Genomic DNA, 72,089 nt, shown 5'->3' with positions numbered 1-72,089 from the left:
GTACCTGTGGCTGCCCTGAAACTCACTACAGACAAATGAGCTGTAGTTAGTCCTGCTAACTTCCCACTTCTCAGTTTCTCCTCAGGAAGAGAGGCCAGTGAGAACCATGGAGGAGCTGTTCCCTGAACTAGTATGGAAAAGTCCAGCTCTGTGGCGTAAGGGATGGACTGTGGTGGCCATAGAGGGCATGTCACGGACTACATTGTTTCCTCTCCCAAATTCACATGTTGAAGTCTTAACCTTCAGTACCTGCATGTTTGGAGACAGGATCTTTACAGAGGCAACCAAGTTAAAATGAGGTCATTATCCAATATGGGCTCTAATCCAGTAAGACCAGTGTCCTTATTAAAAGGGGAAATGTGGACACAGACACACACAGAAGAAAGACAAATGTGAGAAATTGGACAAGAAGGCCATTATACCAAGGAGAAAGGCCTGCAATGGATCCTACCTTCATGACTCAGAGAAAACCAAGCCTGCTGACACCTTGATCTTGAACTTCTAGCCTCCAGAACCAGTAGGAAATAAATTTCTGTTGTGTAAGCCAACCAGGCTGTGGTATTTGTTACAGCGGCCCTAGCAGACTAATACAATGCACCACCCAGATCTCCCTCAAGAGAAGCTGCCATGGGAAGCATCACTGACTGACAGCCTCCTGCTGTCACATCAGAGCCACTGAGGCAGTCATACCTTGGCCACGCTCCCTGGGGCTGCTCCCTCCTGATGACTGAGTGCAGCAGGTGCGGGGGGCGGGGGTAATAGAGCTGAGTTATTCCAGCCCATTGTGGGCTCTTCTGAGGGGTTGTCTTCGTGCGAAGATTCCCCATTGACTTGGCAGAGATGTTCTCAAAGCTGCACTGCAGGATAAAGCTCTTCCTACCCATCCTCCTTCTCTGCTTCTCTTCTTTCACAGGTTTTCCACTATAATCCTGCTATCTGAGGCTCTTTCCACCTTCCCCAGCAACCTCCCCCTTTCTTCCCTCCTTATGTATATAGCATGTTTTATACATATAATATAGGCATACCCTCTATCTATATATCTATCTATCTATCCATTCTCTACCATCAAAGTCTTTTTACCGATAAATAAATCCAAGTTTCCCAGCTAATGTGTATGGAACATTATAATTCATCCAAAGCTAAATGCAAATGGAAGTCGATACATAGTTGAGAAAACATTTCAAAACATTTTTTCTGAGCTTAATGACACCATGTATTTCCTTTAAATAAAAAAAAAAAAATGTATACCATTGCAATGTCTATTGACCACGGTGATTAAAAAAAAAAAATCAGCATCTCAGTGATTGTGACTTCTAAATAAAGTCAAGAGTTAGTCTTTGAATGCAGGCAAGTTCACCAGACAAAGCAAAGAACCCAAATCTCTGCCCATCCAGCATTTGAGGATGAGGAAAGGGAAAGTTCCCAGCTAGCCTTGTCCTAATTTTAGAATAGCAGAGCTCAGGACATAAGCCAACCAAAGTCACACAAACATTGTGGGTAAACAGTGCCACGCCAGCCACTTTGGACCAGGCCAAACATATGGCAGGTGAAAGTGGATAACATTTCCTCCCAAACATTTGTTTATTATTCTTTACAATCTTTGTTCTTAGAGAAGAAATATGAGATTGGCTAGAATTTTCGATCCATGTGTTTTGTTTTTTTTGTTTTTTTTTTTTTTGCTGGCTTATTGATTTTTAAGTCTCTTTATTAGTTTTCTCACATTAAAAATTAAAGCATCCTCAGCAAAGAAAAAAATCTCAACAACCCAGAAGTGGATAAAGGGACAAGTGAAAGCCTCTTGGCCTTTCCTTACCACCTCTGCCTTCCCCTCCTGCCTGTGGGCCTTCTGCCTCGCTGGTAGAGGGAGAGTCCCCTCCGCTCCTGGCTTAGGTTCACTGTTAGTCACTTGGTATGCATCCTTCTGAACTTTTTTCTGTGCGCATGAACAGAAAATAAACTATTTTAAAAGAAAATCCACTGCCACACGTTCTTGAGGTGACTAATACATCCGTTCCCATTCTCGAACATCTCAGAAAGATGAAAGGTAGCAGATGGTCCTGTGCTCAGGACTCCCTGTTTGTGTCCATGTATTCTCTGGAGACTTCCATACCTAATTTAATTAACTGAAATTTACATAGCCACATATGGCTGGTGGCTACCATATCAGACAGCACGGGTCTACAGAAAGTAATCTTTCTCCAAAGAAGATCCAGTTCCCCAAAACGGAAGGAATCTGACTCATGTCTCCCTGCTCCCTCTCCCTGGGCTCCTTTTCAGTGATCCAACACTGATCCATTGATAACTCAGGCTCTGAAAACTATAACCTTTAGATACAGGTGATAAATTTTAGAACTGCCACACTCATTGGAAGCGAGAATAGAGAGGGAGAATTGGGTTGTTCACCAGCTGCTGTTTCCCTTTTGGAATAAAGTAAAATAGGAATTCTCCATAATCATAGATTGGGAACTCAATGGAGTTCCCTTTATGAGGACAATCACATACACAAATCTTGTTAGATGTTCACATATCAATTGCTAAGAGGCCTCCAAAGAAGGAAATCCCCAGCCTCCCTCAGTACCCCAGGCCAACATTTAATTGGCCTCACTCTAAAATACTCAGGGCGGGCATTTTGATTCTTGTCTGCTTCCTGGTATTCACTGTGGAATAGTCATCATTTTTCTTCTTGGATTCCAGTTTAGAAAAACTTCACTCAATTTCCCTATTTGCTTTGTAAGCTTCTCATACTAGATCCTGGGTAATCGTAATAAGTTGTAAACAGCAACCTTTGCCCTAAAAGGCAGTGAGAAAATAGCTGGAAAGGTTGAGGTGATGCTTCATGGAGACATGTGATATCACACAGCCTGTTCTTGGAACCAGAAAGTGTATGATCTGTGACTGGTATAACACAGATGCACTCTCCCATTCAAAACTGGGTATGCATCTTATTTTCTTCTATGTCTTCTCAACTTGTTTGTGTAGCCAGAGGATACTATTTTGCACATTGGGTCATTTTGAAATTTCCAAGCATTCTTGAGGCTGCAATCATATTTGGAGTTAGCGGATACATGTGCTAGTTTCTTTGTTTCCCAAATGACAGTGAAAAATGAAAAAAAAATCTCATTTTTTTCTGATTAAAAACTAATTTTAGTTATTTTTTAAAATACAGAAAGTAGAAAGAAGAAATAAAAATCACCTGACCCTTCCACTCAAAGATCACAACTAGTAAATGTTTTGGTATTATTTCAGACATTTTCCCCTGCAAATATACACAAATATATTACTCCATTCTAAGGCTAGCAGGTTCTGGAAGGCTGTGATGGCAAAACCCATTTCCATCAGGAAAGCAATCAGAAGATGGTACAAAATGTTGCATTTCCCCTGAAATCCCATATCAGGCCAAACAGCCATCTAGGTGGGCACCTGGCCCTGAGCACCATCTCTGATCTGCCTCTCCCTTCCCCCCCTCCGCATACAATCCCCACAGTCTTTCCTAGCCCCTGCTTGCTCCCAGAGGAACCAGCTCCATTCTGGAGGTTCAGTGCCTTGTCCTGCCTCAACCCTAAAGAGCTCTTCTTCTTGTACAGGAAGGAGCATAGGCCTCCATGCTGCACAGAGAGATCAGCTGTGAGGGCCAGCACTCTCCACCAAGTTCACCTTATCCACCTGAATGCCCCTGCCTCCCACACTTATACCATTCTGCTTTGGAAAGCTCTACAAAGAAGGGAGCATGACTTAGTCTAGTACTTTGAGGACAGGAAGAGGCATCAGTAAAGCATAATTCCATCACGATCCTGCCCTGGGTTGTCCTCTTTAAGCCTAGATGTTTTCAACTGTCAAATAGGGACAGTGGTATCTACCTCACAACACTGTTGGGAAGATAAAATGAGCTACATGGAGAAGTTTAAATAAGGCCAACAGGAAGAGAGAGCCCTAGATAGCTGGCTGATTGTTCTCCAAGAGTCCCTGCAAAGTAGCAGCGTCCTCATGTTCCAGGATCTGACCCTTAGCTTTATAGGTCCAGAATTTGGATGATTAGCTCATCCATATAGGGCCCTGGGGTGGGAGGAGCTGTTGTGCACAATTTAATTATTTATTTAAGATGTTTTTGGTGGAATTCCCACAGAATAATGTTACTAAGTCCTTTGAGGGATGATGCAATTTGCATAACATTCTGAACACGCGATGCGTGCCTCAGAGGCGGCGCCATATTAGTCCATATGCTTCCCTTCATCTTCCCAGTCAAAGCATAAATTGTAATGAGAGGAGGAAATGGGAAGATTTGGTAGGTTATTCTTCCAAACAGCCTCATGACCCTGGGGGCAAGTTGTTCATTATCTGGACCTCGGTTTCCTCATTTGGAAAACGAGCGGTTATCTGTAAGGTGATTTCCAGGCTTTGTAGTCAGTTCTGTATATACTCTACAGGATCTAGAATGGCACTGAGGCAAAGACAGCACTCAGTAAACACTTGTTGATTGAAATGGGGCCAAGGTAACAAGATGCACTTTTTAAAAGCTGTTCTCCCGCGAGTGCCAGAACGAAGTGTTCCCATAAGGGTGTGGAAGAGTAAGAGACTAATGGAAGGTTTTTGGGAAAACTTCAAGCAACAGGGGAGAGTCCCCCAAACAAAACTTGGCTAGATTACCATAGGAGAAATTGCAGGAAATTGCGCAATTTTGGAGGAACCAGATTAAAAATGCTAACGGAAGGAGATATTCCACTTTCAAAAGACATGAAGCAGGAGGCAAGATCCATTTGTTGCTCAGTGCAAATTAATGTAGGAAGTCAAATGGCTCTAAATGTCCTCTCCCCCACAAGAGGTCTGCTCTTATTAGAGATATTTAAAAATAAGACAAAGCATTATCACTCCCACCAGCAGAGAAAGGGCTCTCATGTTCCCATTGAAGTTCTATTCCTTGACCCTGCATTTTCCTTTAATTGCCCTCACATGACTAGTTGTGTCACCCCTCCCCCCTCCCCCCTCCCATTTTATCTCCTTGGCCCCGAAGGGAAAGGGGTCTTTTGATATAACAATGCATCCAAGTCTCCAGTGGATGCCATAAAGAAGGCTTCAGCTATAAGAGTGCACTAGGCTCCCCGAGTGCACTGAGGGCAATAAATTCTCTGGAGGGGAAACCGAGAGCTGCAAAAGGGAAGTGGTTGGAGAGAGAAGGCACACCCAAATGGAGATACTTATATGATTATACTAGGCAACGGGACATTTCCAAGAGTGGCTGAGACTGCTAGTTGTCTCCTAACATCTATTCTCCCCTTCAGAATAGAAATCTAAGCCAGGCACATGGAAGTTCCATTAAAGAATTGATTTCCCAGCCCGCTTTTCAGTTAGGTGTGGCCATGTGACCAGGATCTGGCCAGCGGAATTTAAGTGGAAGTGATGTGTATAGATTTCGCACCACATCTTAAAGGGAAGAATTGTGTCCTCCCTTTTTTTTCCTCCACCCTTTGGCTGGAATACGGATATTAAGGTGTGAACCAGAGCAGCTATCTTGGGTCATGTTATGGACTGAATTCTGTCCTCCTCAAATTCATATGTTGAAGCCTTAATTCCCAGTGTGACTGTATTTGAAGATAGGGTCTTTAAGGAGGCAATTAAGGTTAGGTGAGGTCATAGGGTGGGGCCCTAATCCAACAGGACTAGTGTCCTTATAAGAAGAGACACCAAGGGCAGGCATACACCGAGAAACGTTTATATGAGGACACAGTGAGAAGGCAGTTATCTGCACCTCAGGAAGAGGGTCCTCACCAGAAACCAACATTGCTGGCACCTTAATCTTGGACTTTCAGCTTCTAAAACTGTGAGAAAATAAATTTCTGTTGTTTAAGTCCCCCAGTCTGTGATATTTTGTGATGGCAGCCCTAGCAGACTAATACAGGTCGTGAGACAAAAGTCACGTGTTGAGGGTGACAGAACAATAAGATTTGAAGGAGCCAGGTTCATGGTAGTTGCAAAGTTGCCATACCAGCCCTGGATCACCTTCCTGATCTTCTGTATGAGAGAGCACAAACTTCTATGAAATCACTGTAATTTTGGGGTCTTTATTAAAGCATTAAAATTTGTTCCCAAACTAATATAGCAACCCTCTTAGGTAAAGAAGGATTAATAGTCCAAGAGAAACACTCCCATGTTGTATGTTTGTAATTAGTTATAATGTCTAACTTAACTGTGTGGTAATGTCAGTTAATAAGTCATTCATAGTGAAGAAAATCATTCTCAAATGTATTCTTTTGTCTCACAACCTGATTAAAATCTCTAACTGAATATTTTTTAAAAGATTATTTATTTGAGAGAGAGAGAGAATGAGCAGGGGCAGAGGGAGAGGGAGAGAATCTCAAGCAGACTCCCTGTTGAGCTTGGGCTCACTCTCATGACCCTGAGATCATGACCTGAGCTGAAATCAAGAGTTGGACACTTAACCAACTGAGCCGCCCAAGAGCCCCCTTAACTGAATATTGATTGAAAACAATTATTTGCACCAAGATGATCTCCACTAAATGTATGTTCTGCAAACTGCTATCCCTACAGGGATGCTCTGGTACTTCTTTGTAGCTACCCTGCTCTGCCATTTTCCATTAGATACAAAAGGAGTGGCATTGGGGATTCAGGGAAAGGACAGGTACTCATTGTGTCTGTGGTACTTCTCACTTGTAGTAGTCTCATGTCCCTTCAAAGAAGGTGCAGGGGGACAAAGCAGAGAAATAAAAGCAGAGATGAAGCAGAGAGATGAAAATTATATTCTGCCAATGGTTGCCATCAGAAATGTCAGAACAAGAATTTATTATTATGGAAATGGTTTACAGTGAACTTAAATTTATTATACTGGTTGGTTATTATTTTTAAAGAGCTCGGAGCTTAAATCAGTTCCTCTCTTTGATTAGACTGTGCATTCAGACTTTAAAACTTATCCCTTACAATTTCTTAAAAGCAACAAAGTTAATATTCTTGAAATAACTTTGCAAAGCAGATAGAAGGGATATGTTGAGATCATTTGTTTTGGTGTATGGAAACCTCTCCTATTATCATGATTCTGAAGACTGCCTTGACGGCCTGTGAACTATTTATACAGTGCACATGTGTGTATATACAATACACTTACAGACTCCGTATGCTCTCTGTCTTCTACCTCTCAAAAGTCCTCTTCAGAATTGAGGCTACCTCTGCATTTACTTATTTCCTGCTACATTTGCTGTTTCTCTGTATCTGGCCTGGTTTCTTTCCTCTCAGTTTACAATAACCATCCCACCCGCTAAGGATAGAAGGACAGCCTCCCCAACCACCCCCCACCCCGCGCCGCCACCACTGTTGATAACAGCACTCTTAAAATTGTTAATACTGCTCTTAAAATGGATGGCAATGTCTTTGCCGAGTATGTTAAGGATTCATGAAGTCAAGTATAAACTCTCAATTTGTCAATCTTGTAGTGTGGGAACCTGACCTCTGAAATAACAGGCCAGCTCCTATCCTTCCATCTCAAAAAAGTTCCCTTTCTCCAGCTTAAAAAAAAAAAAAAATACAGTTATTGAGCATCTATTATGTGCCAGATGTCATATTAGCTTCTTTTGCGTACACTGTCTCAGTGAATACTCATAGAGAGATATTGATTGATGTTGTCTGTATATCACATATTCTTTTCTTCCTTGCTAACAGAACCTGGATTTTGTTTGCAGAGGAAATAGACCCAGACAAAACTTGCTTTCCCGCATCCCCTGGCTGCTGGAGGTGACCCTGTGACTAGCTGGCCAATGACATAAGTACACTGAGGAGGAGAGGTGGTTCTAGAATTCCAACACAGAGACAGCTGGCATTACCCCACCATTGTCCATCTTCTTTCTGCCTGAAACTGAGATGCGATGGCTGGAGTTGTGGCAACTATCTTGCAATGGTGAAGATGTCAGCCCTAACATTACTGAGCGGCTGAACCTCTGCAAGCATCTGTCAACTTCCAGATTTCGTGTTATGTGCGAAAAAACAAACAACTCCTTGTCTAAGCCACCGCAGCAAGTTTGCAGTTGTTTGCAGTGATGGAATCCTAACTGACACAGCTTACGACAATACTGAAGTTGGTTTTAATTCTGTCGTCTTTTTTCCTTTTCTTCATTGTGACTGTATTTTCAGTCCATTTGTTTTTCCTCCCAGCTATTTATCCTCACCCTTTTCCCATCCAGGGTTTCTGCTTGCCTTTATTTCCTTTTTGGCTTTTTTCCTCCACTGCTGTTTCTTCCTGGAGTGCTAAGGCCTATCTGCTATACGATGAGGTGTGATTCAGTCCTGGAAAAGAAGTGATGTGGCTTTGGTATCACTGTGACCATCCCTATTTACGTAACCCTAATCTACACATGCACACACGCGCACACACACACACACACGCGTGCGCACGCACACACACACACACACACACACACAGACCCCTTGAAGCTTGTGAGAAGAAAAGAGTTTTCCTTAGGTCTTAGGTATCGATACCTGTAAAGAGTAGTGATTTTTATGGCCCTGTAAGTCCCTTTGCACTGTTGCTGCTGATTGCCTACATCATAATCATTTCCTCATTCTTTCTTGCTAGCATAACCTTGATATTTTTCAGTTTACAGGAAGGGCTATTCATGCTTACAGAATATAGACACCCTCCTCAACTCCCTGCCACCAATCACAAGGAATGACCTGAAACTGTTCAAAGGATCATCCTAATTCCATTCCACCTTGCCTGTGAATGGTCAATTCCCATCTGTTTATGCACACAGTCCAGGTTTTTCTTTAGTGTCTTTAACATATTAATCATAATCATAACCATGTTAAAGGTACTTTGTGGTATTTCAGCATCTCTGAGCTGGTTCTGTTGATTCCTTTATCTCTCCACAGTGGGTCTTATGGAAATAGAGAACAGATTGGTTGCCAGAGGCTGGGGGTAAAGGAGTGGGAGAAGTAGGTGAAGATGGTCAAAAAGTATAAACTTGCAGTTATAAGACTAATAAGGTCTGAGAATATGATGTACAGAATGGTGATTATAGTTAACAATACTGTCTTTATATTTGGAAGTTGCTAAGAGGGTAAATCTTAAAAGTTCTCATCAGAAGGAAAAAAATTTGTGAAGGGTAGATGTTAACTAAACTATGTGGTAGTCATTTCATAATCTATACATTATCAAATCATTATGTTGTATCCTTTATATTTATACAATGTTATATGTCAATTATATCTCAATAAAACTGGTAAAACATAATTTTAAAAAAACAATGGGTCTCTTTTTCTCCCCCTTGCTTTTTTGTGTCTCGTTATTTTTCAGAGACTAGCAGGCATTGTGACTGAAGAACAGTAGAGACTGAGGTAAATGACATTCACTCCCAGAAATGCACATGCCTCTTCTGTCTGGCCAGTAGTGTGGGGGAACTGAGTCAATGTACTCAGTAGCTGAGCTAGGTTTAGTTTCAATACTGCTCTCATTACCTTCAGTGCACTACAGACTTCACATTCCTCTGATGGCACACTGTCTACATTATGCTTAGTGGAGGGCCTTGAATTCTAGAATAATTGTGTCTGTGTTTCTGCTCCACCCTCAGGTTTCAGCTGTCCCTGAATGCCGACACCACCAAGGGCTCTCCTTCCCTGTTCTTGTTCCTCCTCCCATAGTAAACTATTGGTGCTTGTTGCTTGGAGCTAGGCTCCTGATTGGGGAACAGGAGGGGCTTCTCAGTTCTCCTGATCCAGCCTCAGTTATAGGCAGGGACTGTGCACTTAACCTTAGAGGTAGGGCCTTTTGGTTTCCTGCTCTTCTACCTCCCCCCACCCCACATGGCCAGAAATGGTGTGACTGGTTGGGCAGGAGACCTGTTTCTGTCCCTGTTGCTGCACAAACAGAACTCTGCTTTGTATTGGTGCAAGATCTGGGTGCCAAGAGGTTTTCTTGCTCCTCCTCCAGGGCAGATGGTTTTTGCCTCTATCCTTCCTCCAGAATAAATGGATTTTTGCCTGGTTCCTTCTGTGGGGTGGGGGCGCTGCAGGGCAGGCAGGAAGGAGACTTTTATACCCCCTATCCAAAGTCAGAGGGGTTTTCTTTCTACCTGTCTCCCAGGAGCTCTGGGGGTAAGATGTTTGTATTGCATTTTCTCCAGTAGCCTAAGACTTTGCATCGTATGACAGAAAGGTGGGCAGTGATTTTTGCCTGTTCTCTAATGACATCTCAACCTGTCCTACACACCTGGGCCACTGAGGGGTGCTCTCTCTGGTCTCTTGCTCTACCCTTAATCTTTGTGAACATCTGTGAGAGGCCCAAGGAGAAGAGCTTGAGAGTAAGAACCCCCGTTGTGTCTGTAGCTTGCAGTCGAACTACACTGGTACATCAGCACATACTAGGTCTTTAGGAATTTGCTAAAATTTTAGCTTGTTTCTTCTTACTTCTCTGGCAGCGACCTCTTCTCTCTGGGCCTTGCCAAAAGCAAAACAGCCTGTGTGTCTAATTTCTTCTGGGAGAATCTTGTCACTTTTTTTGAGCTCCATTTCTTTGGTTGCCTTGAGGCCTCAGCTCTCTGATGAGCTTAAGAAAAGTTATAATTTTATGGATTATCTGGATTTTTCTCATTGTTAGCATGGGAACAATGTACTCTGGTGGTTTTCTACACCCTAAGTAGAAGCAGAATTTTGAGGCATTGTATCAGTTTTAAGTTTAAAATTTGCCCCAAATCTGACCACCTCTCACCATCTTTACTGTCTCCACTCTGCTCTCATCTATCTATCAGCTCTCCCTTATGTTATTACAAAAGTCTTCTAACCAGAATCCCGGCTTTTGCCCTTGCTTTGCATACAGTCTTTTCTCAATGTGTCATCCAAGGTGATCTTTTTAAGACTTCAATCAGATCATGGCACTTCTTTGCTCAAACGTCACCAAAAGTTCTGTACCTAAAATAAAAATCTAAGTCCTTGAAATGCCCTCCAAGGCCTTGCATGATCTGTCCTCATTTCCTACTGCCCTCTCCCTTGCTCACTCTGCTCCAGTCCCTTTGGCCTGCTTGCTGTACCTTGAACATGTCAGGCATGTATTAGCCTTAGGGCTTTGCAATGGCTGTTTTTTCTTCCTGAATCTCTCTCCCCCCAGGTATCTGCATGATCACCCCCTTGTCTCCTTCAAGCCTCTGCTCAAATGACTACCTTGACAAACTATTTAAATCGTTGCCTCTCCTCTCCCCACAAGGCTAATCTTGCTAACCCTGGCCTCCTTCTTATTCCATATCACAGTGATCACCTTCTAACATGCTATGTAATTTACTTATTTATGACCTTCTTGTTTAATTTCTGTCTTTCTCCCCCAGATTGTAAACTCCAAAAGTAGGAAGAATCTTTATCTTTTTGCTTTCTGACACATTCTAGGTAGCTAAGGCCATGCCTAGAAGGTAGAAACATTCATTGACTAAGTGAATTCATGGCAGCAGATTATTATGGACTGGAATGTTGAAGGAGCTCTACACATCCACTGCTGCCACAGCTGATGACTAAATGTTGAGCTTGGGAATCATAAGATCTAGAACACGGTGCAGTATGCAAAAAGTAGAATGTATCTGTACAAGAGCACATTATTCATTTGCAAGCACTCATACATACAAAATACATATTAAACATACTAGAATGGGTGCTGGTACTGAAGGGAGATAAAAGGTAAGAAGAAAGAAAGAAAAATGGAAAGAAGGAAAGAAAAGAATTGAAGGAATTTCCCAAGGACAAATTATAAAAATGCATCGTGAAATGAGGAATGTGAATTAATTCAACATTAGGTATGTGCAGTTAAAAAAAAAATGCATTTCAGGGATGCCTGGGTGGCTCAGTCGGTTAAGCGTCTGCCTTCGGCTCAGGTCATGATCCCAGGGTCCTGGGATTGAATCCCACATCAGGCTCTTTGCTCAGCATGGAGCCTGCTTCTCCCTCCGCCTATGCTGCATCCCCTGCTTGTGCTCTCTCTCTGTCAAATACATAAATAAAATATTTTAAAAAAATGCATTTCAGCACTTTTACTAACTCAAATTGTTCTTCTCTTCCATGAATCAGAACAGAGAGGGTTTGTTTACTATTAATATTTATGTGCCCAACATGGGAGCACCCAAATACATAAAACAGTAAATAACAAATATAAAAGAATTGATAATAATACAATTATATATGTGTGTGTGTGTGTGTGTGTGTGTGTAAAACTATAGAACACTTATGAAAGAAATAGATAAAAACAGAGACAGAGGCAAACCATAAGGACTCTTAACTCTAGGAAACAAACTGAGGGTTGCTGGAGAGGAGGTGGGTGGGGGGATCGGGTAACTGGGTGATAGGTATTAAGGAGGGCATCTGATGTAATGAGCACTGGGTGTTACATGCAACTGATGAATCACTAAATTCTACCTCTGAAACTAATAATACACAATATGTTAACTACACTGAATTTAAATTTTAAAAAATTTTAATAAAATAAAAAAGTAAAAAGAGGTTCAGGATACTTGTGATGTTTTGCCCCATTGAGAAATCTGCAATTACAGTTAAGCATGAATTTCCAATACTATAATTGCCGTTAATAAAAGTTGAAATCAAACTGTAAAAAAAGAAAAGAAAAGAAAGAAAAAAATCCCATTTACAATTGCACCGAAACAATAAAATATCTAGGCATAAACTTAACCAAAGAGGTGAAAGACCTGTACTCTACAAACTATGAAACACTGATGAAAGAAATTCAAGATGATGCAAAGAAATGGAAAGACATTCCATGCTCCTGGATTGGAAGAACAAATACTGTTAAAATGTCTATACTACCCAAAGCAGTCTACACATTTAATGCAATCTCTATCAAAATACCAACAGTATTTTTCACAGAACGAGAACAAACAATCTTAAAACTTGTATGGAACCACAAAAGACCTTGAATAGCCAAAGCAAAGTTGAAAAAGAAAAACACAACTGGAGGTATCACAATTCCAGATTTCAAGTTATGTTACAAAGAGGTAGTAATTAAACAGTATGGTGTCTGGTTAAAAATATACACATCAGTGGAATAGAATAGAAAATCCAGAAATAAATCCACAATTTTATGGTCAATTAATCTTCAATAAAGGAGGAATGAGTATACAATGGGAAAAGGACACGCTCTTCAACAAATGGTGTTGGGAAAACTGAACAGCCACATGCAAAAGAAAATGGAGCACTTTCTTTTGCCATACACAAAAATAAATTCAAAATGGATTAAAGACTTAAATGGGGGTCCTGAAACCATAAAAATCTTAAAGAGAGCACAGGTGGTAATCTCTCTGACTTTGGCCATAGCAACAGTTTTCTAGATATGTCTCCTGAAACAAGGGAAACAAAAGCGAAAATAAACTGTTGGGACTATGTCAACATAAAAAGTTTCTGCACAGCGAAGGAAACAATCAACAAAACTAGAAGACAACCTACAGAATGGGAAAAGATATTTGCAAATGACATATCTGATAAAGGGTTAGTATCCAAAATATGTAAAGAACTGATACAATTCAATACCCAAAAAACAAATAATCCAATATAAAAATTGGCAGAGGATATGAACAGACATTTCACCAAAGAAGACATATGGATGGCCAACAGACACATGGAAAGATGTTCATCATTACTCATCATCAAGGAAATGCAAATCAAAACCACAATGAGATACCACATCACACCTGTCAGAATGGTTAAATAAAAAAACACAAGGAACAACAGGTATTGGCAAGAACGTGGAGAAAAAGGAACCCTTTTGCATTATTGGTGGGGATGAAAACTGGTGCAGCCACTGTGGAAAACAATATGGAGTTTCCTCAAAAAGTTAAAAAAAATAGGGGAAGGAAAGATGGCGGAGGAGTAGGGGACCCTATTTCAACTGGTCCCCAGAATTGAGCTGGGTATCTACCAGACCACTCCGAGCACCCACGAAACCAGCCTGAGATGTAAGCAGATCTGGATCTCTACAAACAGAATATCACAGGTGGTTGGTTTCAAGGTACAAAGTGGGGAGCCGTGATTCCTCGGGCAGATATTGGAGGATAAACGGCAGCAGGAGGGAGCCTGGCCGTGGGGATCCTGCACCACTGGTGAGTGACAGCCTCGCTTGCTGGGGACGGGGCACAGACTCGCAGACCGGTAGTGGCAGGGCAGGGACTTTAGGGCAGCCCCCGGGGCGGAAACCCAGAGGGGTGGGGTCGCGCGTGCGAACTGGGAGCGGCTGGTGGTTTTAGAAGCACAAAGGGCAGAGACGTGCCCCGACCTGGAGGCAGGACTGGGGGTGCTGCGGAGGGACGCACAACCCAGGACGCTGCAGTTTATAGCAGCACAGACAGAAACAGAGACAGTGTGGTGTGGAGAGCTCACTGAAGGACAGACTGCCATCTCTCTGCTCTGAGGCAGAGGGTTGGAAACCATCTCTTCTGCTCTGACTCACGGAAGAGATGTGGAAAGCTGCCAGGGAAAGCCACCAGAGAACAAAAGCCCCAAAAACTGATTCCCGCGGAGCCCATCCCCCCGCCACAGGAGGGCAGGGCAACTCTGCCCAAACAGGGTTGCCTGAGTAACAGCGCAGTAGGCCCCTCCCCCAGAAGACAGGCTGGAAAAACAAGAGGTCAGCAACCCTAAGATCCCTAGAAAACACATGCATCTTGCTTGGGCTCTGGTCAATAATTTGGACTCTATACATTCCCTCAACAACCCATCAACAGAATGACTAGGAAGAGGAACCCCCAAAATAGAAAAGACTCAGAGATTATGACTTATGCCACAGATTTACAAATGGATGCAGATATAACCACGATGTCGGAGATGGAATTCAGGCTAGCAATTGTGAAGACAATAGCTAGAATGGAGAAATCGATTAATGGCAACATAGAGTCTCTCAGGGCAGAAATGAAAGCTGAATTGGCAGAACTTAAAAATGCTATCAATGAGATCCAATCCAATCTAGATAATCTAACAGCTAGGGTAAGTGAGGCAGAAGAACAAATAAGCGACCTGGAAGACAATATAATAGATAAAAAGGGAAAAGAGGAGGCCAGGGAAAAACAACTCAGAATCCATGAAAATAGAATCAGAGAAATAAGTGACACCATGAAGCATTCCAATGTCAGAATTACTGGAATCCGGAGGGAGTGGAGAGAGAGGACTAGAAGATGTATTTGAGCAAATTGTAGCTGAGAACTTCCCTAACCTGGGGAATGAAACAAACATTCACATCCTAGAGGCAGCGAGGACCCCTCCCAAGATCAAAGAAAACAGGCCAACACCCCGGCATGTAATAGTAAAATTTTTAAATCTTAGAACCAAGGAAACCATCTTAAGGGCAGTTAGGGGGAAGAGATTCCTTACGTACAGAGGGAGGAACATCAGAATAACATCAGACCTATCCACAGAGACCTGGCAAGCCAGAAAGGCCTGGCAAGACATATTCAGGGTACTAAATGAGAAGAACATGCAGCCAAGAATACTTTATCCAGCAAGGCTGTCATTTAGAATGGATGGAGAGATGCAGAGCTTCCACGACCGGCAGAAACTAAAAGAATATGTGACAACTAAGCCGGCCCTGCAAGAAATATTAAGGGGGGTTCTGTAAAAGGAGAAAGAGCCCAAGAGTGAAATACAACAGAAATTTACAGGGACAATCTATAAAAACAAGGTCTTCACAGGCAACATGATGACAATTAATTCATATCGTTCAATAATCATTCTCAACGTGAATGGCCTAAATGCTCCCATAAAACGGCACAGGGTTGCAGATTGGATAAAAAGACAGGACCCATCCATATGCTGCCCACAAGAGACTCATTTTGAACCTAAAGATACATCCAGACTGAAAGTGAAGGGATGGAGATCCATCTTCCATGCCAGGGGACCTCAAAAGAAAGCTGGGGTAGCAATTCTTACATCAGACAAATTAGATTTTAAATTAAAGACTGTAGTTAGAGACACAGAAGGGCACTATATCATTCTTAAAGGGTCTATCCAACAACAAGATCTAACAATTGTAAATATCTATGCCCCCAACATGGGAGCAGCCATCTACATAAGCCAACTGTTAACCTAGATAAAGAGTCATTTTGAAACAATACTTTAATTGTAAGAGACCTCGATATTCCACTCTCAGCAATAGACAGATCATCTAAGCAGAAAATCAACAAAGAAACAAGAGCTTTGAATGACACACTGGACCAGATGGACCTCATAGATATATACAAAACATTCCACCCCAAAACAACAGAATACTCATTCTTCTTGAGCGCACACGGAACTTTCTCCAGAATAGATGACATACTGGGTCACAAGTCAGGTCTCAACCGATACCAAAAGATTGAGATTATTCCTTGCATATTCTCAGACCATAATGCTTTAAAACGCAATCACAAGAAAAAATTTGGAAGAAAGTCAAACATTTGGAAGCTAAAGACCACTCTGTTCAAGAATGTTTGGGTCAACTAGGAAATCAAAGAAGAACTTAAACAATTCATGGAAATCAATGAGAATGAAAACACATCGGTCCAAAACCTATGGGATACTGCAAAGGCGGTCCTAAGGGGGAAATGCATAGCCATCCAAGCCTCACTCAAAAAAATAGAAAAATCCTGAATTCACCAACTAACTCTACACCTTAAAGAACTAGAGAAAAAGCAACAAACGATGCCTAAGCCATGCATTAGAAGAGAAATAATTAAAATTAGAACAGAAATCAATGAATTAGAAACCAGAAACAGTAGATCAGATCAATGAAACTAGAAGTTGGTTCTTTGAAAGAATTAATAAGATTGATAAACCACTGGCCAGACTTATCCAAAAGAAAAGAGAAAGGACACAAATTAATAAAATTATGAATGAAAGGGGAGAGATCACAACTAACACCAAGGAAATAGAAACAATTATCAGAAATTATTATCGGGGCACCTGGGTGGTTCAGATGGTTAAGCGTCTGCCTTTGGCTCAGGTCATGATCCCAGGCTCATGGGATCGAGCCCCACATCCGGCTCCTGGCTCAGCAAGGAGCCTGCTTCTCCCTCTGCTTCTCTCCCTGTTCATGCTTTCTCTCTCTATATCTCTGTGTCTCAAAAGAATAAATAAAAATCTTTGAAAAAAAAAAGAAATTATTATCAACAACTATATGCCAATAAATTGAGCAATCTGGATGAAATGGAGGCCTTCCTCGAAACCTATAAGCTGCCAAGACTGAAAAAGGAAGAAATTGACAACCCGAATAGGCCAATAACCAGTAACGAGATTGAAGCAGTGATCAAAAACCTCCCAAAAAACAAGAGTCCAGGGCCTGATGGATTCCCTGGGGAATTCTACCAAACATTCAAAGAAGAAATAATACCTATTCTACTGAAGCTGTTTCAAAAAGTAGAAACAGAAGGAAAACTTCCAAACTCATTCTATGAGGCCAGCATTACTTTAATCCCCAAACCAGGCAAAGACCTCATCAAAAAGGAGAATTTCAGACCGATATCCCTGATGAATATGGATTCCAAAATCCTCAACAAAATCCTAGCTAATAGGATCCAACAATACATTAAAAGGATCATCCACCACGACCAAGTGGGATTTATCCCTGGGATGCAAGTGTGGTTCAACATTTGCAAATCAATCACTGTGATAGAACACATCAATAAGAGGAGAGAGAAGAACCATATGGTCCTCTCAATTGATGCAGAAAAAGCATTTGACAAAATGCTCAAAAATACAACATCCTTTCCTGATTAAAACTCTTCAGAGTATAGGGATAGAGGGAACATTCCTCAAGTTCATAAAATCCATCTATGAAAAAAACCACGGCGAATATCATCCTCAATGGGGAAAAGCTGAGAGCCTTTCCCTTAAGATCAGGAACACATCAAGGATGCTCACTCTTGCCACTATTGTTCAACATAGTACTAGAAGTCCTAGTGACAGCAATCAGACAACAAAAAGAAATAAAATGTATTCAAACTGGCAAAGAAGAGGTCAAACTCTCTCTTTTCGCAGACGACATGATACTTTCTGTGGAAAACCCAAAAGACTCCACCCCCAAGTTACTAGAACTCATACAGCAATTCAGTAATGTGGCAGAATACAAAATCAATGCACAGAAATCAGTTGCTTTCTTTGACACTAACAACACAACCGTAGAAAGAGAAATTAGAGAAACGATTCCATTTTCAAGAGCACCAAAAACCATAAGATACCTCGGAATAAACCTAACCAAAGACGTAAAGGATCTATACCCTAGGAACTATGTAACAGTCATGAAAGAAATTGAAGAAGACACAAAAAGATGGAAAAATATTCCATGCTCATGGATGGGAAGAATAAACATTGTTAAAATGTCTATGCTACCCAGAGCAATCTATACCTTCAATGCCATCCTGATCAAAATTCCAATGACATTTTTCAAAGTGCTGGAACAAACAATCCTAAAATTTGTATGGAATCAGAAAAGACCCCGAATCGCCAAGGAAATGTTGAAAAAGAAAAACAAAGCTGGGGGCATCATGTTGCCTGGTTTCAAGCTATATTACAAAGCTGTGATCACTAAGACAGCATGGTACTGGCACAAAAACAGACATATAGACCAATGGAACAGAATAGAGGACCCAGATATGGACCCTCAACTCTATGGTCAAAGAATCTTTGACAAAGCAGGAAGAAACATGCAACGGAAAAAAGACAGTCTCTTCAATAAATGGTGCTGGGAAAATTGGACAGCCACATGCAGAAGAATGAAACTCGACCATTCTCCAACACCATACATAAAGATAAACTCAAAATGGTTGAAAGACCTCAATGTGAGACAGGAATCCATCAAAATCCTAGAGGAGAACATAGGCAGTAACCTCTTTGACATCACCCACAGCAACTTCTTTCAAGATACATCTCCAAAAGCTAGTGAAACAAAAGCAAAAATGAATTTTTGGGACTTCCTCAAGATAAAAAGCTTCTGCACAGCAAAGGAAACAGTCAACAAAACAAAGAGACAACCCACAGAATGGGAGAAGGTATTTTCAAACGACACTACAGAGAAAGGGCTGGTATCCAAGATCTATAAAGAACTTCTCAAACTCAACACCCAAAAAACAAATAATCAAGTCAAAAAATGGGCAGAAGATATGAAAAGACACTTCTCTGAAGAATACATACAAATGGCTAACAGACACATAAAAAAATGTTCATCATCATTAGCCATCAGGGAAATTCAAATCAAAACCACATTGAGATACCACCTTACACCAGTTAGAATGGCAAAAATGGACAGGGAAAGAAACAACAAATGTTGGAGAGGTTGTGGAGAAAGGGGAATCCTCTTACACTGCTGGTGGGAATGCAAGTTGCTACAGCCACTTTGGAAAACAGCGTGGAGGTTCCTCAAAAATTTAAAAATAGAGCTACCCTGTGACCCAGCAATTGCACTCCTGGGTATTTACCCCAAAGACACAGATGTAGTGAAAAGAAGGGCCACATGCACCCCAACGTTCATAGCGACAATGTACACAATAGCCAAACTGTGGAAAGAGCCGAGATGCCCTTCAACAGATGAACGGATAAAGAAGATGTGGTCCATATCTACAATGGAATATGACTCAGCCATCAGAAAGGATGAATACCCAACTTTTACATCAACATGGATGGGACTGGAGGAGATTATGCTAAGTGAACTAAGTCAAGCAGAGAAAGTCAATTATCATATGGTTTCACTTATTTGTGGAACATAAGGAATAGCAGGGAGGTCATTAGGAGAAGGAAGGGAAAATGAGGGGGGAAATTGGAGGGAGAGACGAACCATGAGAGACTGTGGACTCTGAGAACAAGCTGAGGGTTCTAGAGGGGAGGGGGTGGGGGGATGGGTTAGCCCGGTGATGGGTATTAAGGAGGGCACGTACTGCATGGAGCACCGGGTGTTATAGGAAAACAATGGATCGTGGATCACCACATCAAAAACTAATGATGTATTGTATGGTGACTAACATAACATAATAAAATTTTTAAAAAAAGTTAAAAATAGAATTACCCTACAATCCAGTAATTTCACCACTGGGTATTTACCAGAAAACACAAAAACACTAATTCAAAAGGATATATGCACCCCTATATTTATTGTAGCATTATTTATAACAGCCAAACTATGGAAGCCATCTAAATGTCTATCAATAGATGAACGGATCAAGAAGATGTGGTGTATATACACAATGGAATATTATTCAGCCATAAAAAAGAACAAAATCTTGCCATTTGCAACAATGTGGAAGGACCTACAGGATATAATGCTAAGTGAAATAAGTCAGTCAGAGAAAGACAAATATCATAGGATTTCACTCATATGTGGCATTTAAGAAACAAAACAAATAAGAAGCAGACTCTTAAGTTAAGAAACAGACTCTTAACTCTAGAGAACAAACTGCTGGTGAGCAGAGGGGAGGTGGGTGGGGGATGGGGGAAATAGGTGATGGGGATTAAGGAGGGCACTTGTCACAATGAAAAAAAAGAATGAAAAAAATGCACTAACTTAAACTGTTCTTCCCCTTTATGAATGAGAACAGAGAGTGCTTATTTACTGTGATTTCACTTCTCAGTTGGGGAACCTGTGGTTCAGGTGATTAAATGATGTAGGAGTTAAGACTGAGATGATCTAAGATGGAAGCGCTCGTTGCCTCTTTAAGGGATGTGACGTAACTTGTCTGTAAGCGACTGACAGCCCAGAGACGTAGCTGTCAGCCAGCTCTGCGATTTATGTCTTCAAGTTCTTTTCCCAAAACTGATAGATTTCCTGTCCCAAGTATTAACTGTTTCTCTCCCTCTCATATCTTCTACCAAAATGTTTTCAAGGACAAAATTCTCCTTTAACTTTTTTTTTTTTTTTTTGCTGTTTAAGAATAATGTGCTTTTTCAGTTTATGAAGTTACCTATCTACATACAACAATAAACAACTAAGTAAAACAAATCCTAAAGTAAAGAGGCCAGTTGTAAGCAGCATCGAACAGAAGGGGCTCAGTCCCACATGGCTCATACATTCTGGAATTTTCCTAAAACAGAGCAGCGTCGCGCTTCTCTGAACAGGAGACACATACGCATTTATTATGAAACTCTCCTATTCTGACCTGCACGGGACCAACATTTTGTTCCTAATAATACCAAGCAAGTCCTTACCTTGTCCAATTCTTAGGTGTCTGTGTTTTACATGATTTTTTTTATATACCCCAAACTCTAAAAGAAATGACCTACCACCTTCCGTGAAGAGAGGGGGTGAGGCGGGTAAGGCAATGGCAGCATGGTCAGGGTCTGGGGCTGTGCAGCCCGTGGGAGCCTCATTCCAGGCGTGTCCGGGGACTGGCAGACGTCTGTGCTCCGAAACAGACACCACCGGAAAAGTCACTGGTGAACTGCACTGGTCGGTTGAGAAACAGGTTAGGACAGAATCCAAGGACATCGCGAGTGAAGCTGGCGAAAGGAAATGCAGCTCGTTGGAAGAGAATGGACTGACAGCTCTCCGGCATTTCTTCTCCCTCACGTGCTGCTTACAAAGCAAGTTTTCCTGGGGTTTTCAGGATAAATGGGCCAGAGACATATGGATTCTATTTTCCCAGAAACTCAGATGTCCTCCACAATGAAGTGGAAAACTGCTCAGAAAATACACACCAGAGGTTACCCCAGGTCCTCAAACCTTCTAAACATATTTTAAGCTATTTTGCTGATTTTTAAAAACTAAGTCATCTCTAGACATGAATAAGTTCTTAACTCTAATAATGAATAATAGTAAATGGTCGTTTTTCACCCCTCCCTGGTGAATTTCCCCCAACCGAGCAGGCCCGGCCAAGACCTGGGCACCTGCAGCCTGGGAAGAATTTCTGGAACTGCAGGTTGTTGCTGGTGGCTTCCTCCTCCTGCTCTTGAACCCCTCTCTTCCCTCTTTTGTTCTCTGGTAGGGTGTGACCTGTGCAGCTGACGACAGAGGGAGAATTCCTGGAGAGAGCAGGCGAGAGGTCATTCATTCATTCAAAATAGATTCTCCGTGCATTCATGTATTCACCCAACAAATGTTTATTGTTTCTAAGCGCTGGTCATTTCATTGGTGTGATGCCGACTGCATCAGTCTGCTGGGGCTGCTGTAACAAAACTACCACAGACTAGGTGGCTTAAATCACCGAGATGGGTTACCTCCCAGCTCTGGGCGCTGGAAGACCAAGATCCAGGTACCAGCAGGGCTGGCTCCTTCTTTGGACCATGTTCCATGCGTCTCTCAGAGTTTCTCACGCTGTTTCTGGTGATCTTTTGGTTCACTACCCTGACCTCTGCTTTCATCCTCATACGACATGCTCCCCACATGTGTGTCTGCCTCCAAATTTCCCCTTTCTAGAAGGACACCAGTTGTATTGGATGAAAGTCTGCGCTGATGGCTGCATTTTAACTGATTACCTCTGTAAAGACCTTATCTCCCGCCAAGGTCACATTCTGAGGTGCTTAAATTAAAGAAATGAATTTGGGAGAGGGGACAAAATTTCACCCGTTACGTGGACTGAATCCTCTCAGACCTGCTGCTTAGGCCCCTTGTATCTGTCCCTTGTAGCTATAGAGGTGTAGCATCTTTGCAGAGCCCTGCTCCCTCAAACCTGCGACCCCAAGCATCCCCAGTAATGCTCCAGGAAGTAGAAAAATCTGTCTAGGAGGTGCATTTGGACCTAGAGCTCCCTGTAGTAGTTTCCTTAAAAGAACATGAGAAATGGGATGGGACACCTGGGTGGCTCAGTCGGTTAAGCATTTGCCTTCGGCTCGGCTCCTGATCCCAGAGTCCTGGGATCGGGTCCCGCATGGGGCTCCTTGCTCAGGGGGGAGCCTGCTACTCCCTCAGCCTGCTGTTCCCCCTGTTTGTGCTTGCTTGCTCTCTCTCTCTCTGACAAATAAATAAATAAAAATCTTAAAAAAAAAAAGAACATGAGAAAGAACCTGCATCCCCATTTGATCCAGAAAGTAAATAGGTTGCATAGAGTCTCCATCCCTTTTCTAAGACAGAAGACAGAAGTGTGTGGCAAGATTGCCTCAATGCCCTAAGCTAGCATCATTTTTTTTTTCTGGCATTAAGTCAAATATAGTTCGAATATAATTCTCTTTTTCTTTCTTTTTTTTTTTTTTTTTTTATTAGAGAAGGTGGGGGTAGGGACAGAGGAAGAGCGAGAGAGAGAATCTTAAGCAGGCTCCATGGCCCAGTGTGGAGCCGACCAGGGGCTCGATCTCATGACCCTGAGATCGTGACCCGAGCCAAAGTCAGGAGTCAGACACTTAACCGACTGAGCCACCCAGGTGCCCCTCTGTTTTTCTTTAATCGACAAATCATTATAATTTGGCTTGGGGGAGTAAAGGTGAATTTCACAATATTATATAGCAATATGATACCTAACAGAAAGAAAACCATTCTAAACTATTATTTTCAGACTTTTTCAGCCAGTGTTAAACATTTGTATTGTACTCCTAGCATCAGGGGATTTTAGAGCTAAACATGTCTTTGAAACCAACTCATTTAACTAAGGAACCTTTACATTTAGCTAAAAGAAGGTTTATTTGAGGGAACAGTTAAGCTAATACTCACCATGTGCCAGGCATGTGCTAAGCACTCTCCATGGAATATTATCTGGTTTTCCCACATGGCTGGGAAGTGTCGGAGCTTAGACGGGAATGCAGGGACCATGACTCCAGAGCCGAACTCTGAACCACTATACAGTTGTTGCTTAGTGGTACAGCTGGGGTTTGTGGGCAGGCCTCCGGAACACAATCCAGTTGTTTTCCACTATCCCAGCCCACTTTCTACCTTGCCTTACTCTATTCACACTATGCACACAGCTGCTAGGACAGTTTCTGATAAGTACGACCCTAATCATAACATTCTGCACACTCACCTGCAAACTTGCCTGCCAGGAGGCGGCACACATTCCTCACCTGCTGTATGGAAGGACTGGGATAAAAATTTTTGTCTTGTTTTTTAGACTTCCTTTGTGTGCATTCCTAGACTCTTCAGCCAAACTTGGCTCTAAGCTCTTCTCTAAGAGAGGCTTGTCTGTTCTGCCCTTGCCCAAACTGTTTTCCGTGCCTTGACTGCCCTCCCCAACTTTGCTTTAGTATAGCCTAAGTCTTTCCTCTCTGCGCATTTTTTCTTGTTCTAACATTTGTAATTCTCAATGCCAGAGGCTGCTGGTTGCCTATCAATATCCATTTCCCCTTTTCTTCTTTTAGGAATAGAATCTCTGAGTTTTAGCTAGGCACATGGCTCCCTGGAGGGCAGACATTACCCAGCTCCCCTCATGACTCAGTGTGGCCATGTGATTAGTTCTGGGCAAGGGTCTGTGAGCAGAAGCAAGGGGTGCAATGATGGGTCACACTTAGGGGACCCAGGGCCTCCATTCTCCCTCCCTCACTTCTTGCTGCAGGAAATGAAGACCCCGTGGATGTGTGGGTGGTACCCTCTCTAACTGTGGAAATAAAGGCAACGCTTCTAGTGATGGCAGAGCCAAGAGCTAGAAGGATTTTGGTCCCCAACACAATGGAGCGGTCACATCAATGGCCTATGCTCAGACCATTATGTGAGAGAGAGAGAGAGAGATTTCCACCTTGCTTAAACCATTGTTTGGTTTTGGTAATTCTTCGTTCTGTCTGCTATAGCAGCCCACCTGTATCCTTGGGAATGCGTTCTTGCTTCTTTGACCACCTGTGGCCCTTTGCGTTTTTCCTAAAGCATTTCTTCACCACCTAACAGAGAAAATATTGGATTTTTTTGTTAAGTTTTTATTTTAATTCCAGTTAGTTAACATACAGTGTTATATAAGTTTCAGGTGGACAACATAGTGATTCAATACTTCCATACATCACCTGGAGCTCCACCCACCTCCCCTCTGGTAACCATCAGATTGTTCTCTATAGTTAAGGGTCTGTGTCTTGGCTTGTCTCTCTCTCTTTTTGTTCCCTTTGCTCATTTGTTTTGTTTCTGAAAGTCCACATATCAGTGAAATCATATAGAAAGCATGGGATTTTTAAGTTAGATAACGCTGTCTTTGAATTACAGCTCCACCACTTATCAGCTGGGTAACTCTGAGCTACTGACTTAGCCTCTCTGAGCTTCAGAGTCCTAACACTGGTGCTAACGATACATGGAGTAACTTTCCACTACTCTGAGCTGCCTCTCTAGCATGATTTTCATCGGCCTGTGGGGACCCTGTGAGTCACTCTTCTCCACTGCAGGAAAATACCAACCACAGAAACCAAAATGTTCGCATCTGCTCCTCAGGCACCCTCTCCCACGATGTGAGCTGGAAATGCTGACACTCTCCAGCACTCCTTACGCTACAGTCTGGGCAGACCCTCACCCCGTTGTTTGTAGATGCAAGGCTATGATCCACCCTTCCTCTATCCAACTCCTTGCATAAAGAGATTATTATAATTCCAACTTCACAGCTCGTTCTTCATACACCCATTGATGCTTGCAGTTCCAACTCACTTGAGGGTCGCGCGGCTCCATCTTCTCTGTCAGATCAGTGGGATCCGGCAAGGACCACACTCCTCCGTGACCTGCCTCACCAACCTAACCTTGCCTCTACCAAATGGCAGCTTGTTTTTTCAACAGCGCAATCATGATAAAGCTCTCCTTCACGTTCTTATCCTGTCCCATTTATAGAAGGCTCATCACTTAGGAAGTTTCATTCCCAACACAGGATGGGATAGCTCAGGGGTTGTGCCCTGCAGAAAGCTCATCTAACTCCTTAGATATATACTCAATAGTGTCAACATTAGGGGTACTTAACTACAATCTCTCTCTGCTCTCTCACATGTGGCTAGTGGTTTCCAAGTATTTTCCATCAACACCTCCAACAGTAAGTAATGCTGAGCATGCATCTTCCAACATATACATATTTATTATGTAATAACATATGTACTACTTTATTAACACATTATAAAATTAATAAGACACTATTAAGACAGATATTAAAGAGCATAGGAAAGATGTAAGGGGCAGTTCAAATATTTCCCACCCACATACCCAAGGACTGTCTTGCCCATCTCTGAGCTGTGTATCCCCCTCGGTGGAAACCTCTGAGCTACACACAGTAAATTTCCTCACTGGCATGAAAGCTCTGTATGAAGACAGAAATTCTGTCATGTCTTCACTTCCGCATCCCAGGGCTTACAACAGTGTCTTTCACACACCACACATTGTGTGTAAATATCCGAGTGATTCCCAAACCTTTATTTACAGCATGACTCCTTATCTCTGTCTACCAGCTTTACCTGTCTCTCCTTAGATATTCGAAACTGAACACATGCCAAGCTGAGCTCTCTGTCTTCCTACCCTGCAACATGTTTCCCCCCTCCCAAAGCAACATCATTTGCTCTTCTCTGCCTACTTCACATCTGCCCTCCTGTGGCTAAACTTGCTGAAGTTAAACATACAACCAGACTGCCTGATCACACTTTAAATTAAGCACCATGTTATTCAGCCATGAGAAAGAAGGAAATGCTGCCATTTGCAACAACATGGATGGATCTTGAGGGCCTTGTGCTAAGTGAGATAAGTCAGACAGAGAAGATAAATGTCGTATGGTCTCACTTATATGTGGAATCTAAAAGAGCTAAGCTCATAAAAACAGTGCGAAGCTCTGGAGAGCTGTTGGTGGTGAGAATAGGATGAGCCCTGGGTGTTACATGCAACTGATGAATTACTGAACTCTACATCTGAAACTAATAATGTACTCTATGCTGGCTAGTTGAATTTAAATTTAAAAAAAAATTTAAAAAAAACACTTGTCAATATCTTCTGGCTCTGAATTTTGCACACTCTGCAATTTGTGGAAGATGATCAGAAATGGAAAAGGAATAGGAAGGTATATAGGACTATGTGAATATGGAACAACAATCTTTTTTTTTTAAGGAAACCAGAATGTATCTAGTTTAAGTTGCCCTTCCCCATAGTTGTCATGTTAACTTATCCACTTAATTTATTGTTGATGCTGACAATAAATGTTTTGGAGGTAACTTGGAACTATCAATTTGCAAGTCACATAATAAAATATTTCATTAAAAAAAGAAAAGAATGGAAACAGAGAGTAGGATGGTGGCTGCCAGGGCTGGGGGCGGGGGACATAGGGAGATGCCCGTCAAAGAGTACAAACTTCCAGTTACAAGACGAGTGAGGACTGGAGATTATTTCCTTGAAAGTTTCTAAGAGAGCAGCTCTTAGATGTCCGCATCACAAAAAAGAAATGGTAATTTCATGACACAATGGTGGTGTTAACTAACACTACTTTGATAATCACTTCACAATATATAAGTGTATCAAATAGACCCATCGTACACCTTAAACTTTTACAATATTATATGTCAGTTATATCTTAATAAAGCTGGATAAAATTTAAGGATAAAGATAAAAATATCTTAGGTGAGCACTCACCATGGTCTGGCAATCCTATTACATCTGCTATCCAACTTACTCTCCTGGCCTTGTGGCTTCTCAAAATTCCAACATTCCTCCCACTTCCTCACTCACAGCTGAATATGTTCCTGAGAACATAAAAACAGCTAGAGAGGACTCCTGGGAGGACCAAGCACCTGTGCCCCTGTGTTCCGCCATTCCTCCTCTTCCAGCAGGTGGGATGGTACCTGTTCCTAAGACCACCCCCTCCACTTGTGCACTGTATCTCATCCCTCTTGCTTAGGCAGTGGTTCCACTCCTACAATTCACCCCTCTTTCTCCTATATTGTTAGCTTTCCTTTCTCTATTGAATAATTTCCATCTGCACATAAATAAGCTGCAGAAGAAAAAAACAAAATAAATCCCCTTGGCCTCCTGTCCCCATCCAGCTCTTACTCCATCTCTCTCTACCCTTGTAAAGCAAAGATGCTTGTAAGAGTCATCTATGGTCCTTATATTCACTTTCTCACTTCCCAGTCTCCTTGCATTCTGTCACCACCACTTTTGCCAAAACAACCCCTGTCAAGGTTGCCAAGGATCTCCATCTTGCTATGTCCAATGGTCAATTCTCAGGTCTCAACTTAGGAGAATTCTCAGCAGCAACTGGACATGCAAGATCATTCCTTTTTGAAGCAATTTCTTCAGTTGGCATTTGGAACGCCATCCTCTCAAATGTATCTCACCAACATTTCTTTCTCTTTCATTGGCTGCTCCTCCTCCTCCACTCAACCACTATTATCCTCAGTGAACAAGGATCAGTCCCGGACCACTTTCTTTTTCCTATCTACATTCGGCTCCCTGGAGTGGTGGGCTCACTCAAAGTCATGACATCAAACACCTTGAAATTTTTATCAATTTATCTCAACCCAAACCTTCCCTATGAGCTCTGGACCTGTGTATGTAGCTGTCTTCCCATATTTCCTCTTGGATATTGTAAAGCCTTTCTAAGTGAAATATGCCTGAAACAAAACCTTTGATTCCCTCCTCAATTACCTTAAAACCTAATCCTGCCCAACACTTCTCAACCTCAGGAAAGAGAGCTAACATTCACATATTTCCACAGGTGAAGAACTTAGGAGTGTTTCTTGATCAGCAAATCCTGATTTTTCAGCAAATCCTGATTTTTCTACCCTCAAACAGAACAAAAGGCTATCTACTTCTCAACACTTTCACTGTCGCAACCCAACTTACCACCATCATTTTCTTTTGCTCAGACTAGTGCTTTCATTCTTGCATTCTGAAATTCATTCTGTACTCCACAACCAGAATGATTTCAATGACAACATCAGCAATGGTCAAACTGTGTCTCCCCCTTGCTCAAAGCCATCCCATGGCTTCCCATCACACTTTGAATGAAATCCACACCCACCGTCATGGTGGAAGCTATAAGAATCTAGCCCCTGCCTACACCCCCATCCCATTAATTAACTTACTGACCTTCAGCCACACTGACCTTTTCCTTGTTTGTCAAACAAGCATCCCTTGTTTCAGTCACAGCTTCTTTATGCTCATTATTCCCTCTGCCAGAGGGTATCTTTCCCTCTGGGTCTTTACATAGCTTTCCTGGGTTCTAACATCACCCCTTCAGAGAATTGTCCCCTGACTCCTGCATAAAATTAACATTGTGCTCCATCTTTTTACCATGCTTTATGTTTTGTCATAAGGCTTGTTACAATCTGAAATTATACAATCTCTTTGTTTACTTACTGACAGTCTCTGTCACTTGGACTTTCTCTGTTTTGCTCAAAGCCATATTCCCAGTGCAATTCAATGTAGTTAACACATACTGTATTATTAGTTTCAGGGGTAGAATTTAGTGATTCATTTGTTCATATAACACCCAGTGCTCATTACGTCAAGTGCCCTCCTTAATGCCCATCACACAATTATATGCATCCCCCCACCTCCCTCCAGCAACTCTCTAGCAGTTTCCTAGAGTTCAGCATCTCTTACGGTTTGCCTCCCTCTCTGGTTTTATCTTATTTTATTTTTCTTTCCCTTCCCCTGTGTTCATCTGTTTCTTAAATTCTACATATAAGTGAGATCATATGGTATTTGTCTTTTCCTGATTGACTTATTTTGCTTAGCATAATGCCCTCTAGTTCCATACACATTGTTGCAAAAGGCAAGATTTCATTCTTTTTGGTGGCTGAGTAGTATTCCATTATACACACACATACACATACACACACGTGTGTGTGTGTGTGTGTGTGTGTGTGTGTGTGTGTGTGTGTGACATCTTCTTGATCCATTCATCTGTCAATGGACATCTGGACTCTTCCTGTATTTTGGCTATTGTGGACATTGCTGCTATAAACACTGGGGTGCATGTGCCCCTTTGAATCACTATGTTTTTATCTTTTGAATAAATAGTAGTGCAATTGCTGGGTTGTAGGGTAGTTCTATTTTTAGCTTTTTGAGGAACCTCCATATTGTTTTCCAGAGTGACTGCACCCAGTTTGCATTCCCACCAACAGCATGAGGTTTCCCCTTTCTTTGCATCCTAGCCATTATCTGTTGTTTCCTGAGTTGCTTGATTTTAGCCATTCTGACTGGTGTGAGATGGTATCTCATTGTGGTTTTGGTTTATATTTCCCTGATGCTGAGTGATATTGAGCATTTTTTCATGTGTCTAGTGGCCATTTGTATGTTTTCTTTGGAGAAATACCTGTTCGTGTCTTCTTCCCATTTCTTGACTGGATTATTTGTTTTCTGGGTGTTGAGTTTGATGTTTTTTACAGCTTTTGGATACTAGTCCTTAAAATTGCTAGAAGTGATATAGGAATTCAACAAAGTCACAAGATATAAAATCAATGCAAGAAGTCAGTTGCATTTCTATACACTAACAATGAGGCAGAAGAAAGAGAAATCAAGGAATTAATCTCATTTACAATTGCACCAAAAACCATAAGATCCCTGGGAATAAACCTAACCAAAAAGGTAAAGGATCTGTACTCTGAAAACTATAGAACACTCATGAAAGAAACTGAAGATGACACCAAGAAATGGAAAAACATTCCATGCTCATGGACTGAAAGATCAAATATTGTTAGAATGTCTATACTACTCAAAGCAATCTACACATTCAATGCAATCCCTGTCAAAATACCATCAGCATTTTTCACAGAGCTGGAATAAAAAAATCCTAAAATTTGTATGGAAGCAGAAAAGACCCCGCATAGCCAAAGGAATGTTGAAAAAGGAAACCGAAGCTGGAGCCATCAAAATTCTGGACTTCAAGCTCTATTACAAAGCTGTAATCATCAAGACAGTAAGATATTGGCATAAAAACAGACCCAGAGATCAATGGAACAGACCAGAGAACCCAAAAATGGACCCTCAACTTTATGGTCAACTAATCTTTGACAAAGCAGGAAAGAATATCCAATGGAAAAAAGACAGTCTCTTCAACAAATGGTGTTGGGGAAATTGGACAGCCACATGCAGAAGAATGTAACTGGACCACTTTCTTACACCATACACAAAAGTAAACTCAAAATGAAAGAAAGACCTAAATGTGAGACACGAATCCATCAAAATCCTGAAGGAGAACACAGGCAGCAACCTCTTCGACCTCAGCTGCAGCAACTTCTTGCTAGACACGTCTCCAGAGGCACTGGAAACAAAGGCAAAAATGAACTATTGGGACTTCATCAAGATAAAAAGCTGTTGCCCAGCAAAGGAAACAGTTGACAAAACTAAAAGGCAACTGATGGAATGGAAGAAGATGTTTGCAAATGTCTGCTCGATACATCTCTTAGATCTCTCCTCTTACTCCCCCCAGTCACTGCTGCACGGGTCAGCCATCTTCAGCAGTTTTACTGAAGCAACCTCTGAAGCCCTTCTTCCCAAGTTCCCCCCAGTTCTTTCCCCATAGGAGTTCCCAAGAGGTCTTTTTAAAACGTAAATCCAGGGACATCTGGGTGGCTCAGTCAGTTAAGTGGCTGCCTTTGGTTCAGGTCATAATCCTGAGGTCCTGGGATCAAGCCCTGCATTGGGCTCTCTGCTGAACAGGGAGGCTGCTTCTCCCTCTCCCTCTTTCTGTCTCCCACCCACTCATGTTTTTTTCTCTCTCTCTCAAATTAAAAAACAAAACAAAACAAAACAAAACATAAATCCAATCCTGTCTCTCTTCTGCTTAATAGCCTTCAATAGCTCCCATCACCTGAAGGAGGAAGTCAACATTCCTTAGCTGGACATGAGCTGGAGTTGTTTTATACTCCCAACTTTATTTCATGCCACCACCCTTTCCATACGCATCTTGCATTCCTGTTGTACCACATCTACTTGCAGTTCCTTACACTGTTCCCTCTATTTGAGTACCGTCCTTTTGATCTTCACCTAGCTACGTGCTACTTATCCTTTGAGATTAGCATAGTCTTTGAATGAGTCTTCTGATTTGTATAAGCAGATAGGATTTTCCTTGGTGCTCTCAAAACACCATACCTGTGTAGCATTTGTTTCTTTGCTTTCCATGAATGTCTCATTTTGTCAAAAAATAGACTAATTCTTTTTGAGCAACTACTATATGCTAGGCACTATTCCAAGAACTAGGAATACAGCTGGGCATAAGACAGACAAAATATTTTGCTCTTAAGGAGCAAAGAGAAGACAGACGATGAAAGTAAGTAAAACACCCAGTATGGTTAGATTATGGGAAATGCAATGGAAGAAAATAATTCCGGGAAGAGGCGAATGGAGGCTGCAATCTCTAATAGGGCAACCAGGGAGGGCATCACTGAAACGAGGTCTAAATAAAGGCTTGATGGGGGAGTGAGCCACGTGGACCATGTGGATGAGCGTTCCCAGCCTGCAGAATAGCAAGTGAAGAGCCATGAACATGGAAGTGGGCTTGGCCTGCTTCAGAAAAAGCAAGAAGGCCAGTATGCTCGCAGCACCATCGCCATGGGGGAGAGAAGGAGGAGACAGGTCAGAGCGGAGCAACAGAGAAAGAGCACCATCTGACATGTGTCTGAAGGGATTCCTCTGTCTGGTATGTGCAGAACAAAGGACAAGGCTGGATTGGATGCCTGGAGACCAGTTAGGAGGCCTCTGGAACCGTCCGAACAAAAGGCTGTGATGGCTTGGCCCAGGATGGTTGTCTCCACTAGACTGGGAGTGACTTGAGAGCCGGGACTAACTCCCATGCATGCTTTAATCCCCAGCTGCTAGCACAGCGCTCGCAACACTTAACACAGCAGGCTCTCAAAGGCATTGAATAAATGAGGGAACCAAGTTGTCCAATCAAGAAACTAGAGCTCCTGAAGTCAGCACTGTTTGTTTTCCAGGGCCAGATTTTGCAGGATTTTGTTTCCAGTGGGTAAGCTTTGTTTTCTGTTTTTCTTAATTAAATGCCTCATAGGCCACATTTTGAAGACAGCGTGGGTTGTTTGCATGGGGGCCAACGCAACCAAATTCTGATTGTGAAATTGTTTTTTAAATTATGTTTGGGCATTTGAAACATGCTTTCTTTAAAAAAGATTTTTAAAAACTATACAATCTCAAGGCAGGCTGCCTCAGGTAATCAAGTACCCCCAGAGCCTAGGTGCATCTTCGAATACAGCCAAAACTTGTTCCGAACCTCAGTTGGACCTCTGACTGTCAAAACCCATCTTTCTGGTTCTAATTTAAAGATCAAAAAGGAAAAGGCATTTTAGAAAAGATCCCAAAACAATATTTAGATAAGCTAATTGAGAAGGATTTGTGAATACGTAAAATAATTTCTTTAAGAAAGGGAAAGACACAGCGAGACGTTGGGGCCCAGGTAGTGAGTAGTGACTTAAGCTCACTGCAAAACTGGGTGATTATTTGACCTTCCAGAGTTGGGAGGCCTCAGTGAGCAAATGTACCAAAAACATCCAACACCAAGCTTACCAGAGAGTGGCACTCAAGAAATGTTTTTCCTGCCTTTTTCCTTCAAAATTCCCCTGGCTCATTTGCCACAGCTCGAATGTTCCTCATCCACCAGAACTCTTGTGAATGACAAGATCATTCTTCTAGTTTGGTAACAAGCAGGGTGGCAACATGACTTTTGTGGGCCTCTTCCTCGTGTAATATCCAACTTAAAAATTATTTTTGGTATAACTTTAAATACTTCAACATTTTATTCATTTTTTAGTTTAGGCAAAATGTAATCAATTTTCCTAGACCCTAGAATTTTCTGGGGTTTTATTTTCCTGCTGTGAGATAAAAATAAAAGCATTTTTAACCCTAAAATTCTATTTTTTTTCCTTCTGATTTTAAAAGAAATGAAGACATTTTGGGCACCCTGAAAAGGATTGTGGGCCCCGGGTGCTGTGCCTAATGGATGAGTGGTCCAGAGAGAAAAAGGGGGAGCAGCTGGAGGCTGCTTGAGAAAGGGGTCTCCATTCTAGGGGAAGTTTACTCATCCCCCAAATGGGTTTCCTCAGCTCCCTGACCCTTCAATCCCTTCTCGAGGGCTGGCAAGAGAAGGGACAATATAAGATCTGTCCCCTGAAACTGATGGGAAACAAAGAAGCAGCCTGTGACAGGTCGGTAAACGTTAGCTAATGGGAACCAGAGCACGGGCTCCGTCTAACAAGGAAATTAACTATTCCCAGGCACGCACACCCAGGCCCGGTGTAAGTCATGCCCCCAGGCCAGCAGTAATGAATGCCAAGCAGCCCCTCCAGAGTGGCCAGGAAACCACCCACCCCCAGCCCCAATTCAGGGGGCTCCAGGTCACTGCTCATGAGGGCCAACGCAAAGGTTGGCAAACAAAACTGAAAGACCCAGGCTGCTTTTGGGGACAGGTGATTCCTGGCCCACTGGGGAGGGTTGAAAAGAGATTAATTGACCAAAGGGGGGGGCGGGGGGGTTCCTCTACCCACTTTTCCTACAAGTCTGGGCTACTCTCCGCATCTCCAGGGAATGACATCAATTAGTGCTTCAGTGGAGAGACAGTTCGCACAGAAGGTTCTGGGACTGAGCTAGTCATAGTAACCCTCCCAAAAGTCTCTGCAGGCCTCTTACTACCCTGGAGGATGAGCCCTGGTGACCCACTAATATTCTTCTTAACTAGGCTCTTTTCCCAGTGTCCGGCGGATAGAACAGTGAAGAAATAACGAAACTAGGTTGTTCTAATAACTCATCTTGTCTTTTAATTTCAGCTCCTTTGTTTTATTGTCAGTTTATTGATAGCAGGCCCAACACATTTTCATTCATTCACTCAACAAATGTTCACTGAGGACCGACTCCATATCAGGTACTATTCCAGGCACTTAAAATATGGCAGCAAATAAAATAAAGACTCCTACCCTCCAGGAACTGGTGTTTTAGAGGGGGAAACAGAAAGAAAGAATAACATAACACTGTAGCTTACCATCTCTAAAATGGCTACCATAGAAGATGCACCATGATTCCATGCACCACTAGAGACAGGTAGAAAGAAGGCTACTAACTGCTATCAATTATAAAACAGTTCCTGATTTCATGTATGTTAAAGTGTGAAAAAAAAAATCACACAACTTAGATTAGATTAGATATGGTAAATAAATTATATCATGTATTGGAAGGTGATTATGAGGAAAAAAATGGAACAGGCAAAGGAAGTTTGGGAGGGGAGCGGCGACATTGAACAGACTTGCAAGAGATGGGGTCCTTAAGTTTTTTTAAGACTTCATTTTTCATAGCAATTTCAGGTTTACAATAGAATTGAGAGGAAGGTACAGAGATTTCCCCTGTACCTCCTGCCCCCACACATGCAGAACTCTCCAGTTACCAACCTTACTCACCAGACTGATACATTTGTCTCAAGGATGAGACATTGTTGATACATCATGATTGCCTGAAGTCCATCAAAGGATGGACTTTACCTTAGGGCTCACTCTTGGTGTACATTCTATGGATTTTGACAAATGTAGAGTGGCATGAATCCACCATTATCATACAGAGTTGTTTCACTGCCCTAGAAATCCCCTATGCCCCAACTATTTATCCCTACTCTCTGTCCCGTCACTGGCAACCACCATCGTTTTGCATTTTCCAGAATGTCATATAGTTGGAATCATATAGGTGTATGTAACCTTTTCAGATGGTCTTCTTTCACTTAGTAATATGCATTTCAGGTTCCTCCCTATGTTTTCAGGGCTTGATAGCTCATTTCTTTTTAATGCTGAATAATATTCCACAGCCAGTTTTTTAAAAACAGCTTTATCGAGGTATCATTTACATACCGTAAAATGCAATGAATTTTAATCAATTTAAATTTACAGAGTTATGCAAACATTACTATAATCCACATTTCTTTCTCTTTCGTTTTTCCTTTTCTATTGTTGTAGGAACACTTAGGATGAGATTTACCCCATTAACAATTTTCAAATATATCATACAGTATTGTTAACTGTAGGTACCACATTGTATAGGAAATCTCCAGAACTTATTCGTCTTGTATTAAGTGAGATTTTATATTTATTGAATAGCAATCCCCTGTTTCCACCTCTCCTCAACCCCTGGTAATCATCATTCTCCTCTCTCTATGAGTTTGACTACTTTGATGCTTCATATTCATGGTATCATGTAGTATTTGTCCTTCTGTGGCTGGCTTATTTTACTTCGCATGGTGTCCTCAAGGTTCATCCATGTTGTTGCATATTGTAGGATTGCCTTCTTTTTAAAGCCTGAGCAATATTCCATTGTATGCATAAACCACATTATCTTTATCTACTCCCACATCAGTGAGTATTTAGATTGCGTCCACATTTTGGCTATCGTCAAGAATGCTGCATTGGACATGGCAGTACGAATATCTCTTCAAGATCCCGATTTCAACTCTTTCGAATAAATACCCAGAAGTGAGTTTGCTAGATCATGGGGTAGTTCTATGGTTAATTTTCTGAGGACCTGCCATCCTGTCTTCCATAGTGTCTGCATCAGTTTACAGTCCCACCGATGGTGTACAGGAGTCCCAATTTCCTCGCGTTCTTTCCAATAGGTGTAAGTTGATATTTCATTACGGTTTTGATTTGCATTTCCTTGACGATTAGTGATATAAAACATCTTTTCATGTACCAGTTGGAACAGTGGCTATTAACTGAACAACTTTGAGCTCTGTGGGGGCAGAGATCATTGTGTTCACCATTATGTTCCCGCTGTTAAAGTTTCTGGCACATGGCCAATAAATATTTCGTGGAAAAAAAATTATTTTGAATGAATAAACTACTATAGGCCAGGCACTCCACAGATATTATTTCTAAATTCTTATCAATACTCAGAGGTAGGCATTATCATCCCCACTTTAGGTGTGATGAACTTAGACTTGGAAAGGTTAAGCTCACACGGCCAGGCAGGGAGGATACAGGACTCAAACCCGGGTCTCTCTGATGTTAACATGCAGACCCTTCCTCGTCACTTCACTGGCTTTTCTGCTTTTGTCCATTTTAATATCCTTCTGTCCCCCCAAATTCACACGTTAAAACTCCAACCTCCAATGTGGCTACATTTGGAGAGAGAGCCTTTATAGAAGTCATTAAGGTTAAATGAGTTCATAAGGGTGGGGCCCTGACCTGATAGGACTAACATTCACGTAAGAAGAGACACAAGGGCGTTTGCCGTCTGTCTCTAGATGTGCACAAAGGGTGTGCGAACACATAGCGAGAAGGCAGCCATCTGCAAGCCCGGAAAAGTACTCTCACCACAACCCGCCCATGCCAACACCCTGTCTCAGACCCCCAGCCTCCAGAACAGTGAGAAATCAAGTTTTGTTGTTTAAGCCACCCAGTGGGTGGTGTTTCATTCTCCCAGCCCTAGCCGACTAAGACAGGGAGATGAGGTGTGAGCCAGTTCTAGACTAGAAAGGGACACAAAAAGACTTCCACCCCAGGGTGATGGAAATATGCTGTATCTCGATCCGAGTCATCATTACACGAGTGGCTACATAGGGAAACAGATTTACCAAACTGTCCATTTAAGATTTGTACATTTTTGCATATGTAAATTTTATTTAAACTGAAAAAAAGGCCTTTTTCCCCCTTCCCAATTGTCTTAGTCCATTCAACGTACTGCACAAAATCACAGACTGGGTGGCTTATGCACAACAGAAAGCTAATTCTCACAGTTCTGGAGACTGGAGTCTAGGACCAGGTCCCGTGAGGCCCTCTTCAGCGGTGTCCTCACATAGCAGAAGAGGTCAGGATCTCCCTGGAGCCTCTTGTACAAGGGCACTAATCCCATTCATAAGGGCTCCACCCTCCCTCTGACTGATATGCCTCCCAAAAGCCCCACCTCCCAGTACCATCACCTTTAGGGGTGAGGATTTCAACACATGAATTTTGGAGGGACACAAACATTTAGACCATAGCACAAAGGGAATCTGTGTTTCAGAAAGATAACCATATCGTCTTAACATCTTTGAGCAAGCCCGGTATAAGGGGAATGAACATGTATTATTCATCCCTTGTGTATTTATATACATGTTTGCACGTCATAAACAACTCCAGGAATTTTGCAACTTGCCCTGGACCAAGCGACTATCAAATGGCAGACCTGGATTCAGACCCATGCCCGGCTGACGTCAGGCCATGCGCCTTTCCCCAACCACACGAGATCTGAAAGTGAACCTGCTCAGCTAGGCGAGTGTAGACGGAGGGCACCCTGAGGGGTGGGGGTGGGGCGACTCTCTGGGCCCAGAGCCTGAGTCACCACCTCTGGGGAACAATCCCGCTGTGCTGCCCTGTAGGAAGGGAGCTGAAGACACTGGAAGGCTCAGGCAGCACGGAAGCCAAGGGCTCCGAGAGAGGAGCCGAACAAACAGCTGGGCAGCCTGGCCAAGAACAACAGGAAACTCGCAGCCGCACCCCTGTTCGCTATAGCCTGGCCTGCAGACCTGGGTTATTTTCTCCAAAGGGCCTTGTGCACATGTTACATAAACAAAACCTCCATTGACCCCAGTTCTGGGCCTGGCTTCAAATAGCCCAGAGGCTTCTCCCCCCCACCAACCCCAACTCCAGCTACTCTGCCACCCCTCACGGTCCCTGGTGTGGGTGAGCTGCGTCCCTCGGTGACCATACCTGCGGACCCCACGCTGCTGTGTCCCCAGGACTCTCTCCCCAGGGTTTACTTTCCCGGACAGGCCAGACACAAGGCATCCCTCTAAGACCTTAGATGGCTCCTGGGCCAAAGGACGAGCGTCCTCTCACCAGCGAGGCAGGAAGAAGGTTCTGAGGGACAGCTGGGCCGGCCAGCAGGAGGCATGAGAGGGACCGGCTGGCTGTCTCTTTCTCTCCTATTCTTTGTAGGACAGAGTTTGAGCGAGATCCTGAGAGCCAACTTCCCAGGAAAGCGCAAGTTTCCTTGTCAGGGTTTCTTTTTCAGCTGGATTTGGTGATCGAACACGCTGTTCCTAACTCTTTCTGTGAGGCGCTATGGGTCTCCTTGACCCTCATTTATACCTCGTCTTCATTTTGCGGGAAACCATTCCACTTGTGAACGTCTGGAGATTCACAGATCTGTGACATGGCACGGGGTCACCCTGCCTGGGCTGTACCCCTCCCACACAGGCCCCGGAAAACCTATTATAACCCCCCCATCCCCCCACCAGCTGCCTGCACCGCCCCAGAACCTTAACTCATAAAAATAACAAAAACAAAAAATCTACAATTTAGAAAAATATTTATGTTAAAAATTTACTATGTGCCTGATAGCATGCTAAGCATTTTATGTTCTATTTTATCTAATTCCCGTTGAACAGTCCTATGAGCTAGATACAAGTATTATCTCCAGATTACAGAACAGTAAACTACAGGCTAGAGAAGTTAGAGGACCAAAGATGCGGCAGAGGAGAACACAGGCTCCAGTCTTATCTTACCGTCTGCATCACGTATCCCAGGAAAAAAGTCAGTCAGTCTTATGGAACCTCTTTTCCACAGCCTTCCTTCTTTCAAAGTCTAAGCTGCTATGCCTGTTATCAATGTAATTAAACAGAAGATACTGATCAATTCATTATCCAACCAGTATTTTCCAGACCAGATGCTATTTAAGTCCAGACCAAGCCAAAAAAAAAAAAAAGTATGATGTGTAATATGTGAATATTTAGCTCTTATTTTATTAACAGTTGTGATGCAGTCTTGAAAGGTCTTATGCTCCCCCGAGTTGGAGATCCCCAAACCAGGTCTCCAGCCAGAATCTAGAAGATCTGCAGCCTAGAGGAGCGAGGGTGGGAAGCAGGGGGGCATAGGGAAAGCTGAGAGAGACCGCACAGGATCCATAGGAGGTCTGCTCTTGGGCTGAGGGCCCCAAGCCAGGCTGTGGAGATCCGGTGGGGGTGCTGATGGAACCTGCAAAATACTCTGAGGAATTTGGTTCAGACCCAATTCTCTTCACTCTAGTGGCCTCTGTGAGGCTGGTCAGCTGCAGGCTTGCTCTAGGATAACCCCCAGGCCTGAGGCAGCCTTGTCCATGGACGAAGTCAAAGCCTTAATTTATTTCTAGAAAAAAAGCCCTACATCTCTAGATTCTCACAATTTTATTCTCTATTCATTGGTTTTATCCGTCCGCCCACCCCAGAAACATTTCTTGAGTATCTACTATATACGAGGCACTAAGGGACAAAGAAATGTATGGAGAAATAATGCAATACCATCTTGCGTTTCGGGAGTTCAAGCTCAAATGCAGGAGATGAAAAGAAAAATAATTATGGTACAGCATGATAAGGGAAGCCATAGATGTAACCGCAAGCTTCAAAAGCCCTGCGGGTGGGGGAGCTCCTGACTCCCTTGTGGGAGGTCCCAGCAGTGTGGGTGAGTGTGCCCAAGTGTGGCCACGGGGCCTGCCCAGAGGGAAGGAAGGTAAGGATTTACAGAGGCTTCCAGAGGAGATTGGTGGGGGACACTTTCTTCCTCTCGATGGTTCTCTCTCCCTGTAGAGACCTTCACTAGAATACCACTCCTGGGCTCTGGCCAGCCTTTATTCATCTCCCCAGGGGAGGAGAGATGACTTATCTGATCACTGAGTTCAGGAGAGGGAATTGTGACAGTGTGACTCAGTCATTTCCTCGTAGGGACACTTCCCGTTCTGCTCCTCCATGCCATAAACTTTATAGAAGCAGGCCTTTGCCGGGAAGGTGCTGCTTGTAGCTGGGTAAGTTCAGCACAGGAAGAGAAATTGGAACGTCTACTTGGCTTACATGTTTAAAGCCACACTCTCCAGCCCAGCTTCCATTACTATTGTCATTTTGATCTCCATTTGCCTGACTCCTGGGAGAGGGAAGAAAGGCGCTATTTATTACATTCCCTCAAACCCTAACCCAGGCGATGCTGATATTAAGATGCGGACATAAAGAGGTGTGCAACAGGGTGGGCTTGCCACTGGGGCTCAAGTGAGGGTACTCTGCCCTCCATGTGCTGACCCGGGACCAGGATGACCCTGAGCTCCGCAGAGAGAGGAGGCTCTTTTTCCAGGATTTTCACAACCTCATCCCCTGCTTTACAGCTTCCTGTTGACCCACATCTGCAGCAAGAGATGAAGGAGCAGAGCATACAGGATGAAACCCAGATTGTCCTTTTTTAAGAATACGTGGCAGTTCTGCAAGGGTCACAAACAGCCTTTGGTCCAAGCCCAGAGTTCCCCCTGAGGTCCCAGATGAGACTTGCAGCATAGCTGCCTGCTTGCCCTTCGGTCTGTCTTTATTTTGGAAGGGCCGCTTTTGTCAATGTGTTATGGCTTGCCTTTCTGCAACACCTTTGCCCTGTTGTTCTTCATGCTTGTCTACTTCCCGTGGAACTGAACCTGGATCCTACTTGTCCCTAGAAGAAAACAATGCTGTAGTATTATCCCTTGCCTCTTGGAAGTTCAGTCAGATTTACTGCCCCTTCTTTCTCAGATGACAAGTTACTGAAATGCAAAGAGGGATCTAAGGTGGCAGACCACTCAAAAAGGATTGGCAAAATCCCACAGGGCCCCACTTATGCCCCCTCAGGATTCTCACATCAGACAATGCCGATTCCATCTGGATTCTATCAGCTGGTTCCTCCTTGGTAGCTGGGTTGGTTCTTTTCTCCTCCAGTTTTAGGACACTGAAAATGTCAGAGTGGCTAATAGCCCAGTAGAGGGAGCTGTCCTAAACAAATTCTCCAAGCTGAACAGTAAAATACTTGGAATTAGCCAAGCAGGTGGCCTTGTGTATACTTTGGAAACTCCATCTATTAATGGAGTGGTCGCCTATTCAAAAGCTCTGAGCCAGAGCAAAACTTCTGCAAGGTGGTATCTTGGGTTTTCTGGGCTGCCCAGGGCTAGGCGTCTTGCTTCCATCAGCAGAACTTGGTTTTGGCTCAACATGACAGTTGCCACCATTAGACAAGCTTGTAGATTCCACAGGCAGGCCCTGGCTCCAGCGTGGTAAGGGAGATGCACAATTCTGCTGATCTTGTGCTCACACTCCAGGCAGGGCTGCTCAGGCTCGCAGTCTCCAGAGATAGTTTTGTCAGAGAAACCTATAATGTAGCGGATTTATTAGTGACAGGCTTGAGGGCAGAGGCTGAGAAGGGATGCAGTAATAGGAGAATCTTGCAAAAATGTTTGGAGCTTGTGTTCACCCTACCCACCTTGCTCCCTGCGGGGCCTAGGAGTAGGCTAAATTCAAATCTGGCACAGCCCTTGGTGAAGACTTTTAAATTAACCTCTGTGACCAAGACAATTGTGAAGTGTGGAAAATATCATGCAAAAGCAATATGGGTGTATTTGGATTCACGTGAGAATTATCAAAATTGACTGTAGGTCATGAAAGATACCTATGGCAGAGACAAAGCTGGGGAAACTGGCATCTTTGTGGACCCACGGTTACTCACAGGTTAAAAGTACAAGCAAATCTTTCGGGAAATAAGAAGGAAACAGGATAATACAGGAGAGCTCTACATGAGAAGATGTGACCATGTGTGTTGGTTTGCTAGGCCTGCCATAACAAATAGTAGAAATTGTTTTGGAGCGCCTGGGTGGCTCAGTCAGTTAAGTGTCTGCCTTCGGCTCAGGTCATGATCCCAGGGTCCTGGGATCGAGCCCCACATCGGGCTCCCTGCTCCGCGGGAAGCCTCCTTCTCCCTCTCCCACTCCCCCTGCTTGTGTTCCCTCTCTCGCTGTGTCTCTCTCTGTCAAATAAATAAAATCTTTTAAAAATATATATATTGTTTCATAATTCTGGAAACTGCAAGTCCAAGATCAAGGTGTTGGCAGGGTTGGTTTCCTCAGAGACCTCTTGCCTTGGCCGTCTCCGTGGCCATCTCTACACAGTCATCCCTTTGTAGACTATCCTCTCGTGTATTGCTCCTCTTAGAAGAACACGAATCCCGTGAGATTAGTGCCCACCTTCACAGCCTCATTTTAACCTCATGAGTCACCTTTTTAAAGATCTTACCTCCAAATATGGTTATAGTTTGAGGTACTGGGGTTTGGGCTTCAACACATAAATTTGGGAGGTGGGTGGGGGGACATAATTCAGCTCCTAACACCACGAATGTCTATGACAAAGAAATTGTACTGATTACCATCAATAACGCTAGTTGTTATAATAGATAAATCTGAATGAAGTCTGAAGGTTTGACACAAAACCTTTTTTTCTCACTCACATCAGAGTTCATTTCCAAGGCTGTGGGATGACTGGACAGCATGTGGTCATTTAGGGATCTAGCTGCCAGCTTCAACACATGCTGTGTCCAAGGACACTTCGGGTAGAGAAGGTAGGAGCAAAGTGGGAAGAAGACATATGGCTCTTAGTGGCCTTGACCCAGAAGTGACACACCATTTCCACTGACGTTCCACCAACAAGAGCCGATCTTATACCCCCGCCCAGGTGAAAGGGGCCTGAGAAATGTGGTTTGTGTCTAAGCCCAGGAGGGGAGCGAGCTAGGTGAGCATCTAGTCAGTCACCACCACAGGGAAAAAATAAGTCTGAAGTCCAGAGACGCACCAGTTGTTCTGGGGACTGGTCAACCAGGTACTAGAGAGTCAAGCAAATGCACCTGAGGATAAAAATACTAAAGGACCCCTGGAAGTCCCCAAGGCCATGATGAACCTTGGTCCAGAGTGGTGCTCCTCAGCCTTCTCATGTCATGGAACACAGAGAAAGTGAGGATTCTTACACTCTGTATTAGACTATGGGTGAGGCTATTCAAGTCCGGACATTCAGGAGACTCCAATCACTCCAGGAGGCCACGTGGCCATCGTGATGTCTGAGGATCATATACCAGTCACCTGTCTGCAACATAGCAGTGTGCTGTGCCTTCCTGGGGGGGATGTTGTGGTTTAGAGAACAAAGCAGGTGAGATGTACATCAGAATGTGTATTCTATGAAGACCAAAACCTACTATCACCATCACGGGATAAAACCAGGGAGTGAAGCCAGGTGCTGTCAAAGCCAGGGGAAGCAGAATTATCCTGAAAGACTCTATGGGATGATCAAGTGCTGGAACCACGAACTGTCCCTTCATCTGGAATCCACATTCCGAGTGGGAGGGTCCCTCCTGGTGAGGAGGGCTTGTGAGTTGGACTATCAATTATGTTATATTTATAGAACTTTTCTTTCCCTCTCCTGAAGTAATTAACTGGGGGAACATTACAAAAGAAACCCAGACATGGACATTAATCCCTGTCAGGAGGAACGAGGTAGAGAGCTCAGAAATAACTGCCTGCATATGTGGTCAATTAATTTATGATAAAGAAACCAATAATACACAGCGGGGAAAGGACGGTCTCTTCAATTAATGGTGTTAGAAAACCAGAGAGCCACATGCAAAAGTATAAAACTGGACCCCTATCTTATACCATACACAAAAAATCAACTCAAAGTGGATGAAAGAATTCAGTGTAAAACCTGAAACCATAAAACTCCTAAAAGAAAACACAGGGGGTAAGGTCCTTGACATTGGTCTTAGTGATGATTTTTTTAATTTGACACCAAAAGCAAAAACAACAAAAGCAAAACTAAACAAGTGGGACGACATCAAACTAAAAAGTGTCCGCAGAGCAAAGGAAACCATCCACAAAATGAAAAGGCAACCTGTCAAACGGGAAAAAAGTATTTGCTAACCATTTATCTGATACTGGATTAATACCCAAAATATATAGAACTCATACAACTCAATAGCAACAACAACAACAACAAATCCCATAAAACATTGGCAGAGGAACTGAACAGACATTTTTCCAAAGAAGACATACAGGTGGCCAACAGACACATGAAAAAATTCTCAACTTTATGAATCATCAGGGAAATTTAAATCAAATCCACAATGAGATATCACTTCACACCCGCCAGAATGGCTATCATCAAAAAGAAAGAGATAACAAGTATTGGCAAAGATGTGGGGAAAAGGCATTGTTGGTGGGAAGGTAATATGGCGCAGCTTCTGTGGAAAACTGTGTAGAGGTTCCTCAAAAATTTTAAAATAGGATTATCATATGATCCAGCAATTTCAGTTCTGGGTATATATCCAAAGGAAGTGAAAACAGGATATCAAAGACATATCCAAACTCCCATGTTCATTGCAGCATTGTGCACAATAACCAAAATAGGGAAACAACTGTGTCCATCAATGGCTAAAAGGATAAAGAAGAGGTGGTACGTATATACAATGGAATATTATTCAGCTACGAGAAAGGAGAAAATTCTGCCCCTTGCAACAGCATGGATGGACCTTGAAAGCATTATGCTAAGTGAAATAAGCCAGACGGAGAAAGACAAATACTACATTGCCACATGTTATCACTTATATGTGGAATCTAAAAAGAAAAGTCAAACTCATAGAAACAGAGTAAAAAAAGTATTTGCCAGGGACTGAGGGGAGAGGTGGAGGAAATAGGAAGAGATTGGTAAAAGGGTACAAAGTTTCAGCTATAAGATGAATAAGGTCTGAGGATCTAGCGTAAAACATGGTGACTCTAGTTGACAACACTATTGCACAATTGAAATTTGCTAGGAGAGTAGAACTTAAATGGTCTCACGCACACACAAAAAGGTAAATCTGTGAGGTGATAGATGCGTTAACTGAGTAGATGGGGGAATGTTTTCATTATCTTGAAATATGCTTTAAATATTATGCTTTAAAAATTATGCTTTAAATATCTCAGAATTTTTTGGTCAATTATACCTCAATAAAGCTGAAATTTTTTTAAAAAGGTGTGTGTGGGGGGGGGTGTATGTGGGGGCGGGGTAAAAGGAACACAACAAAGGAGAAGAAAATAGAACGTAGATTCCTGAACATTGAACATAGTCTAAATGTTAATAAAATGTATGCATGTGGTCTTTGGTTTGGTTTAAATCATCTCCACTTTCAACTAACAAATATCTAGCTTTATCTATTAAAAAATCCAGCTGATGTCTATAAATTATGGGAAAATGTAGTAAGATCACATCATGGCAGAGAGGCTGGAGACCAGTTTAAAACCTCATGTGCTTTTAAGGGATGTCCCACCGAAGGAAATCAATTTGCATCCTTGTGATTATTGTTCCATCAAAGAATCTTTGCAATGCTATCAACCCTGGACACCTCAAAATACAAATGCCAGGTAGCACTTAATACTGATTTACAGTGTCCTTAAAGATTACACGGTGTTTTTGCCTAAAAACCAGCTCTTTCACAGAAATTATTCTTGCTTTCCACGGAGTCATGAAAAATAAATTGGAGAAAACTTCTATTAAGTTTTTTTTTAAGCAAACAACTAGCTTTCGGCGTAATATCCAAATCGTTTGTCATTTCCTGTCTCCATGTTCATCCAATATGGGAACATTTAACCACACAGGAAGAAGTTGGTGGATTTGGAAAGTTGCTGAATTCTCTTTTTTGGATCAATCCACATTAAACACGAGCTGTTTCTTTATTAGCAAGTAAAGGATAAACATAGCTTGTGCTGAGTGGAATAGGGAAGAGCCTATTCCCTCTGAGTCCAGTGATCCTGGAACAAATGAATGATTCCAGCCGAAACCCGAGGAGAGCAGGGCTTCCCGAGATCTGGTCAGGCCAAACCATCCACATAGCAAATCCCTGACTTCACAAAACCCAGCCTCCGAGGATCATCGACCCTTGAGGTCTGTGCACCCCTGGGAGTGCTGAGATGATTTGGGGAGGTATAAAGACCAAAAATTTCATTTTAACAGGCATGTATTGAAATTAACGTCTGCTAGAAAAAATACATCCTGCCCAATCAAACCATGATTTCCTCAATTCTATCTACTCCCTGGGATGAAAGTAAATATTGAAATAAAAAAGAATATTTAAATTAAAAAGATACTAAGTACAATTGATCGTCAATATTCACGGACTCTGAATTTAGGAACTTGCCTCCTTGCTGAAATGTACCTGTAACCCCCAAGTCCATACTCACAGGGCTTTTGCGGTCATTTGCAGACGTGCAGAGCAACAAGAAATTGGGGTTGCCCACCAGCACACGTTCCCGGTGGAGGTTCAACAAGGTGGTGGCTCTGTGGTCTTTTTTCAGTTTCCCTACTTAAAGCAAGTGTCCTTTTTGTGGTCTATTTAGTGCCACATTTTTGGCATTTTTGTTTATTTGCTGTTTACAGTGGCCCCGGGCTTTGTGCTGGCAGGCCTGCTAGGGCCCCTATGTGCAAGAAGGCCACCGAGGGCCTTACAGAGAAAAGCCGTGCTTTAGGTAAGCATTGTTCAGGTCCAAATGGTAGCGTTGTTGGCCATGAGTTCAATGTTAATAAATCAACAGCATATATTTTGAGAGGTGTCTTTAAAAAGAAACACACATAAGGGGCGCCTGGGTGGCTCAGTCGGTTAATCGTCCACCTTTGGATCCGGTGGTGATCCTGGGGTCCTGGGATCGAGCCCTGCATCAGGCTCCCTGCTCGGCGGGAAGCCTGCTTCTCCCTCTCCCACTCCCCCTGCTTGTGTTCCCTCTCTCGCTATCTCTCTCTCTGTCAAATAAATAAATAAAATCTTAAAAAGAAAGAAAGAAAGAAAAGAAAAGAAAGACACATAAAACGGCATCATACGCTGATCTGTGGATGAAAATGTCGTGGAGGCTAACCCTCTGTTCCCTCCCCCCCCCCCCCCCCGCCGCCCCCCGCAGCACTATTTCAGTATTTGCTAATTCGGTGCCAGGGGACTATGACCAGCAGAAGAGGTGTCTGGGGTAGAGCCAGGCTGCAGGCCCCAGATCTCACTAGAAGGACTGCTTGCCGCCCCGCAGTGGGTAGTGTGGTCAGCAGATAGCCAGCCATGCCCTTTCCCCATAAGCCCAAGTTTGGTGGGGGGAGAGAGGCTCCCACCTTCTTGGACACTCTGACAGGCGGCACCTGCTCCAGACCCTCCATTCCACCCCACTCCCGACGCCGCCGAGGCTTCGTCGAGGTTGCACTGCACTCGGCCTCTCCCTCTGCGGGATCCTGCTTCGCCCCCTTGCCTTCATGGGTGCTGATTCCTAACATCTCCCATCCCGACTCCCATCCCGACCTTCATTTCCGCTTCAGTTTCTGAGGACCCCAACCTGCTGTGCCAGTTCCCAAAGAGCGCGAAGTAGAGAAATGCTCTGCTGAGATCCTGCCTTCGTCCTCTCTGGGCCCTCCGCAGATACCAGCCTACCTGCTCTTTCCTTCTTGGCTCCGGACTCTGGGTCCATACCCAGACGGACGCCCACCCCCAGCCCGGGGCCTGTGCCTATGGCTGTGAAGTCTGGGTCCTGCGCGGGGGTGCACTGGAGGCCACGAGTGGGGAGGGTGGGCGATTGAAATGCAGTTTGTGCTCCACCCCCCAAGCCACGGGTCCTGGTGAGGGCTGGTTGTTTGGGAGAAGGGGAGCCTGCTCCTAACTGGCTCCCAGGAGGCGTGCGGCTAGCAGTGGCCAAGGTTGTCCCCCGCCCCCATCTTACCTCCTGACCTAGATCCACCCTCGCCCCACCCCCTCTCTGAAGTGAGGCCTTCCCCTCTTGCGTCTGCATCTGCCGTTCTTTGGACTTCTTACCTGGGCCCAACCTCTAATCCATTTCTCCACCAAGAGGAGATCTGATGAGCCAAAGACAAAAACATGTCAATTTCTGAGGCTCCTGAAAGCTTCTCCCTTTCAGACGCAGTGCTCATGAGAGAAATCACATAGGAGAGCTAGCTCACAGTATTATTGTCTTCTAGCCTCTCTAAGCGCCGGGCATGCTCAGCAGGCTGAAATAAAGATCATGTAATAGCTCACTGGGATGTACTTCCAAATATCTGAGAGACGTTTATGAAAACAATAGTCACCGTTTACTGGGACTCCCTACGTGTCAAACACTCTGCTGAGTGCTTTATGTATTTTATCTCATCGAATCCTTTTAACAGGCCTGAGAGGTTGGCATTAATATTCCCATTTAACAAGGCTTGGGGAGGTTCATTTGCCTTGCCCCTGGGAACTGGCAGCACAGGGTTTCAGACATGCTTTTGTCTGAATACAGAGCTAGAGAAACTCTCTCAGGTGTAACGTCAGAGAGAACTCAGCTTGGTCTGAGGCAAAGGCTCCTGCTGACAGAAACAGCAGAAACAGAGCAAAAGCCAGGCAGACGGACAGCCCATCCCTTTGCAATGAGAATGATGCTCTCTTCTTACCTTGAAAGAATTCAACTCAAGCCTAAAATTGAACCAGGATGAAGATCTAAGCATTGGAGCTTGGCTGGCTTCATTTTAACCATGTGCCTAATCATTCATCATCATCCAAAGACCATTTCCTCTGCACCTGCATCCAGAATGTATCCAGGGTCTGGTATTTCAGGGAAGAATTACTCAGACCCTTTATTTTGCTTCTTAACTCACCCAGCCACTACTAAACTGGATCACAGTTTGTGGATAGCAAGGCCTCTGGAAACCGGGAGGAATGAGACTGGTAACTCCTGACCATTTGGCTTCTTGACATGTCAGGGTAGGTGAAATAAATAGTTGAAATGAGGTTGAAGATTGAACTGTGGATTTCAGCCATAATTTATGTCATTTCTTCTAGGAAAAACAGGAAAATCAACACCTTCGACAGATTTCAATTTAGATGTTTTGGCACTCTTTGGAGAATCTTCAGAAATAAGTGAATCTCATCCCCAGATTCTTAGGGTTGAACCTTGCTATGGAGACCCAGTGATGGGCAAGATGACTTTTCCTTTATATTTCTCCCAGATTCAGCAAGAAGACCAGTTTCCATTGGTGAATATTCTGATTTATTAGCCCACCAATGAGAGACCCCAAAATGGACGTTAGTGGCATTCCAAGCTTCAACCAGACACCCCAACCTATTTGCCCATATGATATGTTGGAAGTTCTGGGGTCACCTCCTTGAAGACCCTGGGATTCCTGGGGCCCTGCATGTCCAGCCACCACTCACTGCTACTCAGCTCTCTGATGAGCTATCCTGCATTTCACGGACCCATCTCATCCAAGTCCAGCCTTTAGGGAAGTGCCTTATTGTTCAAACGTCTTTGCAATGTGCTTTTTCCTGTTTAAGACACTGGACGGAGCGGCAAAATCAGAACTCATCCATAAGGATTCTGGCAGTGAAGCCTAGAGATTAAGATCATTGGCTTTGGAATCAAATGGCTCTGGATGAAACCCTGCTGTATCGCTTATTAGCTGTCTGACCTAGGACAAGTTACTTGGCTTCTCTAAAACCCCCCTTGAACATAAAGCACTTCAACATAGAAACACACTGAGTATTAGAAGAGAAATTCAAATTATTCTCAGAAACTCTCATCCAGAATCTGAAAAGTACTAAGTGAAAGAAACCAGACACAAAAGGCCACGTGTTGCACGATGCCGTGTACATGCAATGTCAAGAATAGGTAAATCTATGGAGACAGAAAATAAAGTAGTGATTGCCTATGGCTAAGGGGTTGGAGGAATAGAGATTAACTGTTGGTGGGTATGGGGTTTCTTTTTGGGTAATAAAAATGTTCTGGAAATAGACGATAGTGATGGCTGTGGAAATTTGTGAATATACTAACATCTACTGCATTGTACACTTTAAAGGGATGAATTTTAAGTATGTAAATTGTATCTCAAAAGTAGTTAAACTTTTTAAAAAGAAACTATTATGAGCTAAAACCATGGATTTTGAAGCCAGTTTGTTTCAGGAATTCTCCCTACCTCTTTAGCACTGGAAGTAAAATGAACTGTCATTTCACTGGAAGACTGTGTCTCTTTCTAGGCAAATCATTTGTTCTATGATGACTGCACAATAAATGTCAGCCCACTGCAATTTGGGCATTGGCGGGGATCAGTAACACACAGTTCCCTTAGCCTTCTGTGAGAGACTGCTGAGCAGCCTGGATTTATGGGCACAAAGAGCCAACCTACCACCTTAGATTGGGAGATTCTCTGCAAATCAGTTCATCCTGGGAGATATTCCAGGTGGTAAATTTGATTTTTTCCATCCATCTGGGATGGAAAAACAGAGGCAGGAAACAGAAAGTCTATTGGATTAACTGTAAATATTTTGATGTATTATGGTCATTGGTTCTTACTGTAAATGTGTGTGTGTGGGGGGGTGTTGGGTGGGTGGGGGGAAGGACAGACTTTGCCAAAAGGAAAGAGGGGAGGAGTTTTGGATGAGTCAGTGCCTATTGCAAAACTGGAGTGGATTAATTCTGGAATTTCATTGAGTACATTCAATGCTTCCAAAGTATAATTTTAAAAATACACAGTGTTTTCAGATTCATGTCTCAGACAGGGCTGTCTGCACTGCTTATGGACAATTTCTTTTGGCATAAGTAAGATTACAAGATTTTGATAAAAATTATTTCTTTACTGTTTGGAATGTCTGAATAGATTTGTGGTCTTTCATTTTGCTTTAAAATATGATTAAATATGCTTTAAAAGAAGACTTCTGTCCAGTTTTTGAATTTCTTCCAGATTTATAGCTGGTTAATATTATATATGTCATGCTGCTTTTTATTTTTTATTTTTTGGCTCAATAATGTCAAGTGAGATTCTTTCAAAAAGAAAAAGGTTTACAAAAGAGAAGGAATTATTTTTTATACCACATTAAGGCATTAAGAAATTTACCAAAATCTATTAGGGACATTTAATTTTTTAAATGTTTTCCCAAAACTTCTAGGGGAAGTATATAGCCAGTGGGAGAAGTGGAGAGAGATCTCAGGGCAGGAAGAGAATCAAAGTGAAGATAAACTTAAATAGGTTCTTCTTGGACTAGCATGGACACACTGGGCTCTTTTATTCCCTTTGTTTTTACTGAATGTACTGTGTATCGAGACTTTGTTGAAACTGAAGGTCCCACACTCTGTGCTATGTACTAACAACCTTTGAGAGACTAAGTAGGGTATTGTAGTCTGCTTGGGCTGCTGTAACAAAATACCATAAACTTAAACAACACTTTAAATGTGGTTTAAACAACAGAAAATTTTCACAGTTCTAGAGGCTGTGAAGTCCAAGTTCAAGGTGCCAGGCAACTAGGTTCCTGTGAGAGCCCTCTTCCTGGTTTGCAGATGGCCATGTTCTCATTGTATTGCCATAGGATGGAGAGAAAGAGAGCGCGCTCAAGTCTCCTCCTCTTCTTATAAGAGCATTAATCCCATCATGGGGGCTCCACCCTCATAACTTTGTCGGAACCTACCTACCTCCGAAAGCCCCACCTCCAAATACCATCACATCGGCTTCAACATTTGAATGTGGGAGGAACACAATTGCACAGGGGAAGGAAAAATACTCCCACATGAATGACCTGAACATTTAACAGGCAGTAAATAACAACAGCTACCGCATATTGACTGGGGACTCTACTGGGGATTTCACTTGTTCTTCACAAAATCCCGTAAGGTCTTTGTGATCAGGTCCATTTTATAAATGAGGGAACTGAAGGTCCTGGAAGTTAAATAAATGGGCCCAGGGTCAGGCAGCTTGGGTGTGGTCTAAATCCAAAATTTGAATCAAATGTTTGGTTCAGGTTTTTGACTGCCAAAAAACCTGACATATGAGCTGGCAATCTTAAAACTGGGTTAACACTCTGTTTCCAGAATCTGCAACTGCCTAGTTTCCATTCCCTTGGGGTTGGTCTCCCTTTTGCAGCCCAGTAAACAACTCCTTCTGTTGTCTTCCACTCCTAAGTGATGCTGTTGCCCAAGTAAGAAACCTGGAAGTGTGGAAGGGGCTTCCTTCTCCTCCAGCCAGCTCATCGATACATTGAGTTCTGAAGGTTCTTCTACCCCTTCTATTTGCTTGCAATCTATCTTCTCTAGTGCTACATCTGTTACTGTGGTTCAGAAAGTCACCATTTCATTGTGTAACTTACAACAGCCTCCTACTTTCCATCCCTGACTCCTGTCTTCTCACCTCTAGCCATGCTTCCCGAGGATATTTCCACTCCCAAGAGTGATTTTTCAAAAATTGTGAATCCAATCCTGTTCATCTACTATTAAAAATACTCCGTTTTCATTGCTTCAGGAAGAAGTTCAAATTTCTTAATATTCCTTATAATGACTTCACTGTTTTGGCTCTATCATTCCAGCCTCCTTTAGTATACAATACTCCCTGGATCAGGATTATATTTGGTTGCAAGTGACAGAAAGCTAAAAATAACAGTGGTATAAACTATAAAAAGCTGATTTTTTTTCCCCTTTCCATATGGCAGGTGTGGTTTTCTAATTATCCCAAGTCCAAGTTCTTCCTACATTGCTATTCCGTTTTCTCGATCATGTAGCTTCCATAGCATTGGCCAAGATGGCTGCTTGAGATCTAGCTCTCAGATCCACATTTTAGCCCACGAAAAGGTAGAAGGACCAAAGATAGTTGTGCCCTTCCTTTGATAGTCCCTTCCAAGAAGTTCCACTTAGGAACTTCCAGTCAGGTCTCACATAACTTTGTCACATGGCTAAATTTGCTGCAAAAGAGATTGGGAAATGGGGTCATTGTTTTTGGTGGTCATATGTCCGGCAAAAAAAAAAAAAAAAAAAAAAGACTCTCATATTTTCACTCTCAACTATTTGCATAATATACTCTATACATGGATTTTCTTGTGTGTCTCTCCGTTAGTTGGAGAAATCCTTGAGGGCATGGGTGACTTGAACTCAAGTTCCAGGTTTGGGCTTTTTTTTTTTTCTTGCAATAGAACATTCCATTTAGCTTAAATGTAGACACATAGCCATAAATGTCTGAGATTGTGGACATAGGCATAATGCTGCACAGGGAACATGCATTGCAACCCAACGACTGATACAGAGGCCTCTTTGAAGAGGGGATATTTGAACTGAGAGCAGAATTAGGAGAAGGAGCTAGTCACGCAACAGCCAGAGGGAAGAGCCTTCCAGGCAGAGAGTTCAGCTAGGACAGAGGCCTCAAGTTGAGGCAAGAAGGGATTTGGCGTTTTCAAGAACAAGAGGAAGCAGTATGGCTGGAGGGCAATACATAGAGGGCGGGAGAGTGGGCAGACCGGCCAAGACAGCAATGGCAGGAACAGAACACATGCCGGGTGAAGATGGCCCAACATGGAGGTCACCGGAATGGGCTCTGGGGCAGGCTGTTTGGATAGCCCATGGTTCTACCACTTACTAGCTGGGAGACCTTGATAAGTGACTTAGTCTCTCTGTGCTGTAGCTTTCCCAACTTTAAAACAGTCATAGAACAGAATCTTTATAGAGTGGTTGTTAGAGGGGTTTAAACAACAGGAATTTATTTCTCACCGTTCTGCAACACTGTGAGCACTCGATAGGTCCTTTACACCTACACACCTGCTCTTTCGAAGGTGTGTCTAGCTTTCTAGCTACTTTGTCTAGCTACTCCTGTCTTTCCAATATCTTAATACCCAAACCTAGACTCCTGCCACCCTCCTGCTCTCTAGTTCAGTTAGTTCCTCTCTCACTTGGAATTAGGTTTGACTACAATATAAAGCAGGTTAGACATAAAAAACTTCTTCTTCTTTCAAGTAGAAATCCTGAGGTAGGCAAGCCCAGGCTGAGATGGTGGCTCTGGGGTTATTAGAGACCCTACTCCTTGCATCTTTCTTCTCCATTATCATTGACTCTGGCTTCAGATAGTTGCTGGGGTTTCGGCCATCATCATGTCCATGTCCCAGAAAGATAAAAGGTAGAAGGAAGGAACGCTGGGTGGCTTAGTCAGTTAAGCATCTGACTTTGGCTTGGGTCATGATCTCAGGGTCCCGAGATCGAGCCCTGCGTTCATCACTCACCCTCACCCCCACCCCCACATCCAGCCCTGTGCTCAGCAGGAGTCTGCATCTCCCTCTCACTTTGCCTCTCCGCCTGCTTGTGCAGTGGAAGGAAGAAAGGACAAAAAGGCATACTCGTTTAAAAAAACTATCCCTGAAGCCCTATCCAACAGCCTGCTGTCATTTCATTGTCCAGAATTATTCACATGGCCACACCCAGCTGGAAGAGAGGCTGGTGCATGTTTTTTCCAGCCTGGCACATTGTATGGGGTTCAATTGCCGTTAAAGAATCCTATTGGGATAGACCATCTTCTTTCTTGTTGCCCAGATTCTAATCCAGACTCCTATTCTTTGTCTTCTAGGCCACTTCTCATGGGCTGTCTGTCCAAAAATTCCCATCTTCAACCCATTTTACACATGCACAGCCTTCAGTAGCTTTCATTTGCATCAAGCAGAGCCCACAAACTAGTACCTTGCAAACTGAATCCAGCCTATAGTCATATTCTGATTGACCTTCATGGTACTTTCAAAACCAAATAAATTACGTACCACTGAATTGAATTACTTACCAAAGTTTAACAAACCAAAATTCTCTCTAAAATCCTGCATTTCCTTCTTTTGATAGCAGAGGTTCTGGGCCCACATCCCTAAATAGCAATAATTAGCTGTAGTTGAGTAATCAGTCACTGCTTTGGATAGCGTTTGGGATTTCCAGTTTGCCCTTCTCTTGCCTCTTCCCAGACCATACCCAGACCACTTCCCCAATTTACATTTTCTGACTACCCCCTGAAAGCATTTGAGTTTATGAATCTTGGCTGAAAGAGTGAAAACTAAAACACCTTGTCTTCTCTTCAAGACCCTTCCATGATCTGGCCCTAGCTCACTCTTCCAGCTATTCTCTTCATGTGCTATCTGCTCTGAACACTCCCCACATGGCATCTCTTGACTGTAAGCTCCATGGAGGCAGAAACCATGTCCGTTTTGCTCACCAGTCAATTCCCAGCACCCCCACAATAGTGCCTAGCTCATAAGGAATGCTCAATAATTGTTTGATGAATCAATCCTTGTATTTTGTCACCTCCCTCTTTATGCTCATGGTTCCACTCCTTCCAATGACCTTCTCTCATATCCACATGATAGGAGTTCAAACATCCTTCAGAGTCAAACACCAAAGACTCTCCCTGTACACTTGCTGGCAGTAACTTCTCTGAACTCCTACAAAATCCTAGTGCTTTTAGGAATCATGGAGTTCCCAGGACATATCCCAAAGTGCCCAAGGCTTCCATACTCTGGAAGGAAATCAGGTTGGAGAGGACTCAACAGGCCTGAGAAGTTATGTGTCCGATTATATGAGATGTTATATGCCTCCGGTGGCTAGGTTTCGAATGGAGTGAGAGAAAAAGAAGAGAGGAGGCTACTGCAGTAGTCTAAGCAAGACAAGACGGTAGCTTGGGCTTGGGGATTGGCAGAAATGAAGAAAGAACTGAATGGATCCAAGAGATTATCAGCACATTAGAATGTCAGGACTTGACAGTATAATAAAAAGATAGCAAAGGCAAAAGAAGGAGAGGGTTTCAAAGGTGATTATTTGATTGCTGGCTAATGTAACAAATGAATAGTACTATCATTCCCTGAAAAATAAAATACTTAGAGAGAACCAGGCCTTGGAGTCTAGTTTTGGCCTTGTTGATTTTAAAGATCTTTGAGACGTTCAACTTAAGATGTCAAGTAAGAGGTTAGGTATATGGTTTTGGATCAGCTGTTGAAACTCTGGATGTGGTTATGGTTGCTAAATGCTGAGGGAGGTAGTATAGAAGAAGAGAATAAGGCTCATGGCCCAGTCTTAGGAGGCCAACACTTAATACCCAGGCCGAAGAAATTGAGCCTACAAAGGACATAGACAGGATTGTCCAAAGACCTAGGAGCCAATCAGATAAGGATTGCATTGGAAAGCCAAGGAAGAGAGTCTCAAAATGGAAGGAGAGATGCGTTGGTGAAAGGTGAAGAAAGATGAGAATTGAAAAACACTCATTAATGCAGCATTGTCTATGTCATGGGTGACCTCTGAAGGAGTCATTTGGAAGAGTGCTGGGCCTGGTGGGAGGAAGCCTACTGAAGAGCGTTGGTTGGGAGATGAGCCAAGAGAGACAGTGAGCAGAGTTGTGGCACCCTGGGCCAATGCTGGCTTACGTGATGTGGGCATCAAAGACATCCCTCGGATATGACTAAAAATATTTAATGGATCTAGCAACATGGAGGTCATGGGTGTCCTTAGAGAGAGGCAGCCATGGTGGGGGGGGTGGGTATTAGGGTTGGGAAAGAGGGTTGGGGATTGGAAGAGAAGGAAATGGAGACTATAAAAATGATGTGACCTCATAATGAAAACTGGCTTTGCCCTCCTTTGTCTCTGTCTCTACCTGCCTGAGTGCTTAACAAGAACCTTATTTACTCCTTGCCTCCCCCAGAATATGGAACCACAGATGGTAGCAGGGAAGAGGAGATATAATGGAAGGATAAATGCCTCAGCCCTTTCCTGAATCCCAAAGACAGCTAGTGCATTGGGTATTTTTTGATAGAGGCCATACATCCTGCGTTGGGTTTCCTCATCTGTATGTGTGTTTAAATGATTATAATATCAAACCCAAGGTCTACTGCTGATTTAGAGTTCAAAAGAATCTCCTCTATAGTCTGGAACATCCCTGTGTGGTTTGTAAGAAGGATGAGGAGTTTCCGAAGTGAAGGTGCTATCACTCATAAAAGAGAAAACAAATTCACTGTGTAGTCCAGGAGGGGCAAAGAGCACAGCATATGGCTAGGCTTCCAGATTCTGTCCCTCAGAAGTGAGAGAGAGACAGCTCTTGAACCTTCACACTTACTCGTAACATTAGAGGATAGGGGATTCAGATTACACAGATGGTGGTGAAATGCAAAAAAAGTAAATGTTGACAACTGGGCTTCTTTCCCATCAAAGACATTTAACCTAATCTCTAATGATTAAGTACCTAACCCTATTTTCAAAGCGCCATTGAATTTTATTTTATTTATTTTTTAATTTTATTATGTTATGTTAGTCACCATACATCATTAGTTTTTGATGTAGTGATCCACGATCCATTGTTTTCCTATAACACCCAGTGCTCCATGCAATACGTGCCCTCCTTAATACCCATCACCGGGCTAACCCGTCCCCCCACGCCCCTCCCCTCTAGAACCCTGTTTGCCTCTCAGAGTCCAGTCTCTCATAGTTCATCTCTCCCTCCAATTCCCCACCCCTCATTTTTCCCTTCCTTCTCCTAATGACCCCCCTGCTATTCCTTATGTTCCACAAATAAGTGAAACCATATGGTAATTGACTTTCTCTGCTTGACTTATTTCACTTAGCATAATCTCCTCCGGTCCCATCCATGTTGATGTAAAATTTGGGTGTTCATCCTTTCTGATGGCTGAGTAATATTCCATTGTAGATATGGACCACATCTTCTTTATCCATTCATCTGTCGAAGGACATCTCAACTCTTTCCACAGTTTGGCTATTGCGGACATTGCTGCTATGAACATTGGGGTGCATGTGGCCCTTCTTTTCACTACATCTGTGTCTTTGGGGTAAATACCCAGAAGTGCAATTGCTGGGTCACAGGGTAACTCTAGTTTTAAATTTTTGAGGAACCTCCACGCTGTTTTCCAAAGCGGCTGTACCAACTTGCAGTCCCACCAACAGTGTAAGAGGCTTCCCCTTTCTCCATAACCTCTCCAACATTTGTTGTTTTTTGACTTGTCCATTTTTGCCATTCTAACTGGTGTAATGTGGTATCTCAATGTGGTTTTGATTTGAATTTCCCTGATAACAATACGTTAATTGTAGGAGACCTCAATACTCCACTCTCGGCAATGGACAGATCATCTAAGCAGAAAATCAACAAAGAAACAGAGCTTTGAATGATACACTGGACCAGATAGACCTCATAGATGTTTACAGAACATTCTACCCTAAAACAACAGAATACTCATTCTTCTCGAGCACACATGGAACTTTCTCCAGAATAGACCACATACCAGGTCACAAATCAGGTCTCAACCGATACCAAAAGATTGAGATTATTCCCTGAATATTCTCAGACCACAGTGCTTTAAAATTGGAACTCAGTCACAAGAAAAAACTTGGCAGAAATTCAAACACTTGGAAGCTAAAGACCATTCTGCTCAAGAATGTTTGGGTCAACCAGGAAATCAAAGAAGAACTTAAACAATTCATGGAAATCAATGAGAATGAAAACACATCGGTCCAAAACCTATGGGATACTGCAAAGGCGGTCCTAAGGGGGAAATGCATAGCCATCCAAGCCTCACTCAAAAAAATAGAAAAATCCCAAATTCACCAACTAACTCTGCACCTTAAAGAACTAGAGAAAAAGCAACAAATGATGCCTAAGCCACGCATTAGAAGAGAAATAATTAAAATTAGAGCAAAAACCAGTGAATTAGAAACCAGAAACACAGTAGATCAGATCAACGAAACTAGAAGTTGGTTCTTTGAAAGAACTAATAAGATTGATAAACCACTGGCCAGACTTATCCAAAAGAAAAGAGAAAGGACACAAATTAATAAAATTATGAATGAAAGGGGAGAGATCACAACTAACACCAAGGAAATAGAAACAATTATTAGAAATTATTATCAACAACTATATGCTAATAAACTGAGCAATCTGGATGAAATGGAGGCCTTCCTTGAAACCTATAAGCTGCCAAGACTGAAACAGGAAAAAATTGACAACCTGAATAGGCCAATAACCAGTAACGAGATTGAAGCAGTGATCAAAAACCTCCCAAAAAACAAGAGTCCGGGGCCTGATGGATTCCCTGGGGAATTCTACCAAACATTCAAAGAAGAAATAATACCTATTCTACTGAAGCTGTTTCAAAAAGTAGAAACAGAAGGAAAACTTCCAAACTCATTCTATGAGGCCAGCATTACCTTAATCCCCAAACCAGGCAAAGACCTCATCAGAAAGCAGAATTTCAGACCGATATCCCTGATGAATATGGATTCCAAAACCCTCAACAAAATCCTAGCTAATAGGATCCAACAATACATTAAAAGGATCATCCACCACGACCAAGTGGGATTTATCCCTGGGATGCAAGTGTGGTTCAACATTTGCAAATCAATCAATGTGATAGAACACATTAATAAGAGGAGAGAGAAGAACCATATGTTCCTCTCAATTGATGCAGAAAAAGCATTTGACAAAATACAACATCCTTTCCTGATTAAAACTCTTCAGAGTATAGGGATAGAGGGAACATTCCTCAAGTTCATAAAATCCATCTATGAAAACCCACAGCGAATATCATCCTCAATGGGGAAAAGCTGAGAGCCTTTCCCTTAAGATCAGGAACACATCAAGGATGCCCACTCTCGCCACTATTGTTCAACATAGTACTAGAAGTCCTAGCCACAGCAATCAGGGGACAACAAAGCGCCACTGAATTTTAGGCAACTAGATCTTTATAGCAAAAGATGAAAAAAAATTGAAATATTTCATTGATCATCTGGGCTTCAGAGAGGACTTGCAATTTAATTTCATCATTTCTCTTGACCAATAGCTGTCCGATAGAAGTATAAGGTGAGCCACAAATCTAAATTTAAATTTTATAGTAACCAAGTCATAAAATTAAAAAGAAATAGGTGAGATTTCTTAAGACTATATCTTATTTAGCCTAACATATGCAAAATATTATCATTTACATATGCATTTAACATACACATGTATTAATGGAATATTTTATGTTCCTTAGCTCATACTAAGTCTTCAAAACCTGCTACATATATAACACAGCACATCCCAATTCTGACCAGCTACATTTCCAGTGCTTGACAGCCACATGTGACTAGTGGCTACCTTATTGGACAACCCTACTCTAAACAATCATCAAAGAATCATGTATAAAAGAATCCATCTAGTTAAAAAATAGGCAACTCCTGGGGCGCCTGGGTGGCTCAGTTGGTTAAGCGACTGCCTTCGGCTCAGGTCATGATCCTGGGGTCCCGGGATGGAGTCCCACATCGGGCTCCCTGCTCAGCAGGGAGTCTGCTTCTCCCTCTGACCCTCTTCCCTCTCGTGCTCTCTATCTCTCATTCTCTCTCTCTCAGATAAATAAATAAAATCTTAAAAAAAAAAATAGGCAACTCCTAATTACAGAGCACCTAGTATGTGACAGCCACGGGGCTGACAATTTTATATACGTCATGTTGTTTACTCTTCACCATGATTCTCCCATATAGGTATCATTCTCCTCTTTCTATGGAGGGGAAACTGAGGCTCAGCGCAGTTAAATAAACTGTGCTTCGTTGTCAGGATCAGGTTTTAAACTCAAGCCTATGCTTTTTTAATTTGGCCATATAGTCAATTAAAATCCTTGAGTCTTGTTTTTTTAAGATTTTATTTATTTATTTCACAGAGAGAGACAGCGAGAGAGGGAACACAAGCAGGGGAAGTGGGAGAGGGGGAAGCCTGCAGGGAGCCCGATGTGGGGCTCGATCCCAGCACCCTGGGATCATGACCTGAGCCTAAGGCAGACAGACACTTAGCGATTGAGCCACCCAGGTGCCCCTAAAATCCCTGAGTCTTTGATAGACTCATGATGTTCACTCAAGACACATCTTCGCAGTAAGAAGCACAGCTGTAAGGCCACCAAATATTAACCACTCAGGAGAGCAACAAGAAAAGAAAGGGGCACCCCATCAAATCCCAATTCTTATTCAATAATAGATGTTAACTCATCTGAGAACAAATTTTATTGAGCACCTTCCTTGTTTTCATTTTTCGTTTTAAAGATTTTATCTTTAAGTAATCTCTACCCTGAGATCAAGAGTCACATGCTCACTGACTGAGCCAGCCAGGTGCCCTGAGCAATTTCCTGTATAGCAGGCATTATGGAGAAAAAAAGAAGTACACAAAATTACCTGGCTCTGACCCACCTCCACACCCTCTACCCTCCTCACTTTCTCTCACAGGAAATTTCCTATTTCCTGATATGTCTTTTCCTGACTTACATTTGTGTATCTCCTGTTCCCTCTGGTGGAAGATTCTCCCTTCTCCAGTCTGAGCAATGAACTCCTTCTTATCCCTTAAGATATGGCTCAAACATCACTTCCTACAGGAAGTCCTCCCTGATACTGCAGGCAGAGTAAATCATTTTGCCCTTCATGGGTTCACAATGTCTTTCTATCAGAGCACTTACTATACATTTGTTTCTGAGTCTTTTCCCAGAGGGTGAGCTCCTGGAAGCAAGGAGAATGCTTGATTCAACACTTGTTGGGTAGGTGTCTGATTCAGCTATCTGCAAGGTTCCTGGTCCCTAAATTCTAGGTCAGATTGATTCAAGTCCCAATTCCATAGATTAGGGAAACCTAAAGCATTTCCTCAGGATTCTCCGCAGCTCGGGAGACGCTCTTACAGTCTTATGGTTCATTCTGTTTTTTACGTACTGACTTTGTCAGAATTGCTCTGCTCTAGGTCTCATAGCTACGTCTTCAGTTCTGCTCTGGCATCAGCCCCCATACAACATACAGCTTCTCTCTTCTTCTCTCCCCGTCCCCAAAGCAACCATGTAACCATGTAAGCAAGGCGTTTTACTGGAGACCACATGATCCCAGGGAACGGGTGACATGGCATACAACAGAGCAAAAACCTCAAAACCACGTATTAGATCTTTCTGCAACCCTGCTCTTAACCCCCCAGCCCAGGCCTATTACATTCCCACTTCTCAAACCTTCCCAGCTCCTCTCTCTAATCTTTTTCCTGCCACCCACTCTGCTTCCCCCTCCATTTTCTTTCTTTCTTTCTTTTTTTTTTTTTAGGAGCCCAAACCCAAAAGCCCTCTCATTTTCTCACGTAGAATGGTGCATCTTTGCCCTTCTGCTTGGACTCCTTCAGATACCTATATATTGGCCATTTTCCAACCCAAAGCCTTAACAAGGTATTTTCCCCAGCAAAGGCAGTACCCTCTTAAGAAAAATGTCAGACGACAGTTAAGGGAATAATAACTTCTGTCTAGAGAAAGTGCTGGCCAACCTTTTCTGGAAAGGTCCACATGGCAAAGAATTTTGGCTTTCTGGGCCATAGGATCTCTGCCACTGTACTTCTGCCGCTGTGGCACAAAAGCAGCTGATATACAAATGATGTTCCAATAAAACTTTATTTATAAGAAGTGGGGAGGGGGCAGGATTGGCCCCCAGGCCCCAGTTTGCCAATGGGCAGGATTTGACTCGGAGATGATAGTTCCTGACCCCTCATCTGGAGAATGAGTGAACCACCCCTGATCTTCTAGAGCTTCCAGTCAAGTCTGGGAATCAGGGCAGAAACATGAAAAGATCACTAATATTTTTAAGAGACAATAAATGATAAATTCCAGAGGAATGGTTTAGGTCATGCAAGTTGACATTTTAATGAAATTTCTGAATGCAATATTGCATGAAGCCCTGGTAACTTCTGGGTAGTGTTGGAGGGGAAGAGCTCCTCGCAGAGAGGCTCATTTGCTAGGAGAACAGGGTCATCGAACACAGGTGTCGACAATCTACAGCCCCCAGGCCAAATCCCGCCCACCACCTGTTTTTGTAAATAACGTTTAAGGGACAGCCACGCCTGTTCCTTCCCATATTGTCTCTGGCCACTTTCCCTCTGCGTTCAATGTTGTTTTGACAGACTATAGCCCACAAAGCCGGAAATATTTACTATCTGGCCCTTTGCAGAAAACGTTTGCTGACCCCTGATCTAGGACATTTGCGATGTGGGGTTGTAACAGAGCACAGATTTTGGAGCCAAAGAGTCTTAGATCCAAGCAGCCGGCCTGTCACTTTCTAAGTGCGGCGTTGGACTAGTGACTTCACCTCTGAGGCTAGTGTTCTCACCTATAAAATGAGCTGTTGTGTCTATTTCACCAAGCTGTTGTGTCTCTTCAGTGAGACAACACAAAAAACACTCAGTACAGTGCTCAACACGCACAAAAACACTATTTGCCTTTTTCTTCTTTTTTCCTCCACACAGCAACTGACTATAAAATACTATGGCATTCATTTGGTTTTAAGTCATTCCTGAACAAAAGTGATTGCAGTTTAGATAATATTAAGGCAGGCAGATTATCACACACAAAGGAGTCAGAGATTCTTTTAAAGTGAGCTTCAAGGGCATTGCGAAATGTGTGTGTTGTTCTTTTGTTTCTCAGTGGCCTAAAACCAAGGCAAAGTGGCTTTTTAAAAAAAAGCAACCTTTATTGGTTCACATAACTAAAAATTTCTGGGTTGGATCTTTGTACATGGTGGGTCCAGATACTAAAACATGTCATCAAGAATCTGTGTTCTGTCTGTCCTCCTGGAGAGGCCTTCCCCTGAGCCGTTTCACTCTCGGGCAGACTCTCTCTATGCAACGGGAAATGCGCACGAGCAGCTCCAGATTTATGGCTTAGCACAGGGGTCCACAACTCTAGCCCCATGGCCAAATCCCGCCCGATGCCTGCTTTTGTACAGCCCGTGAGCTAAGGAAAGTTTTACGTTTTTAAAGGGCTGTAAAAAATGCAAAGAAGGTCTTATGTGACAGAGACATATGGCTGAGCTGACAAAACCAAAAATAATTATGATCTGGCTCTTTACAGAAAGCATTTGTGAACATAGCAGCTCCACTACAAAAAGAACCATTTTTGTCCATTGCTTCCAGTAAAAGACCCCAGACAGCCTTCCTGGGGCCATCTGCCTTGTGCAAAGTTTTCTCATTTCTGTCTCCGATGTCAGGGAGAGCTGGATTGAGGGCTCCACGGATTTTCTCTTGAGACCTTGAGTTTGTAACTTTGTCCGTTTCTCGAAGTTTTATGTAACACAATCTGCTGGTCTTTTTGATGGTTTCTTTTTGCTCTCATTACTTCCTGCTTACCTTTAATCACTTTAAAGTTTCTTATTTTATAGTCTGTATCTGATATCTGAGTTTCAGAAAGATTCATATCTTCTATTCATATGCCTGCTGGCGTAGGTTCCTGTGTTTGAGGTTTTTAAAATCTTGGATTGTGAATTCATCTTAAGTGGTGTTTGATCCTCAGGAATCCTGGAGCTACAGGTTTCGGGGTGTCTCTCCAGGGAGGCTTCACCTCAGCTTTTGCCAGGAACTTTGGGAGCATCTAAGAACTGTTTCTATGCTAATATAACATCCAGAGGTCCCCAGCACCCTATAGCAAGGGCACCTTTGAACCCCAAAGCTGCTGAGGGCAGCCCTGGGGTTTCAAATCCACCACCACCACAGCTCACTCCAAGAAATGCAAGCTTGCTTGTCATTTCCTTTCATCTTTTGGGAGTCTTTTTTCTCTTTACCCTTTTACTAAGGGTAGCAGCTTTATGTGGGATATCAATTTTTCCTTCTGTCCCAGAGTAACCATTAAATCCCGAGAGCTCCCTGGTTTCTGAGATCATCAAATACCCCCGGGGCAGCCCCAGCTTTAGTGCGCAGGTTGTACTCTGGTTTTTAGCTTCCATTTCATTTTTGGGTCCTGGGATTTCCTTTTCTTTCTTCTGAGCCCAGCTGGACATTTAAAGGGATGCTAGTTCTATTTTATACTGCATTTCCAGGTGTTTCATAGCAGGAGGGTTTTATGTAACGCAATCCACCACATTGCCGGAAATGGAAATCCCATTAGGCCTGTGAGCCTGTGTGAGACCATGCCAATGTCATATGCCACCTGCAGAGACCTTCCTCTGCCACTTTTATCACCTCGACTAGCACCTGGGGAGGTGCTCGCGAGAGGTCTCCTGGAGATGATCACTTGAGTGAGTTCCCAGAGGGTAGAGCGGAGCCTGCCAGCAATGTGCTTTCTACGTAGGCACTCCTATACTCCTGTGTAAAGCATCAGGCTTGTGTCGGGCTGAAGAGGACGAGCTCTAGAATCAGACTGTCTAGATTTAAGTCTGAGTTCTCCTTCCAAGATGGGTAACGTTGGGCGAGTCATTGAACCTCCCTGCAACTTCATGTCCCAGCACGTGAAGGGAGGACAACAAGGGAGGGTGAGCCTCTGGTAGGTGAAGGGAGAGCCCCTGTGCTGGGGAAGACATCCGTTTTCTCTGAGCTCTCACACATGAGGTCAGGGCTGGAGGGACAATAGCTCATAGGAGAGACCTGACCCTTCCCAGAAATAAAAAAGGAAGAAGGATGTGGAAAAAGGCTGAGGTCATCACCTTTGTAACTGAAGAGAATTTGACCCAGTGCTCGGGGGTGGGGGAGGGGGGGAATTAAGATGGTAAGAAATGCTCTTTGAAAGTGCAAAATTGGATGAGGATTCCCTAGTTTGTGTACACTGATCTAAAAATGAAACTCCACCGAAGGGTCTCAAGGGCTTCTCCAGTCCCAGGGACGTCACCCTTTGTTACAGAGGCTGTGGAAAGAATGGGCAAAGCCTCTCTGCCTTCAGTGAAGGCAGGGGTGAGGCTGGAGAGAGTCATGGGTCTCCTGACCTTTGCACTCTGGGTCTCTACACCACCCCTGAACCTCCATCTGCTTCTCATCTAACCCCTAAGTCATCAGGATGGAAGTGTCATGCAAATTCCTGAGGAACATTTACTCTCAAAAGGAGAACAAAAGACCATCAGAAACTCCTAAGCTTTTTTAAGGGAAACTGAAGCGGATGAAAATGCAAACAAGAGTGTAAAATATAAATGCATTTCTGCCCGTAGACTAGAATCAGCATTGTTGAAAAGGTTTTTCTTTAAGTATTTTTACAACATTTGGCTACAGGAACAGTTACTCATCCAAACAACTTTTCAAATGGGTTAGTTTGGCACTGCCGCGTAGAAGTGCGTCCATTAGGAAGCAATCCTCCTGTTGTTTCCTCCGGAGAAGTGGTCTGAGCGCTGGGAAATGTGCTTCTCACTCAGCAAGGGCTTAGTCAGCGGACTGAGAGGCAGAGAGAAGCAAGAGCGGCCAGACATCAGCCACACTCGTTTCTTTTCTTCTTCTTTTTAAGGTTGTAGGAGCAACTCTCCATGAAATTTGCACAACATATTGTCGGTTTCAGTTAAATCCAGATAAAAACTTGTTACAAAGTTCATCTGGCATTTTTACAGTTAAAATCATCCTTTCTGCTGTGTTTTGGGGCACAAACAGAAAACGATTCACACAAATTTTGTGATCTGTGTTGTTCCCGTCTAAGCACCTAAATCTTTTCGTTGTTACTTTTTCTTTTCAGTACGCCAGTGTCTCTCTATTGTGACCGCGTTAATGCTGTCCGGCGTGCCCCCTGCTAAGGACAGCAGAGCTAGCAGCGATGGGCTGACGTTCAGGAAAGCATACTTCACCTTAAGAGATGGAGATAATTACAAATTTTCAGAGCTGTCCATCCTCGGAATAAGCCAAGAAGTGAGTTCCCTCACAGGGGGCAGCGGAAGCCATCACCAGGAATGCTGTTGGCAGGTGTCTGAATTGGGTGTGGGGCTAAAACACAAGACCCTAGGTCTATAAGATTCCATGATTTCACCAGGTAAAAATAACATTTGCATAGTACTTCAAAGTTTTTAATGAACCTCACGATCTCATTGATTTTTTTTAAACGGAGATGACTTTTTCTGACTTTATAATGAGTGTAAGTAAATATAAACAATGTAGACTTGTGAAGGAAGATGAACAGAATGAAAGCAAAATAGAGATTCTCCTCCCTCCACATCTAAAATATGAACAGAAATAATGAACACCAGCAAAAAAAGAACATTGGCAGCAGCAAGCAAACAAGGAAATGTGGACAACCTAATGTCATGTACTTCAAGAAGTGAGGGACAAGAAAGGGGTGATTTTCAAACAGTGTAGCTTCTAACACTGTGGTCACCCTGGAACCTTGTGTTATTAAAAATCTTAAGAATTTTCATCATAAGCTCCAAATCTAAGAAGCAGACTAGCAGAGCATATTGTTTCCCCTCAGTATTTTGAGTTAGAGAACAGGTGAATAAGAATATGAATTCAACATACTGGGGCCAGAGAGAAAATGATACAAGAGAATGATCTGGGGGGAAAAAATGGGAATTTCAGTTCCAGGGAAACAAAACCAAAACAACATTACCATGGAACTGATAAATAAATAAAAATAACAAAAAAACTAAATAGACACAGCTCAAAATAAAATTACAGATACAGAAAAAGAACACTTGAGATAAACATAATGAATGCATATAAAAAGCATAAGCAATTTGAGCCTCATTGTTCCTAAAGCAGAGAACCCACAAATAGGACAGACTAAATATACAAAGAGATGAAAAGAGAAAATTGCTCTGACAAATGAAAAAAACAAAACAAAACAAAAAACGAATCTACAGATTGAAAAAGCACACAAAGACCCAGGAAAACAGATACTAAATGATCAACACCAAGACATAGCCTTCTTAACTTGCTGAACTTCAAGGACTTAAGAAAAAGAAAAATCTTTTGGCATACTGACATAAAAAGTAAGGGAAGTCAATTGGATTGGCCTCTATCTTTGATAATCTATATTCAGTGCCAGAATATAATGAAGCACCATCTGGAATTTCCAAGGGAAAGTGTGACTCAAGACGATCTCATCCATCTGAGATAAGTTCCAGCATGAAAGCCGTAGACAAATACCCCGACACGTGAAGGCACTCTGAGAATACGCACCCGTGGGTCTTCTTTGAGGACATTATTTAGTGATGAAGCCCAGTCAATTTAGAGATGAGTCAAAAGAAAGTGAGGAAGGACAGGCTGGGGTGGAAAGGATTTGTCATGAACATACAATTCATTTGAACATAGAACCGATGATATTAAGCGACCATGGCAGTGGTATTTCTACCACAGAATGTGAATAATACAAACTATGATATTGTACACATAGTACTAGAGCCAACATTGGGAGGTGAGGGGCAGGGAGATGGGAGGAAGCACACGTCTAAAGATTTACTCATTTTTCATATCCATGAGTCATTCAATACTGCCTGAAATTGAAACCTACGACTAAAAAAAAAATACTGACTCCAACCTCTTAACATTTTTCATTGCTTTTCTTAACCTTCTTTCCCCAAGAGGAACTGGGAAGGAAATAATATCTCTTGTGGTAAAGATGCATTTAATGAAAGGGCAGCAAATTGTTCAGTTTTACTTGAGCTTTACTTTTCCAAATGCTAAATTCAAGTGATATTACATCTATTATTTATTTTAAAACAGCATGGGTATTATACTCGTATTTTTGCAAACAAAATATATCTGCCTGTGTTTGCTTCTCTTTCAACCCGTCTTTAGCCTACATTCCCCTTTCTACTATTCTTCCTTCCACATAGGACTTGGATTTTCATTCGGATACCGTCTCTCTACCAGGCCAGCTGTGGGCTCCGAGACACTCAGAACCCAGCTCCGGAGCCAGCTCTGGTGTATGTGGTTGGTCCCAGGATAATCCTTGTTCTCCTCACCCCATGCAACTTGGGGCAAAGACAAGCAGAGTGTGGGATATTCCTGCCACAGAATCTGGCATGCGCTCGTCACCTGGCTGAGGCCAACAAAACCGGAGGGAAGGTTCACCAGCGATTTCTGAGGAAAGAGGCTTCCTAGCTTGAAGAGAATGCTGACCACAGGAGGCTCCCTCTCTACCTCTGAACTTGGTGGGGGGAAGGTACAAACCCTGTTGCTGCTATAACCATTTTTATCACGAGTAAAGCCACCCTGAGACTTACACCCCCACCCACAGAGGGCAGAGTCACAGAGAAATAAAGCCGGGTCAGCCCACCTTGTCTCTGAATGTCAATTGCGGAAGTCAACACATTTCCGTGTGTGGTAAGCCAATCAGAATCAGATTTTATATATATTTTTGATGCTGAAAACATTGTAACAAATTATAGAAAGGATCCCTGAAACGTCTATTTAGAAAGTTGTGGAATAGCATTTACCTAATGATAATCATTTGGAGTTATTATCAAAAATGTACATTTCTCCATTGTCTAAATACTTTATAATAGGCATGTCTTATTTTTACAAACATAAAAAGTCATCCTTCTTGTATATTAAATTGTTAAATACAAAAGCGGTATATACTCATTGTAAAAAAAACCAAAACCAAATATATATATATATATATATCCAGTTTCTCTACCAGATGCCCCAAATAGAATTAGAATGAGAGAGAATGTTCTCGGATCAGAAAATATAATAAACATGATTTTAGAAATAGCATCTTTAAACTAAGCAGTTTACATGTATTATTTCATTTAATTTTCACAACACATCTATGAAGCCGGTAACATTAACATCTCCCTTTCATAGAGAAAGAACTATCTTTTTCAACTTTCTGCAATTGCCTGAAATTCCCTTGAAAAGACACAAAGTCTGTAGGAGCGTATTAAAGATCAACTGTTTATACCACACACATGGTGGAGAAAAATAATATGAGCGTGTGAGTAACGTTACTCAAAATGGACATAAAGGTAGTAGATTCCGTCCTGGTTTAGTAGGCGTGGGATGAGAAGATTGCAAGTCTTGGGGCTTTTGGAAGTTGCGGGTGACTAGGCTTTCTTAATCTTGTAAAAATGAAGCCCCAGATCATTCTCAGAGCTGCCACCACCTAAAATTGGACTTCTGTCATTTTTAATAAACTACTCAGAAGCATAAGCTCGAGAAGTTGAGAACTGAGTCTGTCTCATTCAGTGTTGTATCTTCAGCACTCAGCACAGTACCTGGTACATAGTGCTCAATGAAGGAAAGATGGAAAGAATAAAGGAGGGGAGGAAGGAAGGAGAGAAGGAGGGAGGGAGGAAGGGAGGCAGGAACAGAGAGAGGGAGAGAGGGATTATTTTCCACTTTACTTCTGATCCACCCACCTGCACCTTTGTCCAAGCTGATGGTGCCTTTAAAGGGACACACACATCTTCTTCTTCCTCCTTTTCTCTTCCTACTGGCGGGAAGACACATGATGACAGGGAGCTCCAAGGCTGTCTGGGACCATGAGAGCATGAAGCTACAGTTTGAGGGTGACAAAGTAACAAGACAGAATCCTAGTTAAGCCACAGTTACAGCCCTGTACTGCCTTCCAGACTTCTGCGTGGGAGAAAAAAAAAAAAAAAGTATCTTGTTTAAGTTGCTGTATTTTTGGGGTCTCTTAAAAATAGCAGACTGAGGGGCGCCTGGGTGGCTCAGTCCTTAAGCGTCTGCCTTCAGCTCAGGTCGTGATCCCAGGGTCCTGGGATCGAGCCCCGCATCGGGCTCCCTGCTCGGCGGGAAGCCTGCTTCCCCCTCTCCCACTCCCCCTGCTTGTGTTCCCTCTCTCGCTGTGTCTCTCTCTGTCAAATAAATAAAATCTTAAAAAAAAAAAAAAATAGCAGACTGATTCTTGACTACCATCAGTCAAGTACAGACACATTCTAATAGAAACCATAGTTACCAGGATGGCTAAACCATTGACATTTCCTGAATTCAGTTCTTTTATTTTATCTTAATATTAGATTTCTAGAAACTCAGTTGGCTTACAGGAATTTATTGGGTCATATGGCTAATACCTCGAGGGGACTTTGAGCCCCAGGTATAGTTAGATTCAGGGGTTAAACATTGTTCACAGACGTCAGCCTCTATGTCTTGGCTCTGCTTTTCTCTGTCTTGGGTTAACGACCGGGCAGGACCTCTTTGTGAAATGGCTGAAAGCTCCTGGCTCACAGTACCCTTAGAGATAGCAGTTACAGTGGGGAAAAAACTCCTTATCCCCTGACTTTCCATGAAATCCTAAAGACTGACTCTCATTGGACTCTCATTGGATCATGTGCCCATATGAACCAAACACTGAGGACCGTGGTTCAGGCCTGGGACCTGGGCCCATCCCTGGACCTGGAGATAGTTCAGCTCTACCTGAGCCAGGTGCATGGATAGTGGGAAAGATGAGGGTCTCCAGAGAAATGTCCAGGTGCTCTTACCAGAATGAAAGGAATGAATGCAAACAGGTGACAAGTGCCAGTGTCCACTATAATTTATTTCTTGACTCACAAATGTTTATCGACAACACCAAGAATGTTCCTGGCCTTGTCGCAGATGATGCGGACGTGGAGTGAGGAAAACAGACAAAAATCCCTGCCCTCCCGAAAGGTCCTTCACATTTCAATAATGATGAAGCAATTTCTTGTGTCCTCTTAGAAAGCTTTGTGTATCTTCTTCTGGGATATTACCAAACTCGCCAGCGGGCTCTAGAATAATCTCTAGGTTCATAAAAAAGCAATCTGGGACTTTCACATTATGGAGAAGATGCAAAGGCTGGGTGGGGTTTTCCTTGTGAGAAAGGGACTGAGAGAGGAGCCAAGAAAAAGTAAAGGTAATATCCAAACAGCTTATAGGTGGAGTCTGGGCATTTTGGGGTGAAGTCATCTCATTCTCCAGAGAACTCAATTACTCTTGCCCCCGCCCTCCCATCCTAATCTTGCAGCAGAGTATAAAAAGCTGGAAGAAATATTAGTCTGACATATGGACATCAATTAGGCTTTTATAGGTCGAGGAAATAAAACACTAACCTCTAATGGTTGCTGCTAGTGAAAATGGCAA

This window comes from Eumetopias jubatus, unplaced genomic scaffold, assembly GCF_037043125.1.
Source record: "Eumetopias jubatus isolate StellerSeaLion01/CBP00866 unplaced genomic scaffold, mEumJub1_p1.0 scaffold_2, whole genome shotgun sequence".
In the NCBI taxonomy this organism is placed as follows: domain Eukaryota; kingdom Metazoa; phylum Chordata; class Mammalia; order Carnivora; family Otariidae; genus Eumetopias; species Eumetopias jubatus.
This window is presented reverse-complemented; position numbering follows the sequence as displayed.